Consider the following 72,089-nt stretch of genomic DNA (forward strand, 5'->3'; position numbering starts at 1 on the left):
AGATTGTGTATTCTACGTTATTTGTTTGCTAATTAGTAGCTAAACCAATTACAAACCCATGAGTGAGAGATCTCTTGGAGCCTAATGAATGCTCATAATATTTGGGAATAATATGAGGATCACATTGGTTGGGAGACTGGTTAGGCCAGTCATGAGGAAAGTTTTCCTGGTTTTTAAAGAGTTTTGAGGACTGTTGTGGCTCATTAAAGTTATGGCAAACCTATTTTAGAGCTTATGCTAAAATTTTCATGAATGTGCTTCATTAGCATGCAATAAAACGACACTATCAATTTTCAGCAGTGAAGATCAGTGGAGGCAGGGCCCCACACAAAGGACTACAGGATGTGTGTCCCACTCTTTCAGGAGCTACAGGGGCTTCATGAAACGAATGTTTATATATATTTTCACACCTTTCACTTTTTGTACTTAGCAAAAGTGCTTTATGGGATCATCATCTGGAAAGCAGCAGGATTTAAAATGATTCAGTGCTAAAAATAATATGACAAAGAAAAGGTGTCTATGTCCCAGTGAAGGAGAGAAAAAGAAAGGAGCCCAAGAAATATTAGGAAATGTTTCTTGAGAAATGCTAGGTTTGTATGCAGCGCCACCCTGTGGCAGAGTTTCATGCATCTTTTCCAGGCCTTCATCTAAACCTTTAAATTAATTCAAGCTAGCTGTTATTTATTTATTTATTTATTTATTTATTTATTTATTTATTTATTTATTTATTTATTTATTTATTTTGTCGAGCATGTACTTTGTGACAAATACAAATGTAAACATAATTATAAATACATGTAAAGGATACGAATAAAAGAAAACATTAGGACAGGGACGGTAGGCATACTGGTGTGCTTATGCACGCCCCTCTTTATTTTATTTTTTTTATTATTTATTATTTATTTTTTTTATTTATTAAATTTTTATACCGCCCTTCTCCTGAAGGACTCAGGGCGGTGTACAGCCAGAATAAAAACAAAATATATACAATTTAAAACAACATTTAAAAAGAGCAAATTTTAAAGGCTGATTATTAGAATTTAGATTTAAAAATTTAAAATAATTAAGAATACCCAATTAAAAATTCTTAGGAATGCAGTGAGGTCTACAGTAGACAGTCTAAGGTTAAAGTTTTGGGGATTTGGGGAAGAAACCACAGAGTCAGGTAGTGCATTCCAGGCACTGACAACTCTGTTTTCTGTAGTCTAGTTTGGATTGGTTTACCATGAGTTTGTATCTATTGTGTGCTCTTGTATTGTTTTGGTTGAAGCTGAAGTATTCATTGGCTGGAAGGACATTGTAGCAGATGATTTTATGTACTATGCTTAGGTCAGACCAAAGACGGCGAAGTTCTAAGTTGTCTAAGCCCAAAATTTCAAGTCTGATGGCATTGTTTTGGGAGATATAAACAAGGCAAACTTAAGGAAAGAACTACCAAAATACTTTCAGCATTTCAATTGTCCCACCAGAGGCAAGAATACTCTAGACCACTGCTACACAACACTAAAAGATGCCTATCGGTCTTTACCACGTGCAGCTGTAGGACACTCTGATCATTGCATGATTCACCTTGTACCTGCTTACAGGCAAAGACTTAAAGCCATAAAACCAATAATTAAATCAGTGAAAACCTGGACGGAGGAATCAGAATTAAAGCTACAGGCATGTTTTGACTGCACTGATTGGAATATTTTTAAAGATACCTCTGCAGACCTGGATGAACTCACAGATACTGTAACATCATATGTCAGCTTCTGTGAAGACCTATGTGTACCTACAAGGAACTTGCGAATACACAGTAATAACAAACCTTGGTTTACACCTAAACTTAAGCAGCTACGACATTCCAAAGAGGAAGCCTACAGAAAAGGTGATAAAATGCTGTACAATCAGGCCAGAAATGCACTAACAAGGGAGATAAGAGCAGCAAAAAGAAGCTACTCTGAAAAGCTAAAGAATCAATTTTCAGCAAATGAACCAGCAAACATGTGGAAAACTCTTAAAAATATCACCGGCTATGGCAAACCTCCTTCCCAGGCTGAAGGTAATCAACAACTGGCAGATGACCTGAATGAGTTTTACTGCAGGTTTGAAAGGAAACTACAGCCACCTATCTCCACAACCCCCATCTCAGACACACCAACAACAGCCAAGCCTCCTACAACTGACCCCATTTCATTGGGTTCACAACCCCTAGTGATCACAGAAAAGGAAGTGCAGGACCTATTTCACAGACAAAAGCCAGGAAAAGCTCCAGGCCCAGACAAGATAACTCCTTCTTGCTTAAAAGTCTGTGCTGACCAATTGGCCCCCATCTTCACCCATATTTTCAATAAATCACTAGAGATGTGCTATGTTCCTTCTTGCTTCAAACGCTCTACCATCATCCCAGTGCCGAAGAAGCCCACCATCAAGGAACTGAATGACTACAGACCAGTTGCTCTAACATCTGTAGTCATGAAAACCTTTGAAAGGCTAGTGCTTTCCTACCTGAAAACCATCACGAATCCGCTCTTAGACCCCTTGCAATTTGCATACCGAGCAAATAGATCAACAGATGATGCTGTTAATATGGCTCTGCACTACATCCTACAACATCTTGAGTCTCCAAAGACCTATGCAAGGGTCCTTTTTGTAGACTTTAGTTCAGCATTCAATACCATCATTCCAGACATTCTTCTAACTAAGCTAAACCAGCTACAGGTACCGGAACAGACTTGTAAGTGGATCACAAGCTTCCTAACAAACAGGAAGCAGCAGGTGAAGCTAAGCAAGATCACATCAAATACCTGTACAATTAGCACAGGGCCCCCCCAAGGCTGTGTGCTCTCCCCACTTCTCTTCTCTCTGTATACCAATGACTGCATCTCCAATGATCCATTTGTTAAGCTACTGAAGTTCGCAGATGACACAACAGTGATTGGTCTCATTCGAGACAATGACGAATCCATATATAGGCGAGAGGTCGAACGACTAGCCTTGTGGTGCAACCAAAACAATCTGGAACTGAACACACTCAAAACCGTAGAAATGGTGGTAGACTTTAGGAAAAACCCTTCCATACTTCCACCTCTCACAATACTTGACAACACAGTATCAACAGTAGAAACCTTCAAATTTCTGGGTTCTATCATATCGCAAGATCTCAAATGGACAGCTAACATCAAAACATCATTAAAAAAGGACAACAAAGAATGTTCTTTCTGCGCCAACTCAGTAAGCTCAAACTGCCCAAGGAGCTGCTGATCCAATTCTACAGAGGAATTATTGAGTCTGTCATTTGCACCTCTATAACTGTCTGGTTCGGTTCTGCAACCCAACAAGAAAAACACAGACTTCAGAGGATAATTAGAACTGCAGAAAAAATAATTGCTACCAACTTGCCTTCCATTGAGGACCTGTATACTGCACGAATCAAGAAGAGGGCCGTGAAAATATTTGCAGATCCCTCGCATCCTGGACATAAACTGTTTCAACTCCTACCCTCAAAACGCTATAGAGCACTGCACACCAGAACAACTAGACACAAGAACAGTTTTTTCCCGAAGGCCATCACTCTGCTAAACAAATAATTCCCTCAACACTGTCAGACTATTTACTGAATCTGCACTACTATTAATCGTTTCATAGTTCCCATCACCAATCTCTTTCCACTTATGACTGTATGACTATAACTTGTTGCTGGCAATCCTTATGATTTATATTTATATATTGATCATCAATTGTGTTGTAAATGTTGTACCTTGATGAACGTATCTTTTCTTTTATGTACACTGAGAGCATATGCACCAAGACAAATTCCTTGTGTGTCCAATCACACTTGGCCAATAAAATTCTATTCTATTCTATTCTATTCTATTCTATAAGGTATTTTGTTGGGAGCAGAGGAGTGGAGAACTCTTCTTGTGAAATATCTCTCGTTCAATTGTATTATGCAGTGTGGGTTCCAGGCAGATGAATTGGTCTGGCAAAAGTTTTGTATGCCCTTACAAGACTAGAAACAAGAGCATGGAGAATCTCCTGATCTAGGTAGCCGTTGTTTAAGGACATGATCTTTGAGGGAGAATTTCTTCTACCCCTTAAGTTCAGAGAAACCATTCACTATTTCCTGATGACATCTGAAAGGTACTATAGCTGAGAGGACTCAATCTATGGCATTGAAACTGCTTGATTTACAAAATAAACTACAGACAGGTTTGTTATGTGATAACTACTCTGTTCTATCATCTCAAGCACCTGTAATTTTTTTTTAATTGAAGAGATAGACTGTGATCATTAAGGGCCCCTTAATGATACTATTTTTTAAAATTTAAATCTTTGTTAATTTAATTTAAAGGGGTGGGGATGGGGTGGGGAAATAATCTGTAAACATTTTTTAATGTTCTTCTGCTGACCGAAAACTAGCCTCCAGCTCCAATTCAGGCTAGTTGACACCTACAAGGATTTCAAAAGTGCTGATTCTGGAATCACTTCTCATTTCCCAGAAATATATGAAGACATAATTACTACGAGTTTGAGGCCATTATGTTTTGCTGAATAGCTACTGATGCTATTTTCTTATTACGACAGTGCATATTCTACTTGAGTTAAAGTTTGTTCGCACTCCAATATTCAAATAAATATCCTTAATTGAAAAAAGTACAACACCCAAATTGTTATGGAAGATTACAAGAGTTTCTGTTAAGTTAGTGTTCCCTAAACTATTTCAGCAATTTTAATCAAGAAAACAAGGTTGGACAGAAAGGTATCAAATTAAATAGATGAAGAAACCTCATTTCATTGTTTGGGTTGTTTGTTTGCCAGGAGGAAGACAAATCTTGCATCATTCATGTGCCAGATCACATGCCTTATTTTTGAGAAACCCATAAAATATAGATAATTTTAAAACAGGGGGTTCCTTATCCTGGGAAGGCTTGAAATAGATCATACTGTTTCCTGGATATCTTCATGCTTTTTGAAATGGATACTGTAAGATTTCCTGAGTAAGATAATTCATCCCACAGTAAAGTCTTTAATTTAGAGCAAAAATATCATGCTTATATACATACTTTTAAACAAGAGATACCATGTTTCCTCAAAAATAAGATAGGAGTTATTTTCTTTTGAACCCTGAAATAAGGGCTTGGCCTTATTATCAGGGGGGTGTCTTATTCTTTTCAGGGTGCAGGAGGCGGCGAGTGTGGGACTGGATGTCCCATTGCCCCCGTCGCCTCCCCTCCCTGTTCTTCGCACCAGGCGAATGGCTGGCTGCCACTGCCCTGATGTGTCCTGCCGCCACTGATGGAGCAAGACTCTGTAAGGATTGCTGTGCCATTGCATACACGAACTGCAGCACCGCCATGAGCTTCATTATACAGGCACAGATGGTGTCCTGCTGCTCGCAACTGCGCTGATACGTTGAACCTCATGACAGTGGTGCCATTCATGCATGCAATGGCACAAGCCTTGCAGAGTCCTGCTCCATGAGGTGGCGGTGGCACAACGATTCTCACAAAGACTCATTTCTGGCAGATGGGGCAAGAAGCGAGACGTGGCTCTCCTTGCCATCTCTTCTCCCATCCCCCTTGCCAGGCATGGCAGGACTCCTGCCCCTTGCTTAGCCACCCATCCCCTTTAGGGATGAAATTTGAGGGGGCAGGTGGGGGGGAGAAGCGGGACACATGTCTTACCTTTCCAGCTCCATCGTGTTCCTCACCGTTATGTCCAAGGAAACATGCTGTAAAAAAAAACTTCTTGTGAGTTTGAGAAGTTTGATTGAATTGGCAAGAAGTTTTCTTTTACAACATGCTTCCCTGGACACAATGGCGAGAAACGTGACGGATCTGGAAAGGTAAGACGTGTGTCCCACTTCTCCCCTGCCCCACCTGCCACCCCCAAATTGCATCCCTAAAGGGGACAGGTGGCTAAGCAAGGGGCAGGAGTGGGGCGCGAGGCAGGTTGCTGGCCTGCCACTGTTTTTGCGGCGGCCATCAGTGTTACTGGTAGGTACAGTAAGGGCATGTGGGGTGCGTGGGGCATTTCCCCTCCCTTCCCCCTCCTCTGGCCTCGCCTCCTCACATTGTGTTGTTTGCGTGGCAAGCAAACAGAGGAAATGGCGGGGCCAGCTGTGCATGCATGCAAGTAGTTGGTGGGGGGCTTATTTTGCAAGGAGTATTTTATCGCATGCGCTGAAAAGCCCAATTGGGCTTACTATCCAAAGAGGTCTTAGTTTCAGGGAAACATGGTAAAACTAATACAAACTAATACTTAAAAAAAAGAAAAGAAAGAAATTGAAGGGAAAACTAAAAGCATAAGGAAGAAAAAATAAAATAAAAACAGAAAAGAAAGAAAAGATGCAATAAATAGCTTCTGATCTTGTAAACCACTCTAAACAATTATAAGTACAATGTTACTTCTTAATCTATGGTTGCAATTTTACTCTCCTCTTTCTATAATCTATTCTGTCTAATCACCAAAATCGTAAATCATGCTTGCAATCATCTTGTATTTTTTCCTCTTTCATGCAAAAAGTCGATAAGGGTTTCCAGTCAGCAATTAATGTCGATATTTCCTCTAATCGCAGAAATCAGTTGGGTCATTTTCTACATGTTCAATCATCTTCTATTTCTCCATTATGGGAGACTGAATCTTTCCTTCTTTGCAGGTTGAATAATTTTGCTGCAAATGTTATGTATAAAAACAATGTTCCATGATTTTTTTCCAACAGTTTGTCTATCAATTCTATCCCAAACCTTCTGGTTTCAATTGTATGTTCATGTTTAAAATCCTTGGAATTAATGCATCTATCTGAATTCAAAACTTTCTTGATTTTTTGCAAGTCCACCATCAATAACATTTTTCTTATTCACATTTCCAACATAAATTCATACATTATAGACAATTTTTCTGGTGACATAAACCAAAGTTACGTTATTTTATAAAAATTCTCCTTACAATTATAATGTACTATGTATATAATACCCCATATTTTCTCATTATCCCATCTGTATATTATAACTAAGATTTTAGCCCCCGCTGCATACATTCTTTTCCTTGTTCTACATTTGTTTTAAATGTTCATGTTTATACATTTTAGCAATAACATGCTCATCATTTATATACAATTCCATTTAAAACTCAGTTTTACAATGTTCAAAAACGTGAATTATTTTACCTACTATAAATTTTTAAATTTAAAAAGGAAATCATTACCAAGCATATATTTCTGCCACCGGATCATCTCTTATTTTATCTTACATTCCTATTGAAAAAATTCTAATATTTCACAACCAGTTAGTCTTATGTGTTTGATTATCATTTCTCATCCATAAAATGCTTCTTGTGCTGAAAAAAGTTGTTTTGAGCACACTCTGGACTTCTATCTATTCCACATTGTCAGAATGGTACACCTAACCCTTTTCAAAATCTGTATTAGCTCCATTTTTATATTACCTTGCAACCCAAAGCTCAAGCTGCATCCTTCTAACTCCAAAAGTCTTCTATTTCTTAGAAAAAATCCAGTCTTTCATCAAAACCAAACAACCAGTTGCAAAATACAAGTTTAACACAGGTATTCCCACAGATAATAAAAGAAACTATTTGCAGAGAATTCCATACTACCACACTTTCCTGAACACAGTGATCTAATAATCCAGCAAAAATATTCATTAATGTTGCAGAAGAAGAAGAGAGGAGAGAAAAGGAATATTTTAAAAGACTAGTGAGGAAAGTAACTCCTCACTATTAACACCTATAATATAAATTCATTGTTTCCGATTTCCAAGTCACCTGTCAAAAAGAAGGCATTAGAAAACTGTCATGTTTTGAAAACCCTCATAAGTGAAAGGAGGAAAACTGGGCAAACACGAAGCTATTTTTGCCAGACATGCAAGTTGGTTGACCTCACAGGAAGTGGGGTCCTCCGGGTGGTTGAAATAAACACTGTCTGGAGAATACATGGAAGGGTCATCATCAAAATAATTGTAGGGTCTCAAGAAGAAACCAACCACATTCCCAAGGGTTGCAGTATTGGGTATATCCTCAGAATGTGGAATATGGAGAAAACCAGCATTGATCCAGGCAACCAGATCCTATGAATGGAAAAGGGACCATATCATTGTGGTATCTTAGATACATCTACTAAATGGAAAATGAGAGAGGATCATATTCAGAGAAACCAAGCTTATTAATTAAAGCAGCAGGTGTAGTAAAATCTGGAATTATCTGACAGCATAATTTTATGCTTGCCTACTCAGCATTTGGTATATGTAGAAATGGAAAACTGGGAGTACAAAATTGTTAGCAAAGACCTTTTATCCATTCTGCAAAATGTTATCAGTCATGGTATTAAAAAGCCATTAAAAAAAACAAATGCAAACAGTAATGCATAAATCCCATGCATACAAGTTTGGCTCAGTGTATTTTCCAAGATCACATTACCTCAGCTAACAAGAATGCAAACAGGAAAACTGAGACCTGATACAGAAAAATTTAAGTTGCCCTCTTAGCAGGCATTTGAAAGATCATGAAGTCCATTTTTCTTCCTAAGGGAAAGTGCTTCTAAAACCTTGAGCAGCACTAGCCTACTTCCAGAGTAAGCTTCAGGTGACAGTCCAACAGGCTACCTCCCTATTCTATTGTCTTCCAAATATGTTTGACTTCAAGTCCAATGCATGTGGACAGCAACCAGATTGTGGGATAATAACCTACAAGGTGCTTCAGTGCTAGGTGGGGGTTCATCATCACTTACCTCATTGACAATGTTCTCATTGTTTATGAAGTCAGCAAAGTCCACGGGAGGATTCCATGGGTCAACCTGATTGTAGACAGTGGTGCTGAAAGGCTCATTTTCCTTCCTCTTGGTAACAGCTAGCTTATAACTTATAAGGCAAAACAAGAAGAGTTGCAGAGATTGAGGTTTATTAATTATATGTTTCTTCTTAAAGAACTTAAGAGCTTATGGTTCCAGGAATAAGTCTTGAAGGGCAATATAATAGCAGGTTTCTATTCCATTTATTTATTTATTTATTTATTGTTTTGATTTATATACCGCCCTTCTCCCGAAGGAATCAGGGTGGTTTACAGCCATGACTGCCCACTGTAAAATATAGAGCAATTTTTGTTACAATTTATTATAAAAGAACATTTTATAATCAGCACCACAAATTAGGTCCAGATGTGCAAGTGTAAAAATTTATAATAACAAGGCTTGGATTCTTTAACTATTCAGTCAGAGCAATTTGAAAGACACACATGGCTACCAAGAGTCAGATTTTTCTACTCCAGAGATAGCTATAGCTGGAATAATAGCAGCGGTGAAATCCCTCCCCCCCCCGCCCAGTTCTAACACTTCCAATGTCAGCCCTGAAGCTGACCTGACTGAAGCCATTGTTTGACTGTTTCACTGTTGCCACACTGGAGCCGAGGGATAGGGAGGGGGTAATTGAGATAAAAGAGAACCTGTAGCCAAAACAACATATTTTCTCTTGGTAACCAAGGACATTCTCACACCTGGTCGGAGGAAGGCAGAGTGATGCTATCCGGCTGCCATCCTGTACTGTGATTGGACCATGTTATTGATTGTTTTGAAAAAATAGAAAAACTTTCCATCACATGGTCCAATCACAGTACGGGCTGAAAGCCAGGTAGCATCACTCTGCCTTCCTCCAACCAGGTGTGAGAATGTCCTTGGACAGCCGCATCCAGCATCTCATCATCTACAATTGGCTAAAGAAAGCGGAGAGATGGTAATATAGCTTTCTTTAAGATTAAAATTGGTAATTTCTGCCTATCTTATTCAAGGTGCTGAAACAGAATGACACGGGTGAATCCATTTTACTTCTGCACTTAGAAATCAGTCACTTACCGACCCCAGCTTAGGCCTGGCTCCATTGGATCTGACTCTGGCAAATGGTCTCCAGAAAAGCTGACTATCTGGATCCTATAGCCTTGCTCATGGCCCCACTTATTGGTGCAATTGGATGCAAAATAAATGTATCTGGGCATATCATCATGGAGATAGAATGCTGCTTCGTTCTCAGTATCCAAAACTTTCCTAACCATTTTCATTCGATGGATCGTATTTTCTGGACTCCAAGGAGCCTGCAAGCTCTCATAAGCCATGTCATTGCCAACTAGGATATTTTTCACACCTCAGAAAGAAAGCAAATAGAACAATCAGTACTTTGAGTAGCTGTTGATAAATGAAAACATTCTTGTTGCATTTTCAGTTTCTTAAAATCAAATTTTTTATACAATCAATGTTTGCTGACAAACATTTAGCATAATTGAAATATTTCAAGTAATAGTTTATTAGAACAAACCATTCTGTGAAGTTATTCAGTCTCCTTTATTTATTTGCTAATATGTACTTGAAACAAAGTGGGAACATATTAGTTTCCCATCTTTTAAACATATATTTGCAAGCTTGGTAACACAATCTCACATCTTTCCATGACAATGCCTTTGTGTATTAGCAAAGGGGTTTTTTCTGCACATTCATCATCTCTACTTGAGAAATAACTTTGCCTAGAATTTAATTCAGGACCATTATGTTATAGTACCTGGCATAGGTAGATCTGGATGTTTGATGGTGTTACATATATCATTGCAAGATGGAAGCTGTTCCAAGTAAAGCTACTTTTTGCAATTAATTGTTAATTTGTCAATGCCTATGGTGTTCAAGTGGTGCTCTAGTTATTTTGGGATTGCACCCAAGGCACCAATGACTATTTGCTTGCTTCTTCCACAACTGTTCTATTTCTATTTGCAGTCTTTGTATTTTGTGATCTTCTCCAGTTCTATTCTTCTGTTTCCAGATATGACCATTCAAATTCCAGACATTTTTGTCTTTCGTATTGACAATTCTGGTGTGTTGTGTGACAGGTACCTGACTAGGTTAATTCTAAAGCCCTAGAGCAAATTAGCTTCTTCATTTTCTGTGACTTTCTCTACTTTATGTCCCACCAGTTATTGCTTGCAGGCAAATGATATTTCTTGTAGATCTTCCAATGTAATATTCTTACTACTTTGGCTGCTGTTGCTTGTAGTCAGACTAGGTGATCTTCCTGCAGCAACTAACCAGGTGGTCTGCTGTTTTTTCAGCTTCTTTGCAGCGGCAGCATTTGCTGTCAGTTGCTGTCTTCTCAATTCTGGCTTTGTACGCATTTGTTTTTAAGGCTTGCTCTTGTGCAGCCAGAATTAGTCTCCAGGTTTTTCTTCAGCTTTCTTGTTCTTAGCCATTTGACAGTTTTCCCTGCTATCTTTTTAAGGTATTGGCTATGTAATGCTTTGTCTTTCCATACCTCCTTCCCAACCTCATACCAACCTGCCTTACATTGAGGACCTGTATACTGCATGAGTCAAAAAGAGGGCTGTAAAAATATTTACAGACCCCTCACATCCTGGACATAAACTGTTTCAACTCCTACCCTCAAAAGACGCTATAGAGCACTGCACACCAGAACAACTAGACACAACAGTTTTTTCCAGAACACCATCACTCTGCTAAACAAATAATTCTCACAACACTGTCAAACTATGTATAAACATTGCACTACTATTAATCTTTTCATCGTTCCCATCACCCATCTCCTTCCACTTATGACTGTATGACTGGAACTTTGTTGCTTGTATCCTTATGATTTATATTGATATTGATTGTTTCCTGATTGCTTATTTGTACCCTATGACTATCACTAAGTGTTGTATCATTAAGTGTTAAATTTGTACCCTATGACTATCATTATGTGTTGTAAGTGTTGTACCTTGATGAAGATATCTTTTCTTTTATGTACACTGAGAACATATGCACCAAGACAAATTCCTTGTGTGTCCAATCACACTTGGCCAATAAAAAATTCTATTCTATTCCATTCTCCTTTCTCTTCTTCATTTGATCTTTTTTGTAGGCCCGTTTCTGTATTCAGTATGCAGAGTAAATAGAGAGGACTACAGAGTAGACTAGAGTAGTATACTCTACCTATCAAGGATAATGGGTGGATGTGAAATGTTCCAAGTACATCAGATAGTTGAAGAAGGAAAAAGAGCATTGGAAAAATATATGAAGGACAGCAATGAAAATGCATGGAAGCCAGTATACCAGGAAGGCTTACTGACTAGTGCAGAGACCAAACTGGCCCTACAAGAAAGATAAAATGAAGAACAGAATTCAAACAAAGAGACACCTGTCACATAACACCCCAGACTTAACCAGCCTTTTTGAAACTCATTGTGACGTTCAAATCCAAATGTTTTTGCCAGCATGCAGCACATGACTGAGTGAACTATTGAAGACACAGGATTGTATATAATATTTTGGAGTAATTTGAGGAACACATTGATCAGGGGATTGGTAAGGCCACACATGAGGAGATTTGTAAAACATGTCTTATGGACTTTTGTTGTTTCTTAAAGCTATGGTAACTGTACGTTTGGGCTTACACAACCATTTTTATTTAGTTTTTGCATTAGCATACAAAAAACCCACACTTTCAATTTTCAGTAATGAAGATCAGAGAGATTAAATAAGGGCTACAGAATGTGTGCCCTAGCTTAAAAGGAAATACAAGAAACTTATAAAAATGTTTACATATACTATTTTCTCTTCCCTCCTTCTGACCCATACAATATACAGGTCCTCAATGGAAGGTAGGCTGGTTGCAATTTTTTTTTCTGCAGTCCTAACTATCTGTTGAAGGGATGTGGTGGCTCAGTGGCTTGAAACGTTGGCAGTTCAGCAGTTTGAATCCCTAGTGCCATGTAACGGGGTGAACTCCTGTTACTTGTCCCAGCTTCTGCCATCCTAGCAGTTCGAAAGCAGGTAAAAAATGCAAATAGAAAAATAGGGACCACCTTTGGTGGGAAGTGCCTTATACAATGTAAGCCGCCCTGAGTCTTCGGAGAAGGGCGGGATATAAATGTAAATAAAAAAAAGAAGAAGGTAATAGCATTCCATGTGCCTTTGGCAGTTAGTCATGCCGGCCACATGACCACGGAGACGTCTTTGGACAACGCTGGCTCTTCAGCTTTGAAACGGAGGTGAGCACTGCCCCCTAGAGTCGGGAACGACTAGCACATATGTGCAAGGGGAACCTTTACCTTTAACTATCTGTTGACGTCTGTACCTGTCCTGTTAGGTTTCTGTACCAAACCAGACAGTTATAGGCAGACTCAATAATTCCTCTGTAGATCTGTATCAACAGCTCCTGGGGCAGTCTGAACAAATCAGATAGAATAGAATAGAATAGAATAGAATAGAATAGAATAGAATAGAATAGAATAGAATAGAATAGAATAGAATAGAATAGAATAGAATAGAATTTTATTGGCCAAGTGTGATTGGACACACAAGGAATTTGTCTTGGTGCAGATCAAGTTAGCCATTGCATTTTGCTGGCTTAGAAATGAATGAGTGAGAAAATACTCTTTAAAAAATTTTTGGTTTTATTCCTTTGTCCTGAAACCACCCATCAGTTCCAACTCCATCTGAAAACCAATTTACAAATGTAACTTTAAATGAGAGTACAGATAGACCTCAACTTTTGACTACAATTGAGCCCAAAATTTCCATTGCTAAGTGAGACAGTTAAGTGAATTTTACAACCTTATTTGCCACAGTTGAAAAGTGAATCACTGCAGTTATTACGTTAGTAAAATGGTTGTTAAGTGAATCTGGTTTCCCCACTGACTTTGTCAGAGGTTTGCAAAAGTGATTGCATGATCCCAGAACATTGCAACAGTCATAAATATGAGCCAATTGCCAAGCAGCTGAATTTTGATCATGTGACTATTGGGGATGTTGCAATGCTTGTCAGTGTGAAAAATGGTCATAAGTTACTTTGTTCAGTAACATTGTAACTTTGAACAGTCACTAAGTGAACTGTTGTAAGTCAAGGACTACTTGTACAATATTGTTGATATTCACAAGTATTTCAAAAATGCTGATTTTAGAACCATTTCACATGTACAAGTCCCAAAAATATATGAAGACATAATTATTAGAGTTTGATGCCATCATATTTTGCTGAGTAGTCACTGATTTTATCTTATTCTGATAGTGAATAGTGTATTTAAATTAAGTTTATATTTAAATGAATATCTTTGATTAACAAAAAACTTTATTCCATGGACCAATGGACCATAGAATGGACCAATAAATAAAAAAAGAAAATCACAATCATGAAAAAAGAAAAAAATAATGATTTTAAACAATCGCATCACCTAAAGTGTTAAAGAACATTACAAAAATAATAATTAGGTTCCTCACCTGTTGGAAGCATATTGTTGAGTCTTTCTTCATTGTAGTAGTTACAATCATTAAAATAATTGTAAGAAAGCAAATTAAGACAAAGAACCTGTAATTTCCTTGAAAGTTAGTAACATTTTTCCTACTTACCACCAATATCCAAATCCACCTTGAAATGAATATTATGGGTATGAATTGCTCCCAAGACCCATTCTTGGACTCTATTGCCAAAGTCTTCGGCATCATCAAAGTAAAATGAAGTTTGAATGTACCCAGTGGCATGGACTCGAACACCAACAGCTCCATTTTGGTGGAAAATAAAATCCCAGACATAGTCATAGTTGGCAACTGTAGATATAGTCCGAAACACCAGATTTGAATCTGCCAACCCGCCATAAAAAGGAGACTGGATGCTTTCATAATGTCGTCGTATAGGTAACTCAGCATTCTGCTCAAAGATGCAGATAGACCTTTTACGGCTAACAGGTAAGGAACTATCATAAAAAAAGTGCCAGTCTAAATAACTGGATAAATAAGGACAATCTACTCCCTGGGTAAGTGGAAAGATATAGGATCCAAGTCCAAAGCTGGCATCCAAGTATCTGGTCAACATAAAAGTAGGACCGTTGGAGCCATAGATAGCACTTGCTTCTTGCAAACTTAACTCATAGATTATCCTTTCTCCATTAAACCTGACATCAAAGATACGTGGACCCCTGCTTGCATCAATTCCAAAGGCAAAACTCCAGTTCAGAAAAGTGACATGATTATTGTGAATCCTATAGCGTGGTCCACGAGGTTCATACTGCAAAGGGCCTGGATCTTTTGGTGGTACCCTCTGCTTCAGTGAAGAATAGCCCCCATCAAGAGGAGCTTCTTTAACCTTATCTACTCTAACCTGTCCCATATTGAATTGTCTCTCAAGCTCTTCCATGTCTTCAAAGTATTGTCCATTATAGAATACTTTTATTACCTTCCACTCAGAAACATCCAAGCTACTATGATCCACTTGGACCTCTAATCCAACTGGATGCAAATAGGAGCCAGTCACATTCTGAAAATGACTCACCCACATTTTCCGATCTTCTGATTTCAGCCCTGGTGGCATTTGACTGCTATAGTGAAGATTGCTTCCATTGTAATTTAGAACTTTTTGCATGAAATTTGGAGCCTTCGTGTATTCATTTCTCTTTAAGAAATTACGGATTTCACGAAACTCATTTGTCAAAACCATCCTTTGAGAATAAGGCAATTTCCTTCCATATTTTTCTACTGTGATGTCTTCATGATATGTTGGTTCTGGAAGTGGACCCACCAGATATTCTGTCACATTGGGCTCCACCTGATTTCCAAAATGGACCACAGCCAGAGCTTCTCGTGGTGGCTGAGATCCTTGATCATCTAGGAATTGTAATACTTGTGCTTTGGGAGGGAGCTGCAAAGTTATGAAATAAATGCAGTTGTCTGATGGTTTGGTTTGAGGTGTCTCCACCAGTGGCACTCCCAGGTTGGACTGTAAATATCTCTTTACTTGCATTATCTCTTCTGGGGTTAAATCTTGAAATACTTGGCTGCCAGTATTCTGACCACCTTCCTCTTGCCCCTTTTTCTGGGAAGAATTCTCACATTCTGTGGGTTTTTCTCCTCTATTTCGGAAACTTAAGGCTAAGATAATAGTGATGATGATGCCTATTGCTATGAGAGAATAAATCACTTTCAACTTCATTTTCCAAACCTATGGACTAAACATAGAGAATATGGTTTGTTAAATTTCAGAATTTTATATTTTTAATCCTGGACACAAATATTAAAGACACCTGTTAAGCATGTATGCTTCAAAAGGATAAATTTCTTGCATTTACAAAGCAATCAAGAACAGTGATGGCTAACCTTTTTCTCACTGGGTGCCAAAAGCACAAACACATGCTGGGGCCCATAATGCAATGCACCCCCCCCTGCGCACATGCACTCCATGCTCCCACACACATGCACAGATGCCCCCTGCCCCCCCTTGCACATGTGCATGCAACACCCCTGCCCCCCCCCCCATTTTGGGCCTAGCAGGCCTCCCTGCAGCCTTCTGGGCCCTAAAATTATTTTCAGGCATCTAGTATTCCTATATATGTAACATCAGCAATATTAAAGATTTCCTAGGCTGAGTAATTTTTTTGAAGATGTTTAAAAAATAAAATAAATGAATTCATATTCCAAATTCATTCTTTAGTAACTGGGTGTTAAATTTCATTTGTTACATACAATCATTATTTTCATGAGCCCTAGACTTCATACAAGTAATATATAGTAGTATTACATTGATAAAATTTGAAAGTTAAAGAGAGCCATGGTTGAGCTAGACAAAATTATATGAGTTAAATAACTGTTAGGGATCTGTTTGATTGAATCATAAACTCACTGGTTTAGAAGATGCCTTGGTGGCCTTCAGGTCCAACTGCCCAGAGAAATAATTCTCTAATCTTGAATTAAGATTCCAAGAGGCAAGCTGCTACTCTCTGAGAAAATTACTCCCTGAGGAAATTCTTCCTTATCTTCCATTCGGATCACTCTCTGCAGAGCTTCTACTCATTGTCCCTCCTAACCTGTCTTCTGGATAATAAATCCTCATCTTCCTTTCTGTAACAATCCCTCAAATGTTGAAACACAACTATCATGCCACCTCTTAGCCTTCTCATCTTTAGGCTAGTGTTGGTGCACAATCTGTGGATCCTCCTGGACTCCAAGCTCCTGATCAGTGAGCTGTCTGCAGCCATAGCCAGAGAGACTTTTGCACAGGTTCCTTTTGTGTAGCAATTTCCCTCATGCCTGGACTATGATGCCTTGATCACGGTATCTCATATCTTTAATATTCTGTTTGGACTGCTATAATGTGTAACGTCACTGCTCAATTAGCTGCTGAGCTGATTCCCAATAGGCTTCTGGGTGCAATTCAAGATGCGGATGATCACCTACAAAAGTCTCCATGGCATAGGACAAAACTATGCATCAGAACACCTTTCCACTGTAGTTTCTGCCCACCCACCAGATCAAGAAGAGGGGACATGCTCTGGGTACCTTCTATTGAACAATATCATCTCATGGGTCTCTAGAGCCATGCCTTCTCAGTGATGGCACCACTTCTTCTAAATATCAGGGAAATAATTAAGTTCACTTGGAAACGGAACTCCTATTTACACGGCTGATTCTTATTCTTATTATCCTTTTTAAAATAGTAATTTTATTAGTATTTTTATTACTATTACTTTTTAGTTACAACTAAAAGGTAAAAATAAATTAATTTAATGTTAACAAATTAAAAAGTAAAGAATAAAAAGAAAGTGTGTCAATTGAAAAATAATCGAAAAGAAACACTAAGATTATAGAAAAGAAAAAAATAAAGATGTCTCCTCTCTCATACCAAATACAACCAAGTTTAGTACCTTATTGCCTTCTCTTAAAATAAAATAACTCTTTTCCCCATATTCCATCTCTTATGCATAAACAAATCCTTAAAGCCTGTCATTCACCATTTTGCTAAACTTTTACGATCAGCAAAAGTTGCACTAAGTGTCACCAGAGAAAACAGCACTTCATCTTTGACTTTGACCAAATATACTGACCTTATATTCCTTCTTTTTACTTTTTAACAATCATAAACTTTAATATCTTCAAATAATTTCATAGAACTTGATTTCTTTTCATTTTTTCTTTGGCCCTTCTTAAAAAATTCTTCAAAGTTTTAAGAAGTCTTTTTTGTAAATCCAATATAGGAAAGTTATGCAGGTTTGCTGCTTGTATATCTTTTTTAATTATTAGGGCTTCATTTGTATGCCCTATATATCATCAGTTTCCATATATACTTGTAGCTTGTAATTTTTAATCCACTTTCAAGTCAGTCTCAGTCTTGTGCAGTTCCTCTTCGATAATGACTCAAAACTGGAAGAGGCAGATTTTATATCATGTGTAACTCAGCGAGGAAAAAGGGAGAATCATCTGCGTATGCAGAAAAATAAATGCCTAACGACAGTTGTTCAGGCATTCCCTTCATTAAAATAAGTTTGCTAAATGATTTGATGGTGAGATAAAAAATTTTAAATATTTTATTGACTATATTTGAAGAACATGCCAAACCAGAAATGGCATCTTTTTGGGCTGGTGACATCTGAGAGTTTGAGAACATGCTTAACAGACAAAATAGTTGTTGGAGAAGAATAGTGCTTTTATAAAAGATGCTATATAAAACTCCATGAGTTACAGATCACCATAAATTGTCTTTACTAGCTCTGCTGCTTATCTCTCTTTTCTTTTGCACAGGTATCTTAAATTACAAATGGAATCATTTGTAAACACAAGGGATCGTTACATGACTCCACAAATTCACTTCATTTAGGAAGGATGTGTGGGGCTCAATAGTTGGTTGTAACCAAAGCCCCTCTGGAAGAACCGCACATCTCCTGCTTCTTTCTTAATAAATAACCGCTGGTTATAAATGAACTTTGGAACATATTCATACTGATGTAATTTAAGAGCAGTTCTATACACATTTCCTCATACATGTCCCCTAACTTCTTTTACTGGGTGGTTCTGTTTACTTTTTCTGAAGAATATCTAGATCAGGGGTCTCCAACCTTGGCAACTTTAAGACTGGGTGGACTTCAACTCCCAGAATTCAGGGAGTTGAAGTCCACAAGTCTTAAAGTTGCCAAGGTTGGCGACCCCTGATCTAGAAACATGTGTGGCCAACATATATGAAATCCAATGGTTATTTTGAAGTGCCAGTGAATTTGATATTTCATAGTGGGGAATGACGAATTTTGCAAAAGGAAAAACATTCTCTACATTAATTTCTTCTGCTTAGTTGTCAATAAACTCCCCTTAGCTGGTAGTTTATCTGAAAATCTTTATAGAGCCTGTATTTACATATCTGTAATTAGTTCATTTTTGCCAACTTCAGTTCCTTTCTTGGTATAGTTTTGTTCACAAAACAAGATGGGCTTCTTTCCATTTCCTTTTCTCCTTTTGCCTCTGGTGGCTCAGCAGACTAATTCTGTCTGTTATTAACACAGCTGCTTGCAATTACTGCAAGTCCAAGTCCCACCAGGCCCAAGGTTGACTCATCTTTCCATCCTTTATAAAGTAGGTAAAATGAGGACCCAGATTGTTGGGGGCAATAAAAGTTGACTTTGTATATAATATACAAATGGATGAAAACTATTGCTTAACACAGTGTAAGCTGCCCTGAGTCTTCGGAGAAGGGCGGGATATAAATTCAAAAAAAAACAAAAAAAAAAACCTGGCAGATGACCTAAACATGTTTTACTGCAGGAACTACAGCCACCTATCTCCATAACCCCCGTCTCAGACACTCCAACAACAGCCAAGCCTCCTACAACTGACCTCATCCCATTGGGTTCACAACCTCTAGTGATCACAGAAAAGGCAGTGCAGGACCTATTTCACAGACAAAAGCCAGGAAAAGCTCCAGGCCCAGACAAGATAAGTCCTTCTTGCTTAAAAGTCTGTGCTGATCAATTGGCCCCCATCTTCACTCATATCTTCAACAAATCACTAGAGATGTGCTATGTTCCATCTTGCTTCAAACGTTCTACCATCATCCCAGTGCCGAAGAAGCCCACCATCAAGGAACTGAATGACCACAGACCAGTTGCTTTAACATCTGTAGTCATGAAAGCCTTTGAAAGGCTAGTGCTTTCCTCCTTGAAAACCATCATGGATCTGCTGTTAGACCCCTTGTAATTTGCATACCGAGCAAATAGATCAACAGATGATGCTGTTAATATGGCTCTGCACTACATCTTACAACATCTTGAATCTCCAAAGACCTATGTAAGGGTCCTCTTTGTAGACTTTAGTTCAGCATTCAATACCATCATTCCAGACACTCTTCTAACTAAGCTAAACCAGCTAAAAGTACCTGAACAGACTTGTAAGTGATCTGGATTTAGGAGATATAGTGAAAGAACCGGTGTCATGGTCGGATCATTTCCTTCTTCGCCTAGACTTTCGGACTGCCGCTCACCGCCGCAGGGAGACGGAGCCAATGTGTTGGTTCTGTCCCAGGCGCCTGATGGACCCGGAGAGGTTCCTGACGGAGCTTGGGCCGTTCCCTGAGGATCTTGCCCACGGCACGACTGAAGAACTGGTTGCGGCTTGGGAACGGGCCGCGGCTGGGGCTTTGGACCGTGTCGTGCCTTTGCGACCTCTGACCCGGCGTAGATCTCAATTGGCTCCCTGGTTCTCCGAGGAGCTGAGAGAGATGAAACGCCGGAGAAGACGCCTAGAGAGTATTTGGAGGTCCAGCCGTTCCGAGGCTGATCGGACACTAGTGAGGTCTTTTACTAAGACCTACCTAGTGGCAATGAGGGAGGCGAACCAATCGTTGGTTCTGTCCCAGGCACCTGATGGACCCGGAGAGGTTCCTGACGGAGCTTGGGCCGTTCCCTGAGGATCTTGCCCACGGCACGACTGAAGAACTGGTTGCGGCTTGGGAACGGGCCGCGGCTGGGGCTTTGGACCGTGTCGTGCCTTTGCGACCTCTGACCCGGCGTAGATCTCAATTGGCTCCCTGGTTCTCCGAGGAGCTGAGAGAGATGAAACGCCGGAGAAGACGCCTAGAGAGTATTTGGAGGTCCAGCCGTTCTGAGGCTGATCGGACACTAGTGAGGTCTTTTACTAAGACCTACCTAGTGGCAATGAGGGAGGCGAAACGTTCCTACGTTTCCACCCTCATTGCATCGGCAGATAACCGCCCGGCCGCCCTGTTTCGGGTGACCCGTTCCCTCCTTCAACAGGAGGGGCGGGATGACCCCCTGCGGGAACGAGCTGAGGAGTTTAATGGTTATCTATACGATAAAATCGTTCAGCTTCGTGATAGCTTGGACCAAGATTGCGATGATCCAACCGAGATAGCGGAGACACGTCTTGTTGAGGTTATTTGGGATGAGTTTGATTCTGTGGCTCTCGAGGACGTGGACAGGTTGCTGGGGAGGTTGCATGCAACTACATGTTTACTGGACCCGTGTCCTTCCTGGCTGGTGCTGGCTGCTCAGGAAGTGACACGAGGCTGGCTCCAGGGGATTATAAATGCTTCTTTGTTGGAAGGGGTTTTCCCCGCCGCCTTGAAAGAGGCGGTGGTGAGACCTCTCCTGAAGAAGCCTTCCCTGGACCCAGCTATTTTGGGAAACTACCGTCCAGTCTCCAACCTTCGCTTTGTGGCGAAGGTTGTAGAGAGTGTGGTTGCATGGCAGCTCCCCCGGCACCTGAAGGAAGCTGTCTATCTAGACCCGTTCCAGTCCGGCTTCTGACCCGGTTACAGCACGGAGGTGGCTTTGGTTGCGTTGGTGGATGACCTCTGGAGGGACAGGGACAGGGGTTGTTCCTCTGCCTTGGTCCTATTAGATCTCTCAGCGGCTTTTGATACCATCGACCATGGTATCATGCTGCGCCGGTTGGAGGGATTGGGAGTGGGAGGCACCATTTATCGGTGGTTCTCCTCCTATCTCTCTGACCGGTCGCAGACGGTGTTGACAGGGGGGCAGAGGTCGTCCGCGAGGTGCCTCACTTGTGGGGTACCTCAGGGGTCGATTCTCTCGCCTACCCTGTTCAACATCTATATGAAGCCGCTGGGTGAGGTCATCAGTGGTTTCGGGGTGAGTTATCATCTGTACGCTGATGATACTCAGCTGTACTTTTCCACCCCGGACCACCCCAACGAAGCGGTCGAAGTGCTGTCCCGGTGCCTGGAAGCTGTACGGGTCTGGATGGGGAGAAACAGACTCAAGCTCAATCCCTCCAAGACGGAGTGGCTGTGGATGCCGGCACCCCGGTACAGTCAGCTGCATCTGCAGCTGACTGTTGGGGGCGAGTTAGTGGCCCCAAAGGAGGTGGTTCGCAACTTGGGCGTCCTCCTGGATGGACGGCTGTCCTTTGATGAACATCTGGCGGCCGTCTCCAGGAGGGCCTTTTACCAAGTTCGCTTGGTCCGCCAGTTGCGTCCCTTCCTTGACCGGGATGCCTTATGCACGGTCACTCACGCTCTGGTTACGTCTCGGTTGGATTACTGCAATGCTCTCTACATGGGGCTGCCCTTGAGGTGCACCTGGAGGCTGCAGTTAGTCCAGAATGCAGCTGCGCGAGTAGTAACGGGAGCCGCGCGTGGCTCCCACATAACACCACTGCTCCGTAGTCTGCACTGGCTTCCTGTGGTCTTTCGGGTGTGCTTCAAGATTTTGGTCACTACCTTTAAAGCGCTCCATGGCTTAGGACCCGGGTACTTACAGGACCGCCTGCTGTTACCCTATGCCTCCCACCGACCCGTACGCTCTCACAGAGAGGGTCTCCTCAGGATGCCGTCCGCCAAACAATGTCGGCTGGTGGACCCCAGGAATAGGGCCTTCTCTGTGGGAGCATCGACGCTCTGGAATGAACTCCCCCCTGGCCTACGTCAAGTGCCTGATCTTCGGACCTTCCGTCGTGAGCTAAAAACATACTTATTTATTCAAGCGGGACTGGCATAATAGTTTGATTTTAAATTGGGGTTTTATTAATATTTTAAATATTTTAAATTTTAATTTTAATTATCAGCCATTTTCGTAATTTTGCTATATTTTAATTCGTTTTTAACTGTACATATTCTGTATTTTATTTTTGGCTGTACACCGCCCTGAGTCCTTCGGGAGAAGGGCAGTATAAAAATTTAATAAATAAATAAATAAATAAAATAAATAAATAAATAAAGTGGATCACAAGCTTCCTAACAAACAGGAAGCAGCAGGTAAAGCTAAGCAAGATCACATCAAATACCTGTACAATTAGCACAGGGGCCCCCCAAGGCTGTGTGCTCTCCCCACTTCTCTTCTCTCTGTATACCAATGACTGCATCTCCAACAATCCATCTGTTAAACTACTGAAGTTTGCAGATGACACAACACTGATTGGTCTCATTCGAGACAATGACGAATCCGCATATAGACATTAGGGCGAACGATTAACCTTGTGGTGCAACCGTAACAATCTGGAACTGAACACACTAAAAACTGTAGAAATGGTAGTAGACTTTAGGAGAAACCCTTCCATACTTCCACCTCTCACAATACTTGACAACACAGTATCAACAGTAGATACCTTCAAATTTCTAGGTTCTATCATATCGCAAGATCTAAAATAGACAGTTAATATCAAAAATATCATCCAAAAAGGACAACAAAGAATGTTCTTTTTGCACCAACTCAGAAAGCTCAAACTGCCCAAGGAGCTACTACTACTACTACTACTACTACTACTACTACTACTAATAATAATAATAATAATAATAATAATAATAATAATAATAATAATAATAATAATAATAATTATTATTATTAATAATAATAATAATAATAATAATAATAATAATAATAATAATAATAATAATAATAATAATAATAATAATAATAATAATAATAATAATAATAATAATGTTTTAATTTGTATACCGCCCTTCTCCCGAAGGACTCAGGGCGGTGAACAGGCAGATAAAATACAAACATACACAATAGTTAAAACAACCCTTAAAAAACTGATTTAAATTTGCCCAAAAATTTAAAATAACAATACACCCCATAAAATTACAAAAATTTAAAAACCCATCAAATTCAATTAAAATTTAAAAGTAAAATCAAGCTAGTCCAGCCATACGAAATAAATAGGTTTTAAGTTCGCGGCGAAAGGTCCTAAGGTCAGGTAGTTGTCGAAGCCTGAGGGGAAGTTCGTTCCACAGGATCGGAGCCCCCACAGAGAAGGCCCTCCCCCGGGGGCTGCCAGTCGACACTGTTTGGCTGACGGCACCCTGACGAGTCCCTCTCTGTGGGAACGCACCGGACGATGGGAGATAGAGGCCGGCAGTAGACGGTCCCGTAAGTAGCCCGGTCCTAAGCCATGGAGCGCTTTAAAAGTGGTAACCAATACCTTGAAGCGCACCCGGAAAACAACAGGTAGCCAGTGCAGTCTGCGCAGGATAGGTGTTACGTGGGAGCTCCGAACCGTTCCCTCAATAACCCACGCAGCCGCATTCTGGACTAGCTGAAGTCTCCGGGTGCTCTTCAAGGGGAGCCCTATGTAGAGAGCATTGCAGTAGTCCAGGTGAGAAGTTACAAGAGCATGAGTGACCGTGCATAAGGCATCCTGGTCCAGGAAGGGACGCAACTGGGGGATCAGGCAAACCTGATAAAAAGCTCTCCTGGAGACGGTCGCCAAATGGTCTTCAAAGGACAACCGACCATCCAGGAGCACGCCCAAGTTGCGTACCTTCTCCATCATGGCCAGTGACTCACCCCCGACAGACAGCCACATCTGCAGCTGACTGTACCGAGGTGCAGGCATCCACAGCCACTCCGTCTTGGAGGGATTAAGTTTGAGCCTGTTCCTCCCCATCCAGACCCGTATGGCTTCCAAACACCGGGACAGTACTTCGACAGCTTCACTGGGGTGGCCTGGGGTGGAAAAGTACAGCTGAGTATCATCAGCGTACAGTTGGTATCTCACCCCAAAGCCACTGATGATCTCACCCAGTGGCTTCATATAGATGTTGAACAGGAGGGGTGAGAGAATCGACCCCTGCGGCACCCCACACATGAGGCACCTTGGAGTCGATCTCTGCCCCCCCTGTCAACACCGTCTGCGTCCGGTCAGAGAGGTAGGAGGAGAACCACCGATAAACGGTGCCTCCCACTCCCAACCCCTCCAACCGGCGCAGCAGAATACCATGGTCGATGGTATCAAAAGCCGCTGAGAGGTCTAATACTGATCCAGTTCTACAGAGGAATTATTGAGTTTGTCATTTGCACCTCTATAACTGTCTGGTTCAGTTCTGCAACCCAACAAGAAAGACACAGACTTCAAAGGATAATTAGAACTGCAGAAAAAATAATTGCTATCAATCTGCCTTCCATTGAGGACCTATATACTGCACGAATCAAGAAGAGAGCCGTGAAAATATTTACAGATCCCTCACATCCTGGACATAAACTGTTTCAACTCCTACCCTCAAAACGACGCTAAAGAGCACTGCACACCAGAACAACTAGACACAAGAACAGTTTTTTCCCGAAAAAATGCTAAACAAATAATTCCCTCAACACTATCAAACTATTTACTAAGTCTACACTATTATTAATCTTCTCATTGTTTTCATCACCAATCTCTTTCCACTTATGACTGTATGACTGTAACTTTTTATTGCTATCATTAAGGATTAAATTGCAACCAGACCATCATTTGTGTTGTAAATGTACCTTTGATGTATTTTTTTTTCTTTTCTTTTCTTTTTTCTTTTTCTTTTATGTACACTGAGAGCATATGCACCAAAACAAATTCCTTGTGTGTCCAATCACACTTGGCCAATAAATTCTATTCTATTCTAATAAGAGCAGAAACCTCAAGACTCTTCATTGGCAACAGTCACTTGTTAACCTAGATTCCAGGTGACTTAATCCTTGACTTGAAAGCTTGTGACTGTGATTCTGGACCTAGATTAGCTGGTGACAAACAATTGGACCTTAGAACTTCCCCTGACCACACTTGTATCAGTTTTGGATTTGGAATCTCTTTCAAGGCAAGTTTGCCGGACTTCTGGGGGACTTGATTTCTCTTCTCTCTGTGTGTATACGCTTGTGTATTTGCATGCATTTTTGCTTTCTCCCTTGCTCATTTGCTTGAAAAGTTCCTAGTGAAGTTTCCAAACCTCCCTGTGTGTTTGTGAGTGTTTGGATTGAGACAAGACATTTATTAAAAGAAACAGACTGATTGGAGGAACTGGGAAGGAAGTGGTGTGATCATTTGCTACGAATGGTAGTAGAAATTTTTGTTACACTAAATCTTATTAGTTAGCTTTAGCTTTAATAACTGTATAATATTTGCATTGTGATTATGCATATTTTATGCAACATGTTGGACATATTCTTCTTAAATTTAAAATACCAAATAATTATTTAATTAAATAATTATTTTAATTAAGTTAATATTATAATATTATTATAATATTAATTATAATATTATTTAATTAAATAATATTATAATTATTTAATTATTTGTTTATTTTCATTGTTGCATCCTGATGAAGGGGGATGTTACAAATAATGATAAAAATGTATGTTTGCTTGCTTGATTTGACTTTTGAGAGTCACACAGGATGTAGTACCAACATGAACTTTGTATTACTTGCTAATGCAGTTATTTTGTATTTTAATTTGACTTATTTATCTCATTTTTAAATGATGTTAATAGTTTATCAGTGGGACACGGTGGCTCAGTGTCTAAGATGCTGAGCTTGTTGATTGAAAGGTCGGCAGTTCAATAGTTCGAATCCCTAGTGCTGAGTAATAGGGTGAGCCCCCATTACTCGTCCAAGCTTCTGCCAACCTAGCAGTTTGAAAGCATGTAAAAAATGCAAGTAGAAAAATAGAGACCACCTTTGGTGGGAAGGTAACAGTATTCCATGTACCTTTGGCATTTAGTCATGCTGGCCACATGACCACAGAGATGTCTTCGGACAGTGCTGGCTCTTCGACTTTGTAACAGAGATGAGCACCACCCCCTAGAGTCAGGAATGATTAGCACATGTGTGTGAGGGGAACCTTTACTTTTAATGGTTTATCAAACCACTGCAGATTGGAATGTAGAATGGATTGGTTGATAGCTTCTAACATTCCTAAACTGAGAAGATAAAAACTGTTTTTGTTCCCCAGTTCAGAATAGGATGGGACCATGTTTGCTTTAATAAGAAGCCTGGAGTTGGTCTTCTGAGAAGAGAAAGCTTGTTAACACTAATTAGTACCAGGTTCCTCTCTCCATGAACTCCAAACAACCTTTTGACTTTGTTTCCTCATTAGCGTCTTAAATTTTACATCCCTGCTTTTGTCAGATTTCATTTAAATGAACATGTGTGTTGTTAATATGTTGGACTGCATGTAACTGTTTTTCTATGCAAAGGGAAAGTTCCTTTTGTCCTGTCCAATCAACTTTTATAATTTGCTTTGATGTGTTAAATATAAAAGGACTAAAAGCTGAGAATCGAGGTTCCTTCTTCGAATTAAATAACCCTTTCTAATCAGAAAGAAAGGTGTTCCATGCACCTTCAGCATTTAGTCATGCCGGCCACATGACCACAGAGATGTCTTCGGACAGCGCTGGCTCTTCGGCTTTGAAACGGAGATAAGCACTGCCCCCTAGAGTCAGGAATGACTGGCACATATGTGCGAGAGGAACATTTACCTTTACCTAATCAGAATATTCTGGGGGGAAAATGGTAATAAAATAATCTTCCTACTTTGGTCTGTTTCACTGGAAAATTTTCATGCTGAGGCATAAGCCTAGAAGCCATATTTTGGCCCCAATTATCAAATTTGGCCTTCTATTGGATTATCCTGTGTCAGAGAAAGATGCAAAAGGGCTTTCTGGGTTACAAGATTGTTATGGTCTGCCAGCAGCCTGCGAAGCTGGCAACAGAGTCAGACAGCGATGAGGCTGAGGAAGAACATGGGCTAGTCCTGGAGGCTGGAAAAGGCCCGGATGAGGGCTCTGCATCGGAGGCAGAGGTGGGGCCAGGGCCGTTGGAGTGATGTGCAGACTCCAGAACCTCCAGAGCTGCCCGAAGGCAAGAGCAGCTAAAGCAAAGAGGACAACTCGGGAGTAGGGCCAAGAGATGATTGGCCCCTCCCCTAAGGCTTAAAAGACCATTTGGGCTCTTTATCGGAAAACAACATTGATAGCCTTGCTCCTTGTCTTGCTGCATTTATTTCTTGTCAGCTTCTTCTGCTTTTGAACATTTGCCAAGAAAAGCCTTTGGCAGTTTGCCTAATTAGACCAAGGTTGGTGATTAGACTGAAGAATTGGGTTATGAAGAATTTGCTTTGATTTAGTTTGGACGAAGCTGAGAATGAGTTAATTCTCAGCTGTTCTAATAAAGTCTGTTTGTTTTTGAACTGATTGCATTTACTACTATCTACTTGGGCCTGGGTCACAACAAAGATTCCTGCTGCAACAACATCTTGCAGTCCTGAATTTTTGTTAGTTTGGATCCCTGGCTCATTCTATCCCATCCATAAAATCATCCCACAGTTCTGATTTAGTCTTCATACCAATAATTGGCTGGATTTCTCTGGATCTTCCCATCCTGCCAAAGGTGTCCATGACTAAAGTCCAACAATATTTTTGAGAAGTCAAGCAGACCTGGACCTAATCAGTGCCTGCCTACATGGCAGAGTCCTTCCAAAGTGTTTTATCTTTTCAGCAGTTTTAATCGAGAAAACAAGGTTGGACAGAAAGGCATCAAATTAAGTAGATGAAAGAAGCCTCTTTCCATTATTTGAGGGTTTTTTGTAAGGGGAAGACAATATCCATATGCCAGTTCACATGCCTTATTTCTGAAAGAGACATAACTCTAGATAATAAGGGGCGTGCATAAGAGCACCAGCGTGCCTACCGTTCCTGTCCTAATGTTCCCTTTGGTTGCATTCATTTTGTATGGTTATTTCATGCTTATACTTATATATATTGTTGTGTTTGACAAAATAAATAAATTATAATATAATATAATATAATATAATATAATATAATATAATATAATATAATATAATATAATATAATATAATATAATATAATATAATATAATATAATATAATATAATATAATATAATATAATATAGCAGGGATTCCTTATCCTGGGAAAACTTGAAATATGCCGTGCTTTAGCTTGGATATCTTCATAGATAACTCAAATGTTTCTGAAGTGGATACTTTGAGGTTTGCTAAGTAAGATAGCACACATTCCACAATAAAGTTTTCAAAATGTCACCATATATACATACTTTTAAACAGGAGATTAAAAACGTATAAAAAGTGAGAGGATAAAAGAAAAAAATTGACAAGAAACTAAAAGAAAAAAGAAGATAAAGTAAAATAAAAAGAAAAGACACAATAAGTAGCTTTTGATCATGTAAATTACTATAAACATAAGTACAATATTAATTTACCTCTTATTCTATGGATGCAAGTTTACTCTCTCCTTTCTATAACACTATTAACAAATTTCAATTTAATTTTTGTTCCATGGTACAAATTGTGTTTTCCTAATCCCTAATGCATAAAATAAATAGAAAATAGCTATTGTTCCACAAAAACTTTGCTTCTGTGGTCAGGACAATGAAAATTTGAAATTAATCCGTTATTGGGAACATTCTCGATTCACATTCAATGCTGAGTATACTTCCTGAATATTCTTGAACTGCAAGAACTGCCCAGAAGTTTCTAGAATTAGCCAGACTCTTCTAGAACTTTCTGAAATCTTTTAAATCTTTCTAGCACTTTTTTTTGAACTAGCCTGTAGTATTCATAGAAGTATAAAAATACAGGTGCCTTTAGACAACCTTTTAGTTTGTCTAAATGCTGAATAAGAGAATAGTGAATAGCAATATTTCATTTAAATGGCATCAAGAACCCAGCAGATACATGTTTTGCTACATGTGTGGACAATTTATCGAGACAAGAATGAAAAAGTACTCTGTGTAAGTTGTGTGAGGCCTACAAAACATACTTTGGCATGTCTGTCAGGGATCAAAACAAGCCCTGGGCACCTCATTTCACATGTCAACACTGCAAGAAAACTCTTGATGGTAAGGTAAACAATTTGCTGCTCGCTAGATGACATTTCAGTCATTTATTACAATTTAAGAGTTGTAATTAAGAAATTTTTCACTATTTTCAATATTCTAGGAAAATGCAGGCTACAATATACATTTTGTGCCCTATGGTAATATTTTGCACAATATTAAGTAATAGAATAGAATAGAATAGAATAGAATAGAATTTTATTGGCCAAGTGTGATTGGACACACAAGGAATTTGTCTTGGTGCATATGCTCTCAGTGTACATAAAAGAAAAGATACGTTCATCAAGGTACAACATTTACAACACAATTGATGATCAATATATCAATATAAATCATAAGGATTGCCAGCAACAAGTTATAGTCATACAGTCATAAGTGGAAAGAGATTGGTGATGGGAACTATGAAACGATTAATAGTAGTGCAGATTCAGTAAATAGTCTGACAGTGTTGAGGGAATTATTTGTTTAGCAGAGTGATGGCCTTCGGGAAAAAATGTGTGTAATATCATTTTTTAATATATATATATATATATATATATATATATATATATATATATATAATTCTGCAATGTTTACCAGCTGGTACAGGGGAGAAAAGAGGGCCATAAAGTTTATTATCCCAAGAATTTGGCAGGAACCAAGTGACTTCTCAAGCAACTGTTACTTCTGCATGGTGGACTGTTTACTATCATGTATCCAGACATTCCTTCATCGATCGCCAAGGTACCACACTGCCCTGAGGTCTCTGTTCCCACTCCTTTGAAAAGGGATAAGCCACTTTCAGGAGCGAGAAGTAAGTTAGACAGCGAGGAAGATATTGCAGATACAATTACAATTTTCACAGATGCAGATGAGGAGAGGAAGCCATACTTTCCCAACCAGAAAGACTTCAATGATCTGATCATAGAACTTGGTCTTACCAAGTCCCATGCTGAGCTTCTGTCATCTAGATTCAAGGAATGGAACTTGTTGGATAAAAATGTACAAGTCACAGATCAGAGAAAGCATCACCAACATTTTCCAAACTTTTTCAGTTGGCAAGGTGGGCTGTGCTTTTGCAACAATGTGGCCAGGCTATAGGAGTCACAGGTGATTGGCACATATTATTATTATTTTTGCATTTATATCCCGCCCTTCTCCGAAGACTCAGGGTGGCTTACACTATGTTAAGCAATAGTCTTCATCCAAGTCAACTTATTGCCCCCAACAATCTGGGTCCTCATTTTACCTACCTTATAAAGGATTGAAGACTGAGTCAACCTTGGGCCTGGTGGGATTTGAACCTGCAGTAATTGCAAGCAGCTGTGTTAATAACAAACTGTCTTAGCAGTCTGAGCCACCAGAGGCCTATAAACAGTTCATCTAGGAGGCTCAAAGCCATGCTGCTTCATAAAGGGAACATGTATCTGTCTCTCTCTGTGGCTCATTCTGTGCACCTCAAAGAGGGCTACACCATTACAACAGTGTCAAGATGTTGCTGAGTGCCTTGAACAGAGGTGGGCATCACATACTATAAGAACCGGTTCACCCAGAACCAAAAATATGTACGCACACCTTCCGCACATGTGCGCAGCATCAAAAAAATGGCAGTTATATAGGATGGGATAGCACCAGGGTGGTGGGTGGGCCCAATCTCTGGCTGGAACTACCAGTTCGCCTGAACTGGTCCGAAGCGGCAGCAGCCAACCTCTTGCCTTGAAGTATGATGACTATGGCTGGGAGATCATTGGAGACTTCAAAATGATGTCATTCCTGATGGGCCTTCAAGGTGGTTTCATGAAGTTTCCTTGTTTTCTTTGCCTCAGGGCTAGGGAGGACACTAAGGTGCATTATCATAAAAGGGACTGACCAAAGCAGACCGAGTTCAGAATATCTCTTGGAAAATTACTTGTTCTTATAAATGTTGAATTTATTCTATACACTTTATCCATATATGTCTCCATATCTTTCCTCACCCCCACCCCCGCCCAACATAATTCCCAAGACATCAGTAAATTTTTCTCTCTAATATCTTCTTCAGAAATATTACTTCTAATAATCCCATATCTTCTCAGAGATGGGATTACTACTAGGTCACAAAGAGGATATCACCATGCATTTTATGATCTTTTTCACCAAAGACACCCCTATTGTCCTCTAATCAGTGGCTCAGAAAGCTAATTTTTAATTCTAACCTCAGTGTTTTAATATTGTAAAAGGAAGGGAGGATTATAGCCAATAAATGCGAGCATATATCTTTCTCTATGTCCTCTGTCAAATTAAAAATATGAATCATGCATGCTTTCTTTCCTATAGCAAAGAAAAAGTTCTGCAACCTTCTTCTTAATCCCCAAATAATTCCATTTTATGGTTTCCTGAAGAGAGTGGACTAATATTCAGACAAAAAATATCCATTAATGCTTCAGAAAGAAGAAAAAGTATTAGCTGCCAGTAATCCAGACCATTGTTTCCAATTTCTAATTCACCTGTCAAAAAATAGAAGACATTAGAGAGTTATGTTTTGAAAACCTTCATAAGTAAAAAGGGGGAAAATAGGCAGACACGAAGCTAATTTTGCCAGACATGCAAGTTGATTGGCCTCACAGGAAAGGAAATTCTTGTGGTGGAAGTAAATACTATCTGGAGAATATATGGAAGGATCATCATCAAAATAATTGTAGGGTCTCAGGAAGAAACCAACTACATTCCCAAGAGTTGCAGTAGTGGGTATGTCCTCAGCGTGTGGAATATGGAGAAAGCCAGTGTTGATCCAGGCAACTAGATCCTATGAAAGGAAAAGGGACAATATTTTTGTACTATCTCAGGGAAAAGACCCGTTAAACAGAAAAGTAGTACAGCAATGGATTCAGAGAAGCTAAGTTTGTTAAGTGAAACAGCAGATGATGTAGTAAAATCTGGAGGGTAATCTGATAGTGTAACTTTTTGCTTTCCTATTCAGAATTGGGGATGTGTAGAAATGGAAAACTGGAGTAAAAAATAATTATCAAAGACCTTATATCCATTCTGCAAAATTGTTTCAACTTTGATACTAAAAATCCATTAAAAATGCAAAAGGTAAGGAATAAATCCCATGCATAGTTTCCAAGATCAAATTATCTCAATTAACAAAAATGCAAACAGGAAAGCTAATCCCGGTATGTGAGAACTTAAGCTGTCCTCTGAACAAGCATCCTAAAGATCACCATGATTGTTCCTTTTTCCCCTAAGAGGAAGTGCTGCTAAAACTCTTAGCAGCACATGCCTACTTCCAGAGTAAGCCTTGGGTGACAGTCCAATAGGCAACCTTCAAAATCTGATGCCTTCCAAGTTAGTTTGACTTCAACTCCAATGCATTTGGACAGCACCAGATTGTGGGATAATAACCTGCAAGGTGCTTCAGAGCTAAGTGGGATTCAGCTTCACTTACCTCACTGACAATGTTCTCATTGTTTATGAAGTCAGCAAAGGCCACGGGAGGATTCCATGGGTCAACCTGATTGTAGGCAGTGGTGCTGAAAGGCTCATTTTCTTTCCTCTTGGTAACAGCTAGCTTATAACTTATAAGGCAAAACAAGAAGAGTTGCAGAGATTGAGATTTATTCATTATTATTTATCTTCTTAAGATTTTCAGAGATGATTGTTCCAGTCTTGAAAGATACTATAATAACAGGACGCTATTATGTTACAGCTCAACTATAAAAATATAGGGACAATTGTTGTTGTAACTCAATTATTAAACTACAAATGAGTTTTGAGTTGATTTTACACTTGAACTGCCATATGTAATTCTGTAGATGAGTTGCAGAATCCCAAAACCACTGCGGTGATCTCTGCCAACTTAGCAGGTATCATGGATCTCCATCCTGGTAGATAGTCCATTAAATATACTGACTCCAAATTCAGGAGATTAAAGTTTACGAGGAGCATCTCAAATTTGGTCCAGAACTTCAAGAGTACAAATTTACAATAAAATGGCTCAGATTTCTTCAAAGTTCAACCACTACGATTGAAAAGACACAGTGAAACCAACAATGTTTCTTAAGGGGACTTGGGGGTGGGAGCGGTATTACAAATATAAGTGATAAAAATATGCATGGCCACCAATAGAAAGGTCTATATGCTCCGGATATAATTATAGTTGATATGAACTTTAAAATAAATATTTTGGGCCACAAATTTATCTTTACTTTATATTGTTTGGATTTGCTAAATGCCAGTCTCTCTTTTTTTCCCTATAAATTTAATTTTTATTTCTGTGCATCTCAAAACTGATCTGGTTGACTTCCTGCTGTACTTAGCACCTTCAGAAGCAGGAACCATGAGCTCCGCAGTCCCTTTCTGAGTTCTGTCTGTTGGAGGGCTTAAATCTGAGCCATAGCCACTCTGGAGGACTGGTGAAGTAAAGGGGGACTGCCTGGCAAGTCAAGGAGAGCCACATCTCTCCTGTCTGATCAGAAGCCCTCTGCATCCGAAAACAAAGAGCAGCGGCAGAAAAATGGTTACCACAAAGCTTGGGACAGTCAGAGTACCTAAGACTGTGAATGGTGAGAAAGTGAATGGTGAGCAAACTGGGTAAGAAAACATTTTTAATTGCAATCTGACCCCAAGAAAACTAAGGGGAATATATATTTAAAGATATTTGTGAAAGCAGTGACCAAGCATCTAGAAAAATACCCGGACACTGAAGAAGGGGGGGAAAAAAAATTTTTCAATACAAATGAAATTTGGATTTTCAAAGATAAAAGACGTGATATGGAGAAGGCATTTTAAATGCTAGAATTACAACTCCAAACTTTTGTTTCATTATTATTGATCATTTATTGGATTTACAACTAAAAATAATTGAAATTGGATCTTTTAACAATATAGCAGAGAGGCTGGAGCAAACTGAAGTAAGAGCGCCATCTGCTGATAAAAGATGAACTAAGCAACTTTGGAAACAAATACTTAAAAAGATTGAAAATATTTGCTGAATAGGTTTCTACCTTAAGATCACTGGAGATTTAAATAAAAAAAACTCTTAAATATTACTGAACATATAAAAGTGTCTTGAAGAGGATGGAAAACTCCCTGGTGCACCAAAATTGAATAAACTGTGTATTGAGGAAATACTTAAAACTGTGATTTGGAAATCTTGTAAGTTAAATGGAATGGAATCATCTCAAAGTACTAAGGAAATACTTGATCACATGGACCAAATGTTTGATCACATAGCTCAAAGATTGGAAAATATAATGCAAGAGATAATGAGCAAAAATTTGGACAATGAGTGGAAAATGGAGTTATCAGAAGAAATGGGAGAGAAAGCAGAAGTGAGAAGCAAACAAGATGAAGATAACAACAAGAAAGAGATACTACTGAAATTAATAATGATTAAGAAATTAAAACAGGAGGGAAATAATGTAGAAGTTTTAAAGAGGGAATGGGAGAAACAGGAAGAGAATTGAGGGAAAAGAGAAGGGGCACGAAATAGATAGTTTTGAAATTAGAGGGAAAAGGTAGAGGGAGGGGAAAAAACTTAGATTATATAGTCAGAACATATATTTTGATAGAGGGAGAAAAAGGCTTAAAAGAAGAACAACAGAAGCAAGTTAGAAAAAAAATAAGACTAAATCTTTGGAAGCGGCCAAGAGATGATGGATAAGAGGTAAAAAAAGTTAAAAATTATTGTTGAATATATATTAATAATGTACACCATTATTAGAATTATATAGGTGGAAAAATTACTTAGTAAATTAGGTAACTAGAATTTGTATGAGAGTATTATTAAATATGTATAAAAATGTGATCAGCAGTGAAAAGCTAGAATTAAATAATTTGAGATCAGACAATGAAAGAATATATTTTAATGAAAACATGTGTATAGATAGTAGAATTATAAGGATTGAAGGATTAGAAAGAATATGAATATGAATATTAAATGCTTGAATGATTGCGACTGGAACTAGAAGTGTATACTGAAATACTGAATAATGAACAAAGGAAGAATCACATCTTTGAATATAAGAGTATTAGAGGGGGAAAATGGTTAAAATAGAGGTAGAAATAAGAGGGGAATAATAGTAAAAATAAATACTAAAATGTTACAATGTATGCAAGAACTATGAGAAGGTTTAGAACTGAAGGACGATAGTAAAGATTATTTGTCAACAAAATGGGAAATGAAAAATAATTATTAGGAATAATAATGTTATGTTTATTTATATTGAAAGGTATGCTACCCAGATACCACACCATTCACGCAATGAGATGTATAAAATAAAATAAAAAATAAAAAACTAGGGGGAAAAAACTGATTTGGTTCATGATTTTCTTGGTTTTTGGGGAAACACTGGAGAAAAGAAAAGATTGTGAGACTCATTTTATTACTAGATAGTATTAACCTCCAACAATCTGTAGGATTGGTTTTAGGTCAAGATTAAAAATACCTCTCAGATTGAGGATAATTTCCCCAAAATGGAACAACATAACGTGGAAAGTATTTTAACTACTCTTCCAATTATGATTATAGATCATAATCCAAACATACTACGTTTGTCAAAGGAACTGTTTCACTCTATGCCAAAGGTGTCAAACTCAATTTCATTCAGGGCCGCATCAGGGTTGTATTTGACCTTGAGGGGCCGGAGTGGGCGTGGCCAGGGTGGGTGTGGCCACCTTGACATCATTCGTGTTGGGCACCTGTGGTAGACTGAGCACTCTGCCAGAGAAAATGGGCTCCCAAACTCTGTTTTTGCTGGCAGGGGCACCACGGGCCAGTCTGCTGTTTTCAGGGTGGCCCCGCGGCCAGATCTAAACATCCTGTGGGCCGGATCCGGCCCCCGGGCCTTGAGAACCCCTGTTCTATACAAAAGAAATTCTGCACAGTCTCAATAGCATTTTTTTTTCCTTTATACTGTATATTCCACAGTTAAGTCTTGGAAATGGAAAAGTTTTCCTTAGCAAATATTTGAGATATTTAAATTCTTTAAATAGATTTAAAGAAATCGATCTCTTTAAAATGAATAAATTTAGCAGTTGCTGCCTATCTTATTCAAGCTGCTGAAACCCGAAGACCTGGGTGAATCTATTTTATTTCTACACTTAGAAATAATCACTTACCGACCCCAGCTGAGGCCTGGCTCCATTGGATCTGACTCTAGCAGATGGTCTCCAGGAAAGCTGACTATCTGGATTCGATAGCCTTGCTCATGGCCCCACTTGTTGGTGCAGTTGGATGAAAAATAAAGGTATTTGGGCATGTCATCATGGAGATGGAACGCCGCCTTATTCTCGGTGTCCAAAATTTCCCTCACCATCTTCAGTCGATGGATCTCATCTTTTGGGCTCCAAGGGGCCTGTATGGTCTCAAAAGCCATGTCATTGCCAACCAGGGTATTTTCCACACCTCAGAAAGAAAACAAGTACAACCGTTAGTGTTTCAGCAACTGCTGAGACCACTCCTATTGCACATTCAGCTTCTTAAAATCAAAGTTGCTTCTACATTAAACTTTTGCTGACCCAGAGATGAAATTATGATAAGAGTATGCATAATTAGTTTTTCAGGCAGAGTATCAGCAGTGTGTTCATGTGTTTGCTGCATCAGCATGCAAGAAAACCACACTACCAATTTTCTGCAATAAGGTGGGTGCAGAGGATGCAAAAAAAGGGCGATAGGATGTGTGTCCAACACAAACAAGAAATACGGAGATTTCATGAAAGGGATGTTTATAAATGCAGTAAGAGCATCCACATTGTGTTATTAGCAATATAGTCTTATGGGATCATTGTCCAGAAAGCAGCAGCATTTAAAATGAGTTAAATGAGTTACAAAGAATATGACAGGGAGAATGTGTCTATGTAACAGAGAGAAACAAATAGAAATAGAATTGGACCTAACAAGTATTATGATATAATGTTAGTTTGGAAATGTTACATTTATGTTCAGTTCTAGTTGGTGGCACAAATATGAATAATATGTGACAGATTTTCACCTTCAACTAAATCTTCAATCCAATCAAGCTACCTAGAGAATCTCCTAACCTAGATGGCCACTCTTGAAGCCTTCTACACCTGAAGAAGTCAACATCCAACATTTTTTCTGATGACAATTTTTAGTGGAGACTTTTAAAGACATATTTCTCCATATCCATATCCCTATTAACATTATGAAGAATTGAACAACAGAAAGGAAATGAAGCTGAGGGAGCTTGAGCCATGAAGTCTGGACCTAAGAAGCTCTTGGATGAGAAGTCAAATGTTTTCAAGGAAAAAAACCTAAGAAAGTACAGTTGCCTTTTAGAAAAGCATCTTTGGGACAATCATGATTTGGATGACTGAGAATCTCTAGAGACACTTCATTATGATACCATTTTTAATTTAAATTCTCAGGAGTGAGGGTGAGGAAATAATCTATTAAGCTTTTTGATTTTATTTCTTTGCCTGATAACAGAGTCCAGTTCTAAAGCTACCTGAACAACAACCAATGTACAAATTCAGCTTTAAGTAATAATGCAAATTTGTTGACATCTGTAAGAATTACAAAAATGCTGATTCTAAAACTACATGTTCAAATCCCAAAATATATGAAGACATAATTACACAATTGATGTGTAATTATATTTTCTTATTATGACAGGACTTGAATTAAGTTTTGTGACAAGGCATTGAAATAAATATTCTTAATTAAAAAAAACCTCAATTGAAGTTCAAGAACATTATTAGGAGAATAGTAACCATATTCTTGAGTTTGTCTTCATTATAGTTCTGACAGTCATTAGAACAATTCTGAGAAAGCAAACAAGAGCTTATAACTTCCATGCAAATTAGAAACATTTTTCCTACTTACCACCAATATCCAAATCCACTTTGAAATGAATATTATGGGTATGAATTGTTCCCAGCACTTTTTCTTGGACTCTATTGCCAAAGTCTTCGGCGTCACCAAAATAAAAATCAGATATAATATACCCAGTGGCATGGACTCGAACACCAACAGCTCCATTTTGGTGGAAAATAAAATCCCAGACATAGTCATAATTATCGACTGAAGATATGGTTCGGAATATCAGATTTAAATCTGGCAAGCCTCCATAAAAAGGAGACTGGACGCTTTCGAAATGTCGTCGTATGGGTAACTCAGCATTCTGCTCAAAGATGCAGATAGACCTTTTACGGCTAACAGGTAATGAACTATCATAAAAAAAGTGCCAGTCCAAGTAACTGGATAAATAAGGACAATCTACTCCCTGGGTAAGTGGAAAGATATGGGACCCAAGTCCAAAGCTGGCATCCAAGTATCTGGTCAACATTAAAGTAGGACTGTTGGAGCCATAGATAGCAGTTGCTTCTTGCAAACTTAACTCATAGATTATCCTTTCTCCATTAAACCTAACATCAAAGATACGTGGACCCCTGCTTGCATCAATTCCAAATGCAAAACTCCAGTTCAGAAAAGTGACATGATTATTGTGAATCCTATAGCGTGGTCCACGAGGTTCATACTGCAAAGGGCCTGGATCTTTTGGTGGCACCCTCTGCTTCAGTGAAGAGTAGCCCCCATCTAGAGGGGCTTCTTTAACCTTATCTACTCTAACCTGTCCCATATTGAATTGTCTCTCAAGCTCTTCCATGTCTTCAAAGTATTGTCCATTATAGAATACTTTTATTAACTTCCATTTGGAAACATCCAAGCTACTATGATCCACTTGGACCTCAAAACCAACTGGATGCAAATAGAAGCCAGTCACATTCTGAAAATGACTCACCCATGTTTTCCGATCTCCTGATTTCAGCCCTAATGGTAATTGATAATTGTACTGAAGATTGCTTCCATTGTAATTTAGAACTTTTTGCATGAAATTTGGAGCCTTCAGGTATTCATTTCTTTTCAAGAAATCACGGATTTCATCAAACTCATTTGTCAAAACCATCCTTTGAGAATAAGGCAATTTCCTTCCATATTTTTCTACTGTGATATCTTCATGATATGTTGGTTCTGGAAGTGGACCCACCAGATATTCTGTCACATTGGGCTCCACCTGATTTCCAAAATGGACCACAGCCAGAGCTTCTCGTGGTGGCTGAGATCCATGGTGATCTAGGAATTGTAATACTTGTGCTTTGGGAGGGAGCTGCAAGGTGATTGAATAGATGCAGTTGTCTGATGGCTTTGCTTGAGGCGTCTCTGCCAGTGGCACTCCCAGGTTGGATTGTAAATACCTCTTTACTTGCATTATCTCCTCTCGGGTTAAATCTTGAAATACTTGACTGCCAGCATCCTGACCACCTTCCTCTTGTTCCTTTTTCTGGGAAGAACTCTCACAACGTGTGTGTTTTTGTTCTCCAATACAGAAAACCAAGACTAAGATGAAAATGATAGTGACACATATTGCTATGAGAGAATAAATCACTTTGGAATTCATTTTCCCAACCTATAGACAAAAACATAAAGAAAAGTTCATGAAATTCTAAATTATAATATTTATAATCCTGGACACAAATAATAAGACACGTAAATTTCAGAGCTATAAATTCCTTGCATTTACAAAACACGCCAGAAATTGTGCAAAGATAGCAATGATATGGTCACAAATTCAAGAAACTTACCATCTAGACATGATATTCCTGTTTTCATTAACTAAAACTAAGAACTCAGACAACACTGGTTGGACACTTCTAAACTGACTGGAACTTAAGAGCAAGTCAATTATAGATTGGTTAAAAGGGAGGAGATCTTTTATGCAAATGTATTTTTATAATCTTCTGTTTTGAGGAAATACAATCTAGAAAGCTTCATAAACCTTGTTTGCCAGCCTTTAGTCATTTTTCAATTTGTCAGCATCCAACATAATTCTCCAAACTAAAATATGATTGGACTAGATGCTAACTTCTTTGTACAACAATTAAATGTCTCCTCGTCCAAATATTTAAAGAATAACATAAGCACCAGGACAAGACTCTCACTTGATTGCCTTTGATTGCTTCTTAACTTTTTTTTTTTAATGAACCCGGCTTTTAAAGGAAGTTGTTTGGTTGGCATTTAATCAATTGTTAAACTACTTTTTAATAAATATACAGTGCTAATTCAGTATGTTTTGAAAATTTCTACAGTTTGAAAACAACTCGTGCAACATCCCTGATTGCAGTGGGTTTGCAACTTTCAAAATTTGTTCTAAATTAAATCATTTTATTATATGCTCTGCAGCATTACCACCACACGGAAAAGGAAGCCTCCAATCTGTTGACTACATTTCAAATGTTTTTAGGGGAAGAATTATTCATTTTAGCATCAGGGCTAGAATGATATACCAAAGATAAAATATATTATATCAATTCTCTCTGAGCATAATGTTCCAAGTACATTTAATATTCTTCTTCCACTTATAAATTATGACTAGTAAAACTGTCAAATTCGATCAAACAACTCAATATTCCTCCTTGATTCAGCAGTTATGTCACTACCAAACAGCTTGTTGAAGATACTGAAACTAATCAAATGTAGAACAAATCAGAATAAACGATTATCTCTCGTCTGAGGAAAATTCTTGGATCCTTCATGTTTATATAAATAACCACTGAATAATGTAGCAAGATGGTGAAAGCCCAGATTATTATTTTCCTATATTTATTCCAAATATTCAGATACATCGCAAGATAAATGACAGAAGCATAAGAAGAGATCATCCATTATGAAATCCATGTTAAACCTCTAGCACCGTGATGGCAAACCTATGGCACACATGCCAGAGGTGGCACACAGAGCCTACTCTGTGGACACCTGCACCATTGCCAGCTGCTGTCCTGGTTTCTGGTGCATGCAGGCACACCAGCCAGCTAGTCTTCAAGGATGCCGGAGCTCCGGAAAATAGCCTGAAAAAGGCCCCAAAACTGCCCCCAAAACAGGTATGCATGTGCCAGCCAGCTGGTCTTTGGGTTTCTGGCGCTCTGGCACACACACATACACGTGTGTTCCAGTTTGGGCACTCAATGCCAAAAAGGTTCACTATCACTGCTCTAGCATGATCATACAGTCTAAAATTTGGAGCTGTGAAGCCACCTCATTTTCTTGAGTTCAGAATTTTTTTTTATGACAAAGAAGTATTTATTTTATTTATATACCACCCATATCACTATCCAGAGCAGGGGTCTCCAACCTTGGCAACTTTAAGCCAGGAGGACTTCAACTCCCAGAATTCCCCAGCCAGCAAAACTGGCTGGGGAATTCTGGAAGTTGAAGTCCGCCAGGCTTAAAGTTGCCAAGGTTGGAGACTCCTGATCCAGAGTGACTGTGGGCAACTTACAATGGCATAAAATAATACTATATAGATAAATAATGGTCTAACCTGGATTGAAAATCTACAGCAAAGCAGCACTTATGTCTCCAAGAGGCAAGTGGTAACTCTCTATAATACTCACATTCAAGAAATTCACCTCATGTCTCTCCTTCATAAAAATTGGTCCTGTGTTGGTCACTAGTTGCAAATTACCAATAAATAGTCTTTACTAACACTGCTACTTACCTCTTCCCTTTCTTTTGCATAAGTAATGGGATGTCATTCATAAAAAAAACCAAGGGATCATCACGTGACTCTACAAATGCAGTGTATGTGTAAGGCTCAATAGCTAGTTGTAGCCAGACACACACACACACACACACACACACACACCAGAAGAACCACACATCCAGTGGTGGGATTCAACCAGTTCGCACCACTTCGGGAGAACCAGTTGTTAACTTTCTGAGTAGTTTGGCAAACTGGTTGTTGGAAGAAATCATTAGGGCAGAGAACCGGTTGTTAAATTACTTGAATCCCACCACTTGCACACATCCCTTTCTTGTCTCCTAATAAATGTCCACAGGTAATAGATGAGAAGAACTTTGCAGTGTATTCATATAAATTTAATTTAAAACCAGTTCTATAGTGCATTGACTCTTAAATGTCCACCAACTTCATGAATCTAAACTTTTTCCAGGTGATTTTTTTTCCCACTGCATCAGAAAGTTATCTAGATATAAGATGGAAATATTCAATGAAATCCCTTGGTGTTTTGCACTTACCATGAGGGAATATGTCAAAGTAACATAGATGTAGACTTTGTTCTGTACCAACATCCAATTGATCAATGGTTCAGACAGGATCTGAAGCTTGGAAAGCTCCTTAAATTTACGGAGAGCTGGAGGAGTCATTCCACTTGTCTTCTGAATAGTCTCAGTTGGCAAGAAGATGTGGAAGGGACTTTGTGATCAAATGGTGAAGTACCAGCTAAGAGAAAGGAGGACTATCATGTCCAGTGCTGTGATGCAGTCCAAATAGAACAACTACTTTTGGCTTCCTCATTGTTCAAACAGTTTTTGTTTTTTTGTATTTATTTGCTAGGTAAGAAATATTTTTATAAAGTATATTTTTCCTCTTGATGATTTCCAATATTTCTAAATTTATTTTTGCTTGAATTATTTTGGAAGTTGGATTGACTTTTTAAAATAAAGAAAACAAAACACAGTTGTGTTTTGCTGGATTTGAACTCTTATTGCTTTTTAAGAAATGTTATTATTTTTAAAAAATATCTGCCAAAACTGTTTGTATTGAGGATTTGATTTTTTTTCCTGCTTCCGATGTTGTTGTTTTTCTCTTTATCTATCTCTCTGGGGATTGGATCCGTAAAGAGTTGTTAATTGAATATTTCCTCTCTCGATTATTTCCAGGGCAGTCTTACTGACAATATTGCTTTTTGGTCAGCAGAGGGTGCTATTGCTATTTAATTATGTCTCTAGTTCGTGGATAACAAAAGAAGGGACTTTTGACTTAAAAACTTCTATGGAAGATTTTCCAACAAAAATAACCCATTTTTTCCATTCATGATTAGGAGCGTGGAAGAAAAATATAGATTTAAAAATGGATCAATTGATTGCTGAAGCTAAATAGATTAAGGAAACAGAAACCAACATGGGTTTGTCAAAAGTAGATCATGCCAATCAAATTGTATTGCATTTTTTGTCAAAGACCACAACTGATTTGAGTTGTACAGAGAAAAGAGTTTTACACTTTCAGCAATTTTAATTAATAAATAAAGTTTAATTAATTTAAAGAAAGTTCAAATTAAATGAAAGAAACCTCATTCCATTGTATGAGTGGGATTTTTTAATTATTTGGGGTTGGGTGTTGTTGTTGTTTTTGTTATTCTATTAAATGTTGCATCATCCACATTTCAGGTCATACAACTTATTTATAAGAAGCGCATAATTATAAATAATTTGATAACAAGGGGTTCCTCTTTCTGCAAAGATTTGAAGATTTGAAATATGTCATGTTTTTTCTGGATATATTCATAGCTAACTCAAACATTTTAGAAGTGGCTCCTTTAAGATCTGAGTAATATAATACATTCCACTGTAGTCTTCAATTAAAATGTATATAATTATATATACATATATCAATTTATTTATCTTCAAGAATCCACTTCAAACATAATTTATAATAAATGTGTGAAATATATTAAAACATAAATATAATGCACATTTTATTTAAAAGGTAAAAGTTAATAAAAACTAATATAAAGTGAGAAAAAAAGATATTGTCTTTTCTTTTATCAAAGTTAATTTAGCCATCTCAGTAACTTCCATCTTCTTCATCAACCATTCTTACATTTTGGGTAATACCGAATCTTTCTATCTTTGTGCATACAATAGTTTCAGTACAGTTTAGTACAGTATTTATTTATTTATTTAATTTATTTATTTATTTTGTCATAACAATATATGTAGGTATCATACAAAAAGATTATATAATATATAAACACATATATGGGTAAATATAAGGAGGTATAAGCATATATGTATATAGGAGGAAGAAAAGAAAAACAATAGGACAGGAACGGTAGGCACATTTGTGCGCTTATGCACGCCCCTTATGGTCCTTTTAGGAATGGGGTGAGATCAATAGTAGACAGTTTTTGGTACAGGCTAAAACATATGAAGAACGGTTGCAGGAACTGGGTATATCTAGTTTAATGAAAAGAAGGACTAGGAGAAACATGATAGCAGTGTTCCAATATCTCAGGGGTTGCCACAAAGAAGAGGGAGTCAAGCTATTCTCCAAAGCACCTGAGGGTAGAACAAGAAGCAATGGGTGGAAACTGATCAAGGAGAGAAGCAACTTAAAACTAAGGAGAAATTTCCTGACAGTGAGAACAATTAATCAGTGGAACAACTTGCCTGCAGAAGTTGTGAATGCTCCAACACTGGAAGTTTTAAAGAAAATTTTGGATAACCATTTGTCTGAAGTGGAGTAGGGTTTCCTGCCTGGGCAGGGGGTTGGATTAGAAAACCTCCAAGGTTCCTTCCAACTCTGTTATTATGAAACAGTTTCATGTATAAAACAAAATTCTGTGATTTTTCTCCAACTGTCCAAAAACCTCAAAAGAGAAAATCATTTTTACCTTTTTACAATCTTAAGTATTGTCTTTTCTGTAAACAAAGATGTCAATTTGGCCATTTCATTAAATTCTACCAACCATTCCTCTATAATGGAAATAAAGAAACTTCCCATCTTTGTGCATATGGTGCATCTTGTCATAAAAACAAAAAACAAAATTCCATGATTTTTACCCCAACCGTTTGCTTATCAGTCCTAAAAGAAAAACCTCTAGAATTAATTGTATAGTAATCTTTTAAAACTTCTAAATTAATGTACGAATTTGAATCCAAAGCTTTCTGGGTTTGGGGTTGTTGTTTTTTTTGGTAAATTCACAAATATGGTAAAATGTCACTTCTTGTTGTTCACTTTTCCAACATTAATTTGAGGTTCCTCTATACATTCTAGACAATTCTCTGCTGACATACAAATGATATATAGTTTTATAATTTTTTCCTTAAAATTTTAACATAACAGAAATTGCAATTCTTTCAACCATATGTTTCATAATGTTTCATCTGAATATTGTAATATATTATAAATATTATAACCATTTTTAGTCCACTTTATTATATTAGGCCTCACATGTTGTTCTTCTGTTTCAAATTTTAATGAAAGTTTAAACAGTTTAGCAACTCCAAGTTCATCATTTTACACAATTCTTCCTCAAACTCAGTCTTAAGAATATTCAAAACCTGATTTTTTGTAAGAAAAAGTTTTTAATAAATGTACATAAGAAAACCATTATCAAGCATATCTCTCTGTCACCAAATCTTCTCTTGTTTTTATCTTACATTCTCCTTGACAAAATGGTAGTATCTCACAAAGGCCTTTTGTGTTTGCTTCTTGTTTGTTATCCACAAAATGCTTCTTGTTCTGAAAAAAAATATATTTTCAGGCACAACCTCAAACTCTTATCTATTCCACATCAAAATGGTACTCCTAACCTTTTTAAAAATCTACTTTAGCCTTAATTTTACTGTAGCACATGGCATCCAAAATCTCAGGTCATGTCCTTCTGGCTCTAGAACCTTCAATTTTTCAGCAATATTCCCTGTTTTTTCAAAACCAAACAAGCTGCAAAATGCAATTTCAAATCAGGTAAGTAATCCCAATCCCCTTCTTCCGTTCACATCTTGTAACACCTTGTATTTAAATCAGGCAACTTTAAGTCTGGAGGACTTCAACTCCCTGGCTGGGGAATTCTGGGAGTTGAAGTCTACCAGGTTTAAAGTTGCCCTGATTTAAATCGTTAATCTCCTACCATACAAACTTAGATATAGCTTTCTGCCATAGTTTTAATAGTGCGTCGGTTGTTAAAACAGGTGCTGTCTGAAACAAAAAAAACTACATTCTATGAAAACATTCAGCTTAATGACAGAAATTCTTTTTTTTAAAAAAAATTTTTAAACCTTATTCCATGTCTTTAAACAATCATTTTCAAATAACATTCAGTTCATATTGTCATTGATCAATTCTACTTCTATTTTCATACTTTTGTTAACATCTTCATCTTCTGCTTGTTAATCTTTCTGCGGTCATTGGCATCACCTTGCATTTTTTTGACCCCTCTCACCGCAGATCCTCCTTTAGAAGAGTTCCTGCATCAATCTTCTAATGTTCCTTCTTTCTTCTAATGTTAGAAGGAATAAATTATAGTCAATATATTCTTCTGGAGACCAACTAGACATAATAGTAAAGGTAAAGGTTCCCCTCGCACATACGTGCTAGTCGTTGCCGATTCTAGGGGGCGGTGCTCATCTCCGTTTCAAAGCCGAAGAGCCAGCGCTGTCCGAAGACGTCTCCGTAGTCATCTGGCCGGCATGACTCAATGCCAAAAGTGCACAGAACGCTGTTACCTTCCCACCAAAGGTGGTCCCTATTTTTTCTACTTGCATTTTTATGTGCTTTCAAAACTGCTAGGTTGGCAGAAGCTGGGACAAGTAACGGGAGCTCACCCCATTACACGGCAGCACTAGGGATTCGAACCGCTGAGCTGCTGACCTTTCAATCGACAAGCTCAACATCCTAGCCCCTGAACCACCACGTCCCTTAGACATAATAGATGACTGCATATACCTTGGCCAACAGATCTCAATGGAAGATGATACAGTGAAGAAAATTGAAAGGTATGTTAAATGTAGTTAGTGGGCATTCAGCCAGCTAAGCAGAGGTGGGTTTCAGCAGGTTCTGACCAGTTCTGGAGAACCGGTAGTGTAAATTTTGAGTAATTCAGAGAACCGGTAGTAAAAATTCTGACTGGCCCCGTCCCCATCTATTCTCTGCCTCCCAAGTCCCAGGTGATCAGGAGGAAATGGAGATTTTACAGTATTCGTCCCCTGCCACTCCCACCAAGCCACGTCCACCAAGCCACACCCACAGAACTGGTAGTAAAAAAATTTGAAACCCATCACTGCAGCTAAGCATAATTTTCAAGAACAGTCTCTCTCTATGCCTGAAGAGAAAAGTTTTCGATCAGTGTGTGCTACCTGCTCTAATATATATGCTGGTGAAACATGGACACTAACTTAACTTAGGACCGTATTGGTTGGAAAAATGTGGAAAAGGCTTTCATTTTGCAGTGAATAGACAATGGCTAAAAGTGTGTTTGTGTGTGTGTGTGTGTGTGTGTGTGTGTGTGTGTGTGTGTTTCTAAATATCATGTCTTAAATTAAAAATATCAATTGTGCATACCAAGTGATACAATTCCCACCAATAAATTATCTTTACTATCTCTGCTGTTTATCACTCTCCTTTCTTTTGCACAGGTATCTTAAATTATAAATGGGATGCTATTCATAGGAAACGGAAGAGATCTTGACATGACGCAACAAATTCTGTTCAATCAAAAAAGATGCATGGAACTCAATAGCCGGCTGTAATCACACTCCCATTGAAAGAACCGCACATCTCTTCCTATACAGGTGCTTTTTCAAGAGGCAACTGGACTTCCTTGTTTTTCTTTGAAGACATTTCGCTTCTCATCCAAGAAGCTTCTCCAGCTCTGACTGGCTGGTGGGGAATGGAAAGATTTTTATTCTATTCCTAAAAATCCTTCCATTCCCCACCATCCAATCAGAGCTGAAGAAGTTGCTAGGATGAGACGCAAAATGTCTTCAAAGAAAAACAAGAAAGTCCAGATGCCTCTGAAACAAGCACCTTTGAGACAGTCATGACCTGGAAGACTGAGACTCTTCATGCTCACACGTCCTTCTTTCTTCTTTTTTAATAAATACCTACTGGGCAGAGGTGGATTTCAGCAGGTTCTGACCAGTTCTGGAGAACTGGTAGCGGAAATTTTAAGTAGTTCGGAGAACCGGTAGTAAACATTCTGACTGGCCCCGCCCCCATCTATTTTCTGCCTCCCAAGTCCCGGCTGATCTGGAGGAAATGGGGATTTTGCAGTAACCTTCCCGTGGAGTGGGTTGGGAATGGAAATTTTACAGTATCCTTCCCCTGCCACGCCCACACCTGCCAAGCCATGCCACACCCATGAAGCCACACTCACAGAACTACTGGGTATAGATGAACTTTGCAACACATTCATATTGATGAAATTTAAGAGTAATTCTATAATTTCCTCATAAATGTTCCCTAGCTTCTTTTTCTGGGTCATTTTCTTTATTGTTTCAGAAGGATATCCAGATTCACCCGTGGCTGGTATTTATCTAATCCAATGGTATTTTGAATTACATGCAAGTTTCATATTCTATAGTGGGGAATAATGAATTCTATATTAATTTCTCCTACATAATTGGGCTGTATCAGTACAATTGTACATGATCAGTGCCAAAGAGCAGAAATATTTGATTGCAATCAATGCAAACTTTTTATACCGGCAGCTTGTCTGAAAATCCTTGCAAAGCCTGCATTTACAGAGCTTGTATTTAATCTCCTATAATTAGCGGCTCATTATTTGCCAACATCTGTTTCTTCCTTGGTATGGTTTTGTTCATATAACAAGACAGGGACTTCTGTCCATTTCCTTTTCTCCTTTTGCCCCATGTCATTTGCATACACTTCAAGATGAAGGTCTTCAATTATAGAGTTCTTTTTCCTCCACCTCATTCTGGGTTAAACTTCAGAAAGGTTGTGTAGGAAGGGAACTTCACCTAGGCAGTGTTGGGCAAAAGGAGACCAAGCCAGGGAGCATCATAATAACAAAAGACACTGACTCAGAATTAAATCCGGCCAGGGAAAACCCCACAAAATACAGAAACATCAAGACTACTTTATTTATTTTATTTATTTATTTTTCGTATTTTTATACTGCCCTATCTCCCTAGGGACTCAGGGCGGTTCACAGCCAGATAAAATATACATATAAATACAAAATAAAACATCCATTAAAAAACTTAATACAAATGGCCGAATAATTAAAAATAACAATACACATAATAAAATCCCCATTAAAACCAATTCAAATTTAAAAATCTAGTCCAGTCCTGCGCAGATAAATAGATGTGTCTTAAGCTCGCGGTGAAAGGTTCGAAGGTTAGGAAGTTGGCGGAGTCCTGGGGGAAGTTCGTTCCAGAGGGTGGGGGCCCCCACAGAGAAGGCCCTTCCCCTGGGTGTCGCCAGCTGGCACTGCCTGGCCGATGGCACCCTGAGGAGTCCCCCTCTGTGAGAGCGCACGGGTCAGTGAGAGGTATTCGGTAGCAGCAGACGGTCCCGTAAGTAACCCGGCCCTATGCTATACTATACTTAAGAGCAATTTACTGAAGACAATACCAAGGCATACAGGAAAGGAAATAATCAGGTCACAGACATAGCAGATCGAAAAGAGCTCAAGTAAAAGACAAGATTCAATCACAAACAGATTAACTCCAGGCAAAGCATATGAAAAATAACCGGAGGGAAAACACTTGAAGAAATCAAATCGTTAGGATGAACAGATTAAACCGGAACACACACCCGAACACGAAACCCACCCACATTAAAATAATCAGCAAGACAAAACGCAGAAAACTTTAGCAAGCACATACACAAAAGGGAAAGCCATCAAACGTTTCCGAAAGCAAGCACATACACAAAAGGGAAACCCATCAAGTGTTCCCGAAACAAAGAAATGTAAAGGGAAAAAGTGAATAAAAAGTGTACACTTACTGTATATGGTTGTCAGCTCACCCAGGAACGCTGGTCCATGCAGCTTGCTGGATTCGTCTTCCTGCAAAATAAAGAAACCTTGCTTTCACGCAGCTCGCTTCGATCTCAATTCTTCTAACACATCGGCAACGCTCCAATCTGCTGGAGAGGCTCTCCCAGCCGGGAAATTCAAACCCATTCGGGGAACAATCTATCAGTTGGAAAACCTGTTTATTTTCATGGCTAGCTCAGACTCTTGTAAGGAAACCAACAGAGAGCAGCCAATCCCAGAACTGCCAGGCAATCCTGAGCAGCTGCAGGCAGAGGAGGTTACGCCGTCAGACATCCAAGAGACACAGCTGCCACCTGTCTCAGAAAAAGTGGAGTCTGAGATGCCGCTCCCTGTGCACCTGCCAGTGCAAATGCTCACCATGTGCAAAGGAGAGCAGAGCAAGGGTACTCTGCAAGGCTCCTTGAAAGAATTGTTGCCAATGATTGTCTTGTCTTTCCAAATAAGCAACATTGGAGTTCCTTGTATTTAATAAGAGCAGAGAGCTCAAGACTCTTCATTGGCAACAATTACTTGTTAACCTAGATTCCAGGTGACTTAATCCTTGACTTGAAAGCTTGTGACTGTGATTCTGGACCTGGACTGGCTGGTGACAAACAATTGGACCTTAGAACTTCCCCTGACCTCACTTGTATCTGCTGTTTTGGATTTGGAGTCTCTTTCAAGACAAGTTTGCCAGACTTCTGGGGGACTTGATTTCTCTTCTATGTGTAGGTATGCTTGTGTATTTGCATGCACTTTCCTTTCTCCCTTGCTCATTTGCTTGAAAAGTTCCTAGTGAAGTTTCCAAAACTCCCGGTGTGTTTGTGAATGTTTGGATTGAGACAAGACATTTATTAAATGAAACAGATTGATTGGAGAAAAATAGAAAAGAAAGAAAAGATACAGTAAGTAGGTTTTGGTATGTAAAAGTAAATCAGTATAACTAGTTATATATTCAATATTACTTTACCTCTTTATGATTGCAATTTTAATCTTACTATAATCTATTTTGTCATCAAAATCATAAGTTCATTTTTTTTTGTATTTCATGCAAAAACTCTTTAATGGGTTTCCAGTCAGCAATTAATGTGGATATTTTCTCTAATCACAGAAATCAGTTTGGCAAGTTTCTGCAAGTTCAATCAATTTCACCAACAATTCCTCCATTGTGGGAAAATCAAATCTTTCCATCTTTGCACATTTAATAATCTTGGTGTAGATGTCATGTACAAAACCAAATTCCATGATTTTTTCAAACTGTTTGTCAATTGGTTCCTTTCACAAAACTCCTTGTTCTTAATTGTATGTTGATCTTTAAATCCTCGAAATTAGTGTATCTGTTTGAATTCAAAACTTTCTGGATTTTTTGCAAATCCACCCAACATGGGTATATTCATATTTCCAACATAAGTTCATAAATTCTAGATAATTTCTCTGGTGACATGAACCAAAGATACATTATTTTATAAAAATTCATAGTATTATAATTTACTATGTATATAAATTTCAATCCTCATTGTCCCATCTGTATATTATAACCAAGATTTTTAGCATACTCTGTCATATGTTCTTTTCATTCTACTTTTATTTCCAATTTTCAATAAAAATTTATATATTTTAGCAATAGCATTTTTGTCATTTATAAACAATTCCATTTAAACTCAATTTTACAATGTTCAAAAATGTAATTATTTTATCTACATTAATTTTTTTCCAATAGTTGTACACAAGAATATCATTATCAAACATATATTTCTGCCATCAGATGTTTCCTTATTTTTATCTTACCCTCCCATTGAAAAAATCTAACATCTGTTTTTTGTGTTTGATTATCATTTCTCATCCATAAATTTCTTCTTGTACTGAAAATAAGTTTTTTTCAGGCACAGCCTGGTTTTCTATCTATTCCATATTCCCAGAATGGTTTGCCAAACCCTATTCAAAATGTACATTAGCTCTAATTTTATGGTACCACAAGTATCTATGCAACCCAAATCTCATATTGGGTCCTTCTAACTCCAAAAGCCTTCTATCTCAGCAACATTCACTCTTTCATCAAAACCATGCCATGCTGGTCTAGAACCTTGATGATCTAAGAATTGTAATACTTGTGCTTTGGGAGGGAGCTGCAAGGTGATCAAATAAATGCAGTTGTCTGATGGCTTGGCTTGAGGCGTCTCTACCAGTGGCACTTCCAGGTTGGACTGTAAATACCTCTTTACTTGCATTATCTCCTTTCAGGTTAAATCCTGAAATACCTGGCTGCCACAATCCTGATCACCTTTCTCTTGCTCCTTTGTCTGGGAAGAACTCTCACAATCCATAGGTTTTTCCCCTGGATTTTGGAAATTCAAGACTGAAACAATAATGATGGTGATGCCTGTTGCTACAAGAGAATAGATCACTTTTGAATTCATTTTTCCAAACCTATTGACAGAATCATAGAGAAAAGACTTTGTTAAATCTCAAATTATCAATTTTTAATTCTAAACACAAATATTAAGACACGTGTTGAGCATGTAAATTTCAAAAGTATAAATTCCTTGCATTTACAAAACATTCCAGAAATTGTGCAAAGATATATTCACATCTTCAATAATCTTACCATTTAGTCATGATACTTCTTTCATTAGCTAAAACCAGGAACTCAGACCAAAACCCTGGTTGGACACTTCTAAACAGATTAAAAGTTGAGACCAAGGAAATTATACATAGGTTAAAAGGGAAGAGATCTCTTATGCAAATGTACCTTTAAACTGTAAACTTCTCTTTTGACAAATGCAATTTAGAGAGCTTGAGAAACCTCATTTCCCAACCTTTAACCATTTTTCAAGTTGTCATAATTCATCAAAATTCTCCAAATTGAAATATATTTGGGCTAGATGCTACCTTCTTTGTGCAACAGGTAAATTTATGTCTCTTTGTCCTAGTATTTAAAGGATGATATAATTCCAGAACCAAACTCTCATTTTTATTCCCTTTGCTTGCCTCTTGCTTTTTTTTAAATGAACCTTGCTTTTAAGAACTGTTGTTTTGTTGGTATTAAATCTGTTGTTAAAATTCTTTTTAGAAGTAGAATACAAATTAATAGAACACTAATAGGAAAAAATATTCTGTTATTTAATGGGGGGAAGCTTACATCATCCTGGTAATTAAAATAAATAAAATAGAATAATTAAAGAGCAAAGTATATATAATATCTATTTATATTTATATTAACACAGGATTAATTTAAGCCTCATATTAAATTTAAATGATTTGGACACATATTGAATTTTCTTGTTACAGTCTAAATAATCAATAATGCATTCCACTAATTATACAAAAGTTAAAATATGAGTTCTAGAAATGAAATTTTGGATATAGTACTATGCAGCTCCATGTCTGACATTATTATCCAAGAATGGTTTCCAGTTTGAATTAAACTCTGCTTCAGATTTACTTTTTAAAACTTGCTAGAAGGTTATTTTAGACCTCAAGACATAGTCCTATAATTCAGTTAATTATTTGTTCAAAGAGGGAATTAAAAGTATTTTCCTATAAAAGGCACATAAACTCAATGAAGTCATTAACATAAAATATACAGTTCAGTATATTTTGAAGAGTTGTACAGTTTGAAAACATTTCATGAAACATACCTGGTTTCAAGTCTGGTGGCATAAGAGATTCTATTGTGAGTAGAGGAGTGGAGTACCCTTCTCATGAAATACCTCTGGACCCACTCAGTCATGTTAATGCAGTGGTTCTCAACCTTTATAGTGCTGCGACCCCTTTAATACAATTCCCCACGATGTGGCGACCCCAACCATAAAATTGTTTTTGTTTTGAATTTATCGTGCCTGAAGCCGTATTCGCTAGCGATCTGAACTGCTTGCGATTGCCTTGAGGACGGATGCATTAAAGCAGAGACTCCTCATCTGCTGCGGTTATCTCCCTCATTGCGTCGGCAGATAACCGCCCGGCCACCCTGTTTTGGGTTACCCGCTCTCTCCTTCAACAGGAGGGGCGGGAAGACCCCTTACAAGGGCGTGCCGAGGAGTTTAACGGTTATCTATACGATAAAATCGTTCAGCTTCGGGATGGATTGGATCAAAATTGGGTAGATCCAAGCGAGAGTTTCGAGACTCGTCTTGTTGAGACTGTTTGGGATGGTTTTGACCCTGTGACTCCCGAGGACATGGACAGGTTACTGGGAAGGTTGAATGCCACCACATGTTTACTGGACCCATGCCCCTCCTGGTTGGTGCTGGCCACACAGGAGGTGACACGAGGCTGGCTCCGGGGGATTACAAATGCTTCTTTGCGGGAGGGGGTCTTTCCCGCTGCCTTGAAAGAGGCGGTGGTGAGACCTCTCCTCAAGAAGCCTTCCCTGGACCCAGCTGTTTTAGGAAATTATCGTCCAGTCTCCAACCTTCGTTTTACGGTGAAGGTTGTAGAGAGTGCGGTGGCATGTCAATTACCCCAGTACCTGGATGAAACCGTCTATCTAGACCCGTTCCAGTCTGGCTTCCGGATGGAGACGGCTTTGGTCGTTGGTGGATGATCTCTGGAGGGCCAGGGATAAGGGTTACTCCTTGGCCCTGGTCCTATTAGATCTCTCGGCGGCTTTCGATACCATCGACCATGGTATCCTGCTGTGCCGGTTGGAGGGTTTGGGAGTGGGAGGCACCGTTTATCGGTGGTTCTCCTCCTACCTCTCTGACCGGACGCTGACGGTGTTGACAGGGGGGCAGAGATCGACCCCGAGGCGCCTCATGTGTGGGGTGCCGCAGGGATCGATTCTTTCGCCTCTCCTGTTCAACATCTATATGAAGCCGCTGGGCGAGATCATCAGTGGTTTTGGGGTGAGATACCAACTGTACGCTGATGATACACAGCTGTACTTTTCCACCCCAGGCCACCCCAATGAAGCTATCGAAGTACTGTCCCGGTGTCTGGAAGCCGTACGGGTCTGGATGGGGAGGAACAGGCTCAAGCTTAATCCCTCCAAGACGGAGTGGCTGTGGATGCCGGCACCCCGGTACAGTCAGCTGCAGCCGCGGCTGACTGTTGGGGGCGAGTCATTGGCCCCGATGGAAAGGGTGCGCAACTTGGGCGTTCTCCTGGATGGGCGGTTGTCTTTCGAAGACCATTTGACGACTGTCTCCAGGAGAGCTTTTTATCAGGTTCACCTGATTCGCCAGTTGCGCCCCTTCCTGGACCGGGATGCCCTATGCACGGTCACTCATGCTCTCGTGACCTCTCGCTTGGACTATTGCAATGCTCTCTACATGGGGCTCCCCTTGAAGAGCACCCGGAGACTCCAGTTAGTCCAGAATGCAGCTGCGCGGGTGATAGAGGGAGCGTTTCGGAGCTCCCATGTAACACCCATCCTGCACAGACTGCACTGGCTGCCTGTTGTCTTCCGGGTGCGATTCAAGGTATTGGTGACTACCTTCAAAGCGCTCCATGGCTTAGGACCAGGATATTTACGGGACCATCTATTGCCATCTTTATCTCCCAGCGACCGGTGCGTTCTCACAGAGAGGGACTCCTTAGGGTGCCGTCAGCCAAGCAATGTCGACTGTCGGCCCCCCGGGGGGGGGGCTTCTCTGTGGGGGCTCCCCTTGAAGAGCACCCGGAGACTCCAGTTAGTCCAGAATGCAGCTGCGCGGGTGATAGAGGGAGCGTTTTGGAGCTCCCATGTAACACCCATCCTGCACAGACTGCACTGGCTGCCTGTTGTCTTCCGGGTGCGATTCAAGGTATTGGTGACTACCTTCAAAGCGCTCCATGGCTTAGGACCAGGATATTTACGGGACCATCTATTGCCATCTTCTATCTCCCAGTGACCGGTGCGTTCTCACAGAGAGGGACTCCTTAGGGTGCCGTCAGCCAAGCAATGTCGACTGTCGGCCCCCAGGGGGAGGGCCTTCTCTGTGGGGGCTCCTACCCTGTGGAACGAACTTCCCCCTGGACTTCGTCAACTATCCGACCTTCGGACGTTTCGCCGCGAACTTAAAACCTATTTATTCCGTCTAGCTGGACTAGCTTGATTTAAAAAATTTTAATTTGCTTTTATGGGTTTTAAATTTTTATAAATTTTTATAGGGTGTTACTGTATTTTAAAATTTTTGGCCAATCGAATAAGTTTTTTAAGGGGTTGTTCTTAATATTATATGTACTGTTTTCTTTATATTTTATTCTGGCTGTGCACCGCCCTGAGTCCTTCGGGAGAAGGGCGGTATACAAATTAAAATATTATTATTATTATTATTATATGTGGCGACCCCTTTAATACAATTCCCCACGATGTGGCGACCCCTTTAATACAATTCCCCACAATGTGGCGACCCCAACCATAAAATTATTTTTGTTTTGAATTTATCGCGCCTGAAGCCGTATTGGCTAGCGATCTGAACTGCTTGCGATTGCCTTGAGGATGGATGCATTAAAGCGGAGACTCCTCCCCTATTAAGTTTATCACGCCTGAAGCCGTATTGGCTAGCGATCTGAACTGCTTGCGATTGCCTTGAGGATGGATGCATTAAAGCGGAGACTCCTCCCCTATTAAGTTTATCGTGCCTGAAGCCAGATTAGGCTAGCGATTGGGAGTGATTGCAGCTGGCTTGAGAGGGAGACATCAGAGCAAAGATTTCTCTCTTTTTTAATTCATCGCGCCTGAAGCCGAATTCGGCTAGCGATTTGAAGAGCCTGCAGCTGGCTTGTGGAGTCAACCATTGGAGCGCATTCTTGCCAAATACACGACCATTCTGACACATAGTCAATGCCACTTTGTAGGGCAGCAGCATTGTCAGTGGCGTTAAATAATTTTACATCATCAGCAAATAGGACACAGCTGCTTTTAATCATATAGGTCATTGATGTAAAGTGTGGGTCCTAAAATGCTGCCTTGGGAGACACCGTTGTTAACAGGTGCTGGATTTGATTGGACCCTCCCTATTTTGACTATTTGTTGCCTGTTGGAAAGGATCCGGAGATGCCATAAAAACTTAGTTTCAACAGTAGTTTGTCATACACAATCTGGCACAAGAAGAAGAAGTAGAAGAAAGGCCAGAAGGTGGAAACCGATCTCACCATAGTGGCAAAGTGCTCCAGAGAGCAGGTGGCATGATAGAGAAGTCTCTTCTCCATGACCCCGTTAGCTAAATTCCTTGATTGTTGAGGTCCACAGAACCAGAGAGAATAGAATGGACCAATCCCATTATGGTGAGATGGTTCCTCAGATAATCTAGCCCCATGCCATGAAGGCTATGGAAGCGATAACTAATACTTGGACTTGGACTCAAGACCAAACCAGCAACCAATGCAGCTTGCATAACAGCATACATGCACCATCCTAAGGGCCTCCAGAACTATCCATGTCTCTGCCTTCTGTAACAGCTGTAGCTTCCAAATACTCTTCAAAGGTAGCCCCATGTAAAGCATATTTCAGTAATTCAAATGCGAGATGACTAGGGCATGAGTGATAGAATGGAGGGTGTCATGGTGCACAACATCCTGCTCTCCCCAGAGATCATCTTCAAGCACAAAATACAGTTTTTTCTCCTACAACCAGGCCTGAAACCCTACTGAATGGAGTCCAGATAACCAGTTTCATCTGGGATCTCCAGGAGCTGCTGTATAATCACTTTTTCACCTTAAAAGGAATGTGAGAAACTGGATGAAAATTTTCCAGGCAGGCAGGCTCCAGGAATGATTTCTTATTGAGGGTGGGGAACCAATGTCTCCTTTAATAATGCCAGGAGCATCCCCCCTGCAGTGATGTGTCGCTGTATGTGTAGCATCAAGAATATTAAAGATTCTCTGTTTTTAATTTTTTAACATACTTTTTAAAAATAGATGATAAATTCATATACGAAATCCATTTAGATTTTCCATAAAAGCATTAATTTTATTGTAGCACAAATAGCCATGCTATCCAAAATCTCAGAAGCCTTCTATTTCTCAGCAACAGGCACTCTTTTTTCAAAACCAAACAACAAAATGCAATTTCAAATCAGTTAAATCCTGTCCTTTCTTTCATTCACATCTTGTAACATCATGTAATCATGTTTTATTCCCGTGCCAAAAAAAATCCCTGCTATTTAAATTATGGTTTTCTGCCATAGTCTAAATGCTGCATTAATTGTTAAAACAGGTGTTGTATTCATAACTAGGTATAAAAATGCTTCCCAGCAAAATCAACTATAGTTTCTCCCATCTAAACATATCTCTTTAAACTTTATTCCATGTCTTTAAACAATCATTTTCAAATAGCATTCAGTTCATATTTGTCATAGTAACAGTAACAGAGTTGGAAGGGACCTTGGAGGTCATTTAGTCCATAATATCAACTGAGTTTACCTTCTTCTTAAAGGTATCTTATAAAACAGATAAAGAGTAACAATAATTAGAAAAAATGTCCATTAATTATGCAGAAGGAAGAAGAGAGAAAGTAAAAGAAAATTGTAGAACACTAGCAAGTAAGATAAAGTATGCCCATGAATTTTTAAGCAAAAACCAAAAGTATTATTGAGATACAGATTAATACAATATATACACACAGTCTAAAATTCTGATTTCAAAAATACTGTGCAGAAACCCCTAGGTGTTAGCTGATCGTGGTACAAATTTATTGTTTATTTTCAATTTCAAATTCAATGTCAAAAAGTAAAAGACATTAGAAAGTTGTCAAGTTTGAAAAAACCCATAAGTGGAAGGGGGAAATGGGCAATAATGAAGCTAATTTTGCAAAATGTTATTGATTGATCTCACAGGTATTGGGATCCTGTTGACCGATGAAGAAAACACTGTCTGGAGAACACATGGAAGGGTCGTCATCAAAATAATTGTAGGGTCTCAAGAAGAAACCAACCACATTCCCAAGGGTTGCAGTATTGGGTATATCTTCAGAATGTGGAATATGGAGAAAGCCAGTATTGATCCAAGCAACCAGATCCTGTGAAAAGAAAGGGGATAATATTATTGCGCTATCTTAGGAAAAAGACTTATTAAACTAGAAGGTAGCACAGGAGTGGATTGAAAGAAACTAAGTTTATTAAGCAAAACAGCAGATAATTTAGGGGGTAATCTGACAATATGATTTTTTTGTTTGTCTACTCAGAATTAGGGATGTGTAGAAATGGAAAACTGGGAATACAATATTGTTAGCAAAGACCTTATAACCATTCTGCAGAATTTTGGGATAATAACCTACAAAGTTGTTCAATGGTAGGTGGGGTCCATCTTCACTTACCTCAGGGGTTGGCAACCTTAAACAATCAAAGAACCACAAAGGTTCTAACCAGAAGCCCCTTGTTCAATTCTGGAGTCCACCAGGAGTCTGGTTTCCCCACCATAGAGTCTCCTCTTAGCATGGCGTTCTTTTTCCTCTGCTGACCAGAAGTCTGGTTCTCCCACCATAGAGTCTCCTCCTAGCACAACATCCTTTTTCCTCTACCTATCCTAACTGAAGGCCCTATCAATTGTGGAGCCGACCAGTGACAGGGAGCCACAGAAAAGGGATGAAAGTGCCACATGTGGTTCCAGAACCATGGGTTGCTAACCCCTGACTTACCTCATTGACAATGCTCTCATTGTTTATGAAGTCAGCAAAGACCACGGGAGGTTTCCATGGGTCAACCTGATTGTAGGGAGTGGTGCTGAAAGGCTCATTTTCCTTCCTCTTGGTAACAGCTAGTTTATAACTTATAAGGCAAAACAAGAAGAGTTGCATTTTTTATTTCTTACTAATTATTAAGATTTATTATTTCTCTTCTTAAGCTCTTAAGAGATTATTGTTCCAGGCATAGATCTTGAAAGACAATATAATGACAGGATACTTATTCCATGATAGCTTAACCATAAAAATATAGGGACTATCATTGTTGTAACTCATTATTAAACTACAAATGAGTTTTGAGTTGATTTTACACTTGAACTGCCCTGTGTAATTCCATAGATGAGTGGCAGAGACCACTGTGGTGATCTCTGCCAACCTAGCAGGTATCATGGATCTCCATCCTGGTAGGTGGTCCATTAAATATACTGACCCCAAACTCAGGATGTTAAAGTTTACCAGGAGCATCTCAAATTTGGTCCAGAAGTGCAAGAGTACAAATTTACAATAACATGGCTTGGGTTTCTTCAATACTCAGCCAGAGCAATTTGAAATTTTCAATCTTGTTGAAGGAGATTTGAAAAGTCTATTATAGAAATCAGATAACGGAATAAATTATGCATGGCCTCCAATAGCTTGGTCTGCCTACTCCAGATATGTTTATAGCTGGGATAATAGGATAAATTAAAAATGTATTTCAGACCACAGTTTTACCTTTAATTGATATCACTTAGATTTACTAAAACTCAAATCCCTCAATTTAATTTCTATAAGCCTACATTTATTTCTATATATCTGGAAACTTCTGGATCTGTAGGAATTTTCTTAGATCAAGCTCAATAATAGCTGTCAGTCTGAGGTCTGTTTTTAACTATTAACTATTCTTTCAAATATGATTATAGATTACAACCCAAACATGTTATATTTGTCAAAGGAATTACATATTTCTATGCAAGCCAATAATGAATTTTTAATAAAAAGAAGTTATGGGACTTGAAACATCTGTCATGAATGGTTGTGAGGAATATTAGCGAGAAGAAATTCTGCAGAGTTTGGATAGCACTTTGTTCCATTATATACTCTACTGATAAGTATTGCAACTGGAAAGATTTTCCCTAGCAAATATTTTCTCAATGTTCAGACTTTTTAAAAATATCATCTGCATTAAGGCCTAACAGAAGCCAAGAGATGGATATATACATTTCTTTAAAACAGTGGTGGGTTTCCAAAAATTTTACTGCCAGTTCTGTGGGCATGGCTTGGTGGGCGTGGCATGGAAAGGATACTTCATCCTTCAAATTCTCCATTCTCTGCCCACTCCAGGGGAAGGTTACTGCAAAATCCCCATTTCCTCCCGATCAGCTGAGATTCAGGAGAATAGATGGGGGCAGGGCAGTCAGAGGTGGTATTTACCGGTTCTCCGAACTACTCAAAATTTCTGCTACTGGTTCTCCAGAACTGGTCAGAACCTGGTGAAACCCACCTCTGCTTTAAAATGAATAAATCTTATTCAAGCTCCTGGAAGCCAAAGATATAGGTGAATCCATTTTACTTCTGCATTAAAGATAGTCACTTACCGACCCCAACTGAGGCCTGGCTCCATTGGATCTGACTCTGGCAGATGGTCTCCAGAAAAGCTGACCATCTGGATCCGATAGCCTTGCTCATGGCCCCACTTGTTTGTGCAGTTGGATGCAAAATAAATGTATCTGGGCACGTTGTCATGGAGACGGAATGCCGCCTTGTTCTCAGTGTCCAAAACTTTCCTCACCATCTTCATCCGATGGATCTCTTGTTCTGGGCTCCAAGGGGCCTGTGTGGTTTCAAAAGCCATGTCATTGCCAACCAAGGTATTTTCCACACCTCAGAAAGAAAATCAGTGTAGTAATTAGAATTTGAGCAATTAATGATAAACCAAATTATTCCTGTTGTATATTCAGCTTCTTAAAATCAATGTTATTTATATTCTAAAGCTTTGCTGATATGGAGATGAAATTGTGATAAGGATATGCAGGATTAGTTTTCCAGTCTGAATATGAGCAATGTAACTCAGTGTGAAAAAAGAACCTTTGCAATTTTAATAAACAGCTGCTTGATCATTAAATAGCACCACCTGAACAACGACCTAAACCAAAACTGATAACAGAATTAGAGACTGGAACATTTCGGGTTAATGGTTTATTAGAACAAATCATTTGGGGAGTTCATGCATTCTCCTTTATTTATTTGAAACAAGCTGGGAACATGTCAGCTTCAGGTCTTTACAACATATATTTGCCAATCAGGTAACACAAATTTAACAATGTCTTTGCTTATTAGCAAAGAGGGATTTTCTACACATTCATCTTCTCTACTTGAGAAGGAACTTCGCCTAGAATTATTTAATTCAGGACCATTACATTGATACATCCTCTTATACTCTGGCCAACTTGGCTACCTGCAGTTTGTAATCTTAGTACATTCACTTCATCCAGAAATAACGTAGTCAGCCTTTATGAAACTCATTATGAAATGCAAATACAAATCATGTAGCACCTCATTGACTGCTGTCTTTGAACCAAAGGACTGTATGGGATACTTTGTAGTAACTTGACAACCATATTGGCTGGGGGATTAAGACAAATGGCCGAGGCCAGAGAGGAGAAAATTTTTCCTGGTTTGTAAAAAGTTTTGAGGACTTTTGTTGTTCCTTAAAGAACAATTTTAGGGCCTACATTACAATTTTCATGTGTTTGCTGAACTAACATACAAGAAAACTGCACTACCAATTTTCAGCGATGAAGATCAATCAGGGCAGAGGGGGCAAAACTGGGACACAGAATATGTGTTCTACCCTATCAGGAAATCTGAGAACTTCACAAAAGGAATATTTTTATACACTATAATAATTTTCACTTTGTTGCATTGGAAAAAGAGTTTTATGAGATCATTGTCCAGAAAGCATCAGCATTCAAAATGAGTCAGTGCTAAAAAAAAGAATATGACAGAGAGAATGTGTCTATGTAACAGAAAGAAATAGAAATAGACTTGGAACCAAGAAATAGAGAGAAATAATGTTTATTTATTTATTTTGTCACAACAATATATGTAGGTATCATACAAAAAGATTATATAGTATATAAACACATATATGAGTAAATATAAGGAGGTATAAGCATATATATATATGTGTGTGTGTGTGTGTGTGTGTGTGTGTGTGTGTGTGTGTGTGTGTGTGTGTGTGAAGAAGAAAATAAAAACAATAGGACAGGAACGGTAGCCACGTTTGTGCGCTTATGCACGCCCCTTATGGTCCTCTTAGGAATGGGGTGAGGTCAATAGTAGAAAGTTTTTGGATAAAGCTTTTAGGGTTATGAGAAGAGACCACAGAGTCAGGTAAAGCATTCCAAGCACTGATGATTCTGTTACAGAAGTCATATTTTCTGCAATTTGTTTGGAAATGCTAATTTTGTGTGCAGATTTCCATGAAATATTTTCTGGCTTTCAACTTAATTTTCAAATCAAGCTAGCCATTGCTTCTTGCTGGATCAGAAACAAGATCAAGACAGCCTCCTGATCTAGGCGGTCATTGTTTGAGCTATATGTAGGAGAGAGACTAGCCAAACCAAGAGGAATCAAATGAAGAATTAGTCTGGAATCCCTACTTGGGAACAAGATGGTAAAGGGGCATGAAGACCTGTTTGATTTACAGAATTAATCACATCCAAGGTTTTTTATTTATATCCCACCTTTTATTATTTTATTATAAACAATTTAAGGTGGCCAATATATCTAATACCCCTTCCTCCTTCTATTTTCCCCATAACAACCCTGTGAGGTGAATTGGGCTGAAAGAGAGTGACTCGCCCAAGGCTTTCATGGCTAAGATGGGACCAGAATTCATGGTCTCCCCCTTTCTACTCTAGTGCCTTAACCACTAGACCAAACTGGCTGAAATTTACTATGTGTGTATGATCAATCACTATTATTTTATTATTATTACGTCAGAACTTATTCTTTAAAAATAAAGCACTAAACTGAGATCACCAATGACCCATTTTATAACATTTTATTTTTTAAAAAAATTAAAGACTCAGGGATGAGAATGAGAATATGGTACAGAATGAGAAAATGGTACAGAGCAGTGGTGGGTTGCCCCCAGTTCGGCCTGGTGCTATAGAACCGGTAGTAAAACCGGCGGGAGGCTCCATCCACTGACCCAAATGTCATCAAAACTCTTCTGCGCATGTGCAGGCATGATGTGCATGTGCAGGCATGATGTGAACCAGTAGTAAAGGTAAGTAGAACCCACCCTGGTACAGGATTTCTTTCCTGAGCAGAGGGTTGGACTAAAAGACCTCCAAAGTCCCTCCCAACTCTGTTATTCTGTATTCTAAATAATCTATAAAGGATTTTTGGTATTATCTGTCCTAAAAAAACCTTTAGTTTCAAAAGCACCTGAAAGTCAACTAATTTCCAGATTTAGCCCACAAAATCTATGAAGACATAATTGCAATAAATTTAATGTCATGATATTTTGTTGAGTAGCCACTGATCATATTTTCTTATTATGGCAGTGCATATTGTACTTGAATTAAGTTTTCAAAGCAAACCAATAGTGAAATAAATATTCTTAATTTTTTTTTAAAAAAAAAACTCTCTTCTCCAAAATTGTTAAAGAACATTACTGAGAACAATAAGCATTCTTTTGAATCTTTCTTCATTATAATTTTACATTCATTATAAAAATTGTAAGAAAGGAGTAAAGAACCAATAAATTACTTTGAAAGCTGCAGACATTTTTCCTACTTACCACCAATATCCAAATCCACCTTGAAATGAATATTGTGGGTGAGAATTATTCCAAGCACTCTTTCTTGGACTCTATTGGCAAAGTCTTCGGCATCACCAAAGTAAAATGAAGTTTGAATGTACCCACTGACATGGACCCGAACACCAATAGCTCCATTTTGGTGGAAAATAAAATCCCAGATATAGTCATAGTTGCCAACTGAAGATATGGTTCGGAACACCAGATTTGAATCTGACAAACCTCCATAAAAAGGAGACTGGATGCTTTCATAATGTCGTCGTATAGGTAACTCAGCATTCTGCTCAAAGATGCAGATAGACTTCTTACGGCTAACAGGTAATGAACTATCGTAAAAAAAGTGCCAATCCAAGTAACTGGATAAATAAGGACAATCTACTCCCTGAGTAAGTGGAAAGATATGGGATCGAAGTCCAAAACCCACATTCATGTATCTGATCAACGTGGAAGTAGGACTGTTGGAGCCATAGATAGCACTTGCTTCTTGCAAACTTAATTCATAGATTATCCTTTCTCCATTAAACCTGACATCAAATATACGTGGACCTCTGCTTGCATCAATTCCAAATGTAAATTTCCAGTTCAGAAATGTGACTTGATTATTCTGAATCCTATAGCGTGGTTCACGAGGTTCATACTGCAAAGGGCCTGGATCTTTTGGTGGTACCCTCTGCTTCAGTGAAGAGTAGCCCCCATCAAGAGGTGCTTCTTTAACCTTGTCTACTCTAACCTTTCGCATATTGAATTGTCTCTCGAGGTCTTCCAAATCTTCAAAGTATTTTCCATTGTAAGACACTTTTATTATCTTCCAGTCAGAAATATCCAAGCTACTATGATCCACTTGGACTTCAAGCCCAATGGGATGCAAATAATAGCCAGTCACATTCTGAAAATGACTCACCCACATTTTGCGATCTCCTGATTTAAGTCCTGGTGGCAATTGATAAATATACTGAATATTGCTTCCATTGTAATTTAGAACCTTTTGGATGAAATTTGGAGCCTTGGGATATTCATGCTTTAAAAATTCATTGATTTCATTAAACTCATTTGCCAAAACAAATCTTTGAGAATAAAACAGTTTCTCTCCATATTTTTGTGCTGTGATATCTTCATGATATGTTGGTTCTGGAAGTGGACCCACCACAAATTCTGTCACATTGGGGTCCAGCTGATTTCCAAAATGGACCACAGCCAGAGCTTCCCGTGCTGGTTTAGATCCTTGATGATCTAAGAATTGTAATACTTGTGCTTTGGGAGGGAGCTGCAAGGTGATCAAATAAATGCAGTTGTCTGATGGCTTGGCTTGAGGCGTCTCTACCAGTGGCACTCCCAGGTTGCACTGTAAATACCTCTTTACTTGCATTATCTCTTCTGGGGTTAAATCTTGAAATACCTGGCTGCCACAATCCTGACCACCTTCCTCTTGTCCCTTTGTCTGGGAAGAACTCTCATAATTGGTAGGTTTTTCCCACGTATTTCGGAAATTCAAGACTAAAATAATAATTATGGTGACGCCTATTGCTACAAGAGAATAGATCACTTTTGAATTCATTTTTCCAAACCTATTGACAGAACATACAGAAAACAGTTTGTTAAATCCCAAATTATCAATTTTTAATTCTAAACACAAATATTAAAGACACATGTTGAGCATGAAAGTTTCAAAAGTATAAATTCCTTGCATTTACAAAATACTCCAGAAATTGTGCAAAGATAAGCAATTGTATGTTAAATTTATATTTACTGACAAAGAAATTAAGAGAAACTAGTATAGATCTTTTTCAAGCTATTTAGTTCTCGTCAGCTAGCCATATACTTCTGGGATTCAAACCTGAGTGAACCAGCTAGCTGACGAGAACTAAATAGCTTGAAATAGATCTATACTAGTGTCCCTTTATTTCTCTGCAAGTAAACATAAATTTTACACAAAAATAATTTGACTGACTGCAAAGGCTCCTGGACTGGGGCTGAAAGGCGAAGGCGGAAGCAGTAAGCTCCATCCAATATTTTGGTAGACCAGGTTGCCCTGATACATAAGCAATCATATCAAATCAATCATATAAAAAAGACACATAAGCAATCATATATTCACATTTTCAATAATCTTACCATCTAGTCAGGATACTCCTTTTTTCATTAGCTAAAACCAAGAAGTCAGAAAAAGGCAATGGCTGGACACTTCTAAACCACCAACTAGATGTTTTGCTCAAGAAATTATACATAGGTTAAAAAGGAGGAAACCTCTTATGCAAATGTGTCTTTAAACTATAATCTTCTATTTTGAAAAAATGCAATCCAGAGAGCTTAAGAAAGCTCTTGTGCTACCCTTTAATCATTTTTTCAAGTTGTCAGTGTTTAACATAATTCATTTCTCCCAATTGTAGAATGGTTGGGCTAGATGCTACCTTCTATACACAGCAGGTAAATTTATGCCTCTTCGTCTAACTATTTAAAAGATAACATACTGTAAGTTCCAGAATCAATCACACTTTGATTTCCTCTTATCCTTTTTTTAAATGAACCTGGCCCATTAAGGACTGTTCTTTGGTCAGTACTTATTCTACTGTTAAAATTATTTTTAGTAGTGGAATTCAAACAATTACAACACCAATAGGGAAAAACCAGGGTATTTGTATGCAGTGAGCAAACATTTGGTCTTGAAACCCAACTGGCTGCAAATAATAGCCAGTGATTTTCTGAAAACAACTCACCTACATTTTGCAATCTTCTGATTTTAGCACTAGTGGCATTTATTTATCTTTGTCAATTTCATATGGCTACTTTATATGACTACATCAAAAAGTCAATGGTCACAACAATTAATTAAAACAATCATAATTAAAGATACCAAACAGTCATTATTAAGAAAATAAAACCACATCGTTCAGGTGAGAATGTATCAGCCACAGTTACAGAGTTATTGTAACATTTCACAGGTTCCCTGGTGCCCCCAGACCTGATAACAAACCAAATATTTAGGGACTTCCTGAACATTAACGGTGATGGATCTTACCTTGCTCTGTGGGGGAGGATGTTTTATAAGGCAGGTGCCACTGCAGAGATGGCCTGCCTCCTTGGACTCACCAAGCATAGATCTCTCGTGGACAGAAGCCACAGCATGCCTTCTCTGCTAGACCTGATAGGACAGGTAGATATAATCAAGGAAAAGTGGTCCCTCAGATAACCCAGCCCCATGCCATGAAGGACTTTAAAGATTAAAATCAGCATCTTCTTGGGGTCAGAGATGTAACATTGCTCTTCTAGAAGCACATATAACTGCTGCTCCCCGTATTCTGCATCAGCTGAAGCTTCTGTATACTTGTCAAGGGCAGCCCTATGTAGGATGCATTATACTAGTTAAATAAGGTGGTAACTAGGGCACAAATGACTGTGAACAGAGCTCCTCTTCCCCGAATGTAACAACAGCTTTAGAAATCTTTCCAGGCAAATCAGAAGAACCTCTTTTAATTATGAGTTAAATTATATGATGAAGATGAAATAAAGCCAAATTACAGATTCATAGAATCAAAAGGGATCTTACAGTCCCTATAGTCCAACCTTCTGTTCTTTGTGGGATGGGTGAAGGAGAAGATTCCCAGCAAGATTTATAGTAAGATAGGATAAGAAATGAATAATTAATAAAAAGGTAAATACTATTTAATCATGGAATTTAGTTACAAAACACTGAAATTTCTTAACCAACATCTGCCCTTAGCTGTTTCTTAAATATTCCTCTGATTTCATTTATAAACAAGTGAGGGACTTCTTGTCAAAGTGAAAAACATGCACATTATTACATTTTTGACAATTCAGTGGCTTCGTTCTTGACATCAACTCCTACCCTCAAAACAATGCTATAGAGCATTGCACACCAGAACAACTAGACACAAGAACAGTTTTTTCACTCAACTAAACAAATAATTCCCTCAACACTGTCAAACTGTTTACTAAATCTGCACTACTATTAATCTTCTCATCGTTCCCATCACCTATCTCCTTCCACTTACGACTGTATGACTGTAACTTTGTTGCTTGTATCCTTACAATTTATATTGATATTGATTGTTTCCTGATTGCTTATTTTTATAATAATAATAATAACAACAGAGTTGGAAGGGACTTTGAAGGCCTTCTAGTCCAACCCCCTGCCCAGGCAGGAAACCCTACACCATCTCAGACAGATGGTTATCCAACATTTTCTTAAAAATTTCCAGTGTTGGAGCATTCACAACTTCTGCAGGAAAGTCGTTCCACTTATTAATTGTTCTAACTGTCAGGAAATTTCTCCTTAGTTCTAAGTTGCTTCTTTCCTTGATCAGTTTCCACCCACTTCTTGTTCTACCCTCAGGTGCTTTGGAGAACAGCCTGACTCCCTCTTCTTTGTGGCAACCCCTGAGATATTGGAACACTGCTATCATGTCTCCCCTAGTCCTTCTTTTTATTAAAATAGACATACTCAGTTCCTGCAACCGTTCTTCATATGTTTTAGCCTCCAGTCCCCTAATCATCTTTGTACCCTATGACTATCATTAAGTGTTGTACCTTATGATTCTTGATGAACGTATCTTTTCTTTTATGTACACTGAGAGCATATCCATCAAGACAAATTCCTTGTGTGTCCAATCACACTTGGCCAAAAAAAAATTCTATTCTATTCTATTCTATTCTATTCTTCCCTGTTTTTGCGGGCCAGTAAGTATGCTTGGAATGTTGAGAAGACCTTATGGTAGTCTCATCAATGGCTTCTGGCAAAGATATTGAGTTGTCAAAACTATTTGAGTATGTGTAGCCTTCTGGGAAGTTTGGAGCTTCCCAGGTTGCTAGAGAAGTTGAGAGCTTAAATGCCTGTTTTGTGCCAATATGATTCATAGGATTTGTTTCAGGATTTTAGAATTGACTAATAATAACATTGAAAGCAGGTTGGTGGTAGAAGAAACACCTGCTTAAATCACTTACGGCATTTACTGGAGCCTTTGAAGTTATCAGGCTGTTGGTTCTTAATTGTCTGACAATCTAGAAGAAGCTTGTTGTCTAACTTTCATTGGCTGGTGTATTTTCCATTTATTTCCAAACCCAAAATGGGTTTTTATTTTTCAATGTAGAAAGAAAAAAACTGAATGCAAAAGCAGAACTTGACAGCAAACTCACTAAATGAGCCAAGACATTTCACCCCAATCAGCAAAAAATACAGTGAAATAACAGTGAGATGCTATCAGCAAAGTTTGATTTAGATGAAAATAGAAAAAGCATTTGATCATAAACCAATGAAAATCTGGGAAGAAGAAAGTTAATAGTTATGGTGATAAAAATGTAAGCTTCATTTATGATTCTATTAATAGATGGATAGAATCTAATCACATGAAGTATTAGTACCACTTTACAAAGCCTTAGTAGGACCATCTTTGGAATAATGCTTCCAATTTCTGTCACCACTATATAAAAAAGATGTTGAGACACTGGAAAGCGTACAAAGAAGACCAACAAGGATGATTAGAGGGCTAGAGGCTAAAACTTACGAAGAACGGTTGCAGGAATTGGGTTTGTCTAGTCTAGTGAAAAGAAGGACTAGGGGAGAGATGATAGCAGTGTTCCAATATCTGAGGGGCAACCACAAGGATGAGAGGGGGGTCAACCTATTTTCCAAAGCACCAGAAAGCAAGACAAGAAATAATGTATGGAAAGTAATCAAGGAGAGAAGCAATCTAGAACTAAGGAGAAATATCCTAATGGTGAGAACAATTAACTAGTGGAATGCCTTGCCTTCAGAAGTGGCTTTTAAGAAGTGGCTGGACAACCACTGGTCAGGTGGTTGAGGAGGAGGTTGGATTAGAAGACTTCCAAGGTCTCTTCCAATTCTGTTATTCTATGTTCTATGTCCTATTCATTACCCACTGCTTCCCAAACTTGTGTAAATTACCTAAAATTGAATAAAAGAGGTTTTTATTTGGGTAAAGACACACAAATCCATTACCTATCATAATAGGGACATTTAAATAGACTTAAATATTGTCATACATACAAAATATTGTATGTATTGTCATACATACAAAATACATTAAAAAATCTCCTAAAATATTTCTATTAATATTTCTATTAAGATGAAAATAGGTGAAATTACAAAAGATAGTTTGTTGAAATAACATAACAAATCAGTCAGTGCTAGTAGTCCTTGAATTACAAACTTTTGTTCAGCAACCCTTTAAAATTATGACTGGGATGAAGGAAGGGACTTATGACCAGCCATAAGTTTGTTGGTGTGTTTATAACATTTATAGACTGCCTATCTTACCTCAAAGTAACTCTTGGGAAACAATGCTTACACTACCTCTAATGCTGGTCTCTGGTATCAATGAAACTCAGAGACTGAAAGTTTGTCTCTTTATGTAACACCATAATGTGGAATTCCATTCCCAGAATTCTCCAACCAGCCAAGGTGGAAGTTTGGGAATTCTGACAGTTGAATTTCAAACATCTTCAAGCTGCCAACACTGAGAAACACTGTCATAACATGACAGGTGTTTGGGTCATAAATTTCTAGCTTGCTTTTTATTCAGATCCCTAAAAGTTGCTAGGGTTTTACACAGATAGTACTTTTTCAGTAATCCCTGCTAATGAGAAGTGCTATCCTTAAGAAATGATTGGAGCATTTCTCCTTTCTCTTGACGATGCAAGGGAAGTTTTTCCAGCACAGGAAAAATAATTGTTTTTATACTGTCAAATTAATTTATAACTATTTATAATTAATTTGACAGTATAATTTATACTGTAATTTATACTATATAATTTATACTGTCAAATTAATAGCAGGAAGAACTGGCAACGATCCTTCTTTTTTTATACATAGCATACATACATTTTATACATAGCATCAAAAGTCTACCCAATTCATAGACTCATAGAATGAAAGCTTTAGATGGGAATTTGGACATCATCAAGTCCAATCTTATGCCCAGTGCATGAATCTACTATCAAAGCATCCCTAGCTGAAGGCCATCCAGAGACAGATTTAAAATCTTCCATGAAGAGAAGAGAATCCTAACCCTAATTCATCTCTCAAGGAGCCCCTTACACCCTTCAAAATAACTGTTAGAAAATAGTCCTGTTTTCCAATCCAAATCTGCATCTTTGTAGAGCCATTTTTCTTTGTCTTATTTTTGTCTTATTTTTAGGAACAACATTGAACAAGTTTGCCCCACCATCTTATCGGTTCAGGGTTGACTCAGCCTTCAATCTTTCCAAGGTCAGTAAAATGAGGATCCAGATTGTTGGGAGAAATATGCTGAT

General features: G+C 38.6%; 3 protein-coding genes across 3 annotated transcripts; all 3 read right to left on the reverse strand.

Moving 5' to 3' along the window:
- Positions 1-7,784: 7,784 nt before the first annotated feature.
- On the reverse strand, positions 7,785-15,950 carry LOC131201318 (membrane primary amine oxidase-like). The gene is made up of 4 exons (XM_058189137.1): positions 14,375-15,950; positions 9,910-10,130; positions 8,729-8,851; positions 7,785-8,069 (listed from the first exon to the last, which is right to left on the reverse strand). The coding sequence occupies exons 1-4, from the start codon at positions 15,948-15,950 to the stop codon at positions 7,785-7,787; spliced, it is 2,205 nt and encodes a 734-aa protein (XP_058045120.1).
- Positions 15,951-32,368: 16,418 nt separating this feature from the next.
- On the reverse strand, positions 32,369-43,030 carry LOC131201319 (membrane primary amine oxidase-like). The gene is made up of 5 exons (XM_058189138.1): positions 42,902-43,030; positions 38,690-40,274; positions 36,964-37,249; positions 33,290-33,419; positions 32,369-32,647 (listed from the first exon to the last, which is right to left on the reverse strand). Exons 1-5 carry the CDS (start codon positions 43,028-43,030, stop codon positions 32,369-32,371), a joined length of 2,409 nt encoding a protein of 802 aa, XP_058045121.1.
- A 16,101-nt stretch (positions 43,031-59,131) lies between these two features.
- Positions 59,132-66,357, reverse strand: LOC131201320 (primary amine oxidase, lung isozyme-like). The gene is made up of 4 exons (XM_058189140.1): positions 64,785-66,357; positions 61,570-61,855; positions 59,951-60,080; positions 59,132-59,332 (listed from the first exon to the last, which is right to left on the reverse strand). The coding sequence occupies exons 1-4, from the start codon at positions 66,355-66,357 to the stop codon at positions 59,132-59,134; spliced, it is 2,190 nt and encodes a 729-aa protein (XP_058045123.1).
- Between the last annotated feature and the right edge of the window lie 5,732 nt (positions 66,358-72,089).

Source organism: Ahaetulla prasina, chromosome 6, assembly GCF_028640845.1.
Source record: "Ahaetulla prasina isolate Xishuangbanna chromosome 6, ASM2864084v1, whole genome shotgun sequence".
In the NCBI taxonomy this organism is placed as follows: Eukaryota; Metazoa; Chordata; class Lepidosauria; order Squamata; family Colubridae; genus Ahaetulla; species Ahaetulla prasina.

Coding starts and splice junctions, on each gene's coding strand:
- LOC131201318 (XM_058189137.1), bottom strand. CDS start 15,950: ATGAAGTTGAAAGTGATTTATTCTCTCATAGCAATAGGCATCATCATC. Junction 8,852..9,909: donor AAGGCTATAGGATCCAGATA/GTCAGCTTTTCT, acceptor ATAAGTTATAAG/CTAGCTGTTACCAAGAGGAA. Junction 8,070..8,728: donor ATGAGAACATTGTCAATGAG/GTAAGTGATGAT, acceptor TTCCATTCATAG/GATCTGGTTGCCTGGATCAA.
- LOC131201319 (XM_058189138.1), bottom strand. CDS start 43,030: ATGACTCCTCCAGCTCTCCGTAAATTTAAGGAGCTTTCCAAGCTTCAG. Junction 40,275..42,901: donor CTTTGACATATTCCCTCATG/GTAAGTGCAAAA, acceptor TTTTGTCTATAG/GTTGGGAAAATGAATTCCAA. Junction 32,648..33,289: donor ATGAGAACATTGTCAGTGAG/GTAAGTGAAGCT, acceptor TTCCTTTCATAG/GATCTAGTTGCCTGGATCAA.
- LOC131201320 (XM_058189140.1), bottom strand. CDS start 66,357: ATGAATTCAAAAGTGATCTATTCTCTTGTAGCAATAGGCGTCACCATA. Junction 61,856..64,784: donor GGTGGATTTGGATATTGGTG/GTAAGTAGGAAA, acceptor TTTCTTTCTGAG/GTGTGGAAAATACCTTGGTT. Junction 60,081..61,569: donor CCAGGCCTCAGTTGGGGTCG/GTAAGTGACTAT, acceptor TTGCCTTATAAG/TTATAAACTAGCTGTTACCA.